The 71877-nt window shown below is 44.3% G+C and overlaps 2 protein-coding genes across 2 annotated transcripts in view; both read left to right on the top strand.

Moving 5' to 3' along the window:
- The first annotated feature begins 13330 nt into the window (after nt 1–13330).
- LOC116816179 (ficolin-2-like) lies at nt 13331–41774 on the top strand. The gene is made up of 10 exons (XM_075060546.1): nt 13331–13412; nt 14671–14784; nt 16384–16437; nt 22873–22908; nt 24221–24256; nt 35932–35967; nt 37451–37578; nt 39071–39200; nt 40373–40507; nt 41524–41774. The coding sequence occupies exons 1-10, from the start codon at nt 13331–13333 to the stop codon at nt 41772–41774; spliced, it is 1002 nt and encodes a 333-aa protein (XP_074916647.1).
- A 21641-nt stretch (nt 41775–63415) lies between these two features.
- Nucleotides 63416–71877, top strand: part of LOC116816177 (ficolin-2-like) — a 24981-nt gene continuing 16519 nt past the window's right edge. Inside the window, exons 1-4 of the mRNA XM_032765213.1 lie at nt 63416–63563; nt 64603–64718; nt 66352–66403; nt 71495–71530. Of these exons, the coding sequence (XP_032621104.1) occupies nt 63416–63563; nt 64603–64718; nt 66352–66403; nt 71495–71530 (352 nt within the window). The remainder of the gene's footprint in view (nt 63564–64602; nt 64719–66351; nt 66404–71494; nt 71531–71877) is intronic.

Genomic DNA, 71877 nt, shown 5'->3' with positions numbered 1-71877 from the left:
TGCCCACCATCATGCCATCCCTTCATTATCACAGACCCATGTGGCCCTAACCCTGTGGAGCTTGTGGAGAGCTGTTTCCACAGATTTCTAAGCGAGAGGGGGAGCATGCCTGATACGTCAGAGAGAGGCTGCATCTAGCACTGAACTGGGAGCAACTGGACATGTTGGGTTCATGCCATAGCTTTCCAATGTCTCTCTGTTACTGCTGGATGCTCTCTGGGCTGAGACAGGCCACGGGGGAGTGGGAGGAAGGAGGCTGTGGAATTCCCAGTTACGAAGGAGGAATCTTGAAAAACTGACCACCTCTAAACAAGACCATTTCCAATATCTTTCCAAGCTGCCTTAGTGCATGATGCAGGTTAGTCGGATTATCTTATTGAAATAGAACACGTACTTACATGCACACCATATGTCGCCAGGGCAAAGCAATGTTGTTTACCCTGGGCCTTGCCCTGGTTAAATATCAAGAGCTTTAGAATTTATGAATTTATGTATGTTTGGTTATTTAAGGGCTCACTAACTCTGTGACCTCAGAGAAATTTAGCTGGGACATTCTGGCTTGTTGTTTGTTTGGACTTTCATTTAGGTTTCCAAGAAATGTGATAATGTATGTACTTTGTGTTAAGGTCAAATACAAACCTGTGAACTATAGGAAATTCAGAAGGACTGTTAATCTTTAGTCCACACTTTTGTTTCTCTGAGTTGTAGCACAGAAAATAGCTATGGTCCTTGAGGGCTGGGGTTGTCTTTAGAAAAAATAGAGCTGTGTAGAAGTAATCAGCCAATGTAATATGCTTTTACTTGTTTAAACCTAATTCTTTTTATTTCATTTTTTAATATTTTAAAAAATGACTGAGAAAGTTACGGTTGGTAAGCTATATATAAGATTACTAACACCAACATCCAGAAACAGGGAACTGAACAGTTGAGACATCAGCAAACAGCCTCCAAGTTAAAATCTCATGTGCCATTCTCGCATTCCTAATGCTATTAGCCAGAACTCTGTAACTGAGCTGCAAACAGAAATTTGAGATTTCTGCTTGGAAGTGTTGGTTGATCTCTTTCAAGTTAAATGTCCCTATTTTGTTTGTTTTATTTCAAATGTTGATATAATAGTCATTAAATACAAGCTAGCAATTTTTATTTTCTCACAATATCTTTAAACAAGAATCATGATGACTTTAACTCTGTCCATGTGGGAATGGAAACATTTTGGAAGTCAAATTTACTGACTTCAATGGAGTTACACCAATTCTTATCACACTACCTTCCAGCAAGATGGCTGACCAGCCCTCCAGTCAGGATCTTCTCCAAAGTTCTTTGTTGGCCTAGGGGAGAGGTGATTTAGGGTTCATTGTCCTCTTCTTTTATAGTCCAGTGAACGTTTGAAATGCATTTTTCTGACGGTTATCCCCCAACGTGAAGTTCATTCAAGCTGTGGTGAGGGAGACGTGGAATCTGCTGGTGAAGGAAATTCCATGCTGGTTTCTTCCCCCATTGGTGTTTGCTAAAATGCAAATGAATTGCCGCTTGACGTGCAATTGCTAACTGACTCTGACAGCTGGCTGCAGGCATCAGCCTGCCCTTTGTCTGGGCGAAACCTGTTTACCCACGTCTCAGATTTGTCTGGTAAACTCATTTTAGTTCCACGTTTCCTTCAGACGTGTGTGGTCCCTTTGGCACTTACCATACAAAAATATTAATGATTAAAGTGTTAATTTACTAATGATGCGCTCCATGACACACATCAGATACAGTTTGACAATGAATTGGGGTACACCAAACTGGTCAGGCCAGTTGAAAATCACTGCCAGATGCCAGTGATCCCCTTGCCCTGGTGCATTGGGGAGCACTTAGGGTCACACTTCCCCCCTTACAATAATGACGGAGGGTTAGCCACTGTCTGACCTGGAAGCAACAGGTCAGAGCCCTCTTTCCTGGACCTGGGTTGTGACACTCTATTTTTTTTCCCATTATATGTACAATCTCCATATCATATTCTTGAAGAGTCCTGCTGCATCATAGCTTTGAATTGGAGCCCTTTGTTTATGTAACCATGCTAATGGAGACTGATCAGTCCAGACCCTGAATTTCTTCTTAAGAGAGAGGGGCTCAACTGTAATTGGCCACATTAGGGCATAGCATTCTGCTTCACCCGAAGAGAGGGGTTGCAGCTGAGAAGGGGGAGGGCACCTCCCTTCAACCCTAATTTAGGCAACAGACTCCCCAAGAGCTGTGGGCTTAGGACACAGGCCTCTCCTTAGTATCTGGTATTGTGTAGCTTAGGCAGGTAGCTGCTTAACATGCTGGCTTTTGTGAATCCTATTCTTAGGCACCCTCCATGCATCTTATAGGGAGCCTATGTGCTGAACTCTGGCTCTGTAAATCCCAATGATTTGTTAGAAGTGGTGATGCTCAGTGTTAGGTGACCAGATGTCCCGATTTTATAGGGACGGTCCTGATTTTGGGGTCTTTTTCTTATATAGGCTCCTAGTACCCCTTCCCCATGTCCTGATTTTTCACACTTGCTGTCTGGTCATCCTACTCAGTGAAGTTACACCTACGTTCCTTCATGAATCCGGATCGTAAGTGCATAGATCCATTTTGAAAACGGAACTTGCGCTAAAGTGACTTAGCAGCCTTTTGGATAGAAAACATGGAGTTCCCAGTCTTCCTGCCACTGTGGTCAATGGCCACTGATGAAGCTTGACAGGGCCAAGGTAAGAGAGAATTCCTAAAAAGGAAAAAAATATATTTAAGCAATTATAATACTTACTTTTTATACATAGAAACTGCAATCTGCTTTCTTTCATTGTGCTCACGTTTTGTTATTGTCGGTGTTTGGCTGCGTATCGTTGTAGGGTCACTGATGAATGTTCTGTTCAGTGCACTGCTTCATTTATTGTGGGCATCTTGAATGATAAGCCCACAGATTCATTACTGTAGGGTTTTGCTTCTGTGTAGACAGATCAATTATTATAGAACTGCTCCTGGCGTGGGATGAAGGCGCTTTTTTTTTATAGGTGGGCTGCTCTTAAGAACTGGAGTCTACACACTGATTTGTTGTTGCTTATGAGAGTTGGGCTTCTGACATTGATTTCTGTTTTTATAAAGGAAAAAAGCATTCTTCAGAAATGACACCTGTCACAGGTGGGGCTGCTCTGTGGCACCCCCTGCAGAGCCAAGCCTGCTATTGCAGGTGCTTCCCGCCTTAGTCCACAAGTTGTGGCTGCCTGCTTGGAGCGCAGTGGCCCATTTTGTAACCTATGTGTCAGACTCTGTACAATTAAATAAAAATGAATTCAGAATTTGGCTGTTTGCACCTTTAAATGAACAAACTTCAAAGGCAAGTGCTCAGTGGTTTTCAAACGTTTTGTGTTGGTGACCCCTTTCACACAGGAAGCCTCTGACCATGACCTCCCCCACACCTTATAAATTAATGTAACCCTTCTGCCCATCAGAGATGGCAGCAACAAGGGCCGGGTTCAGTATCCAGGGGTTCCGTTTCAGTAACACAATGCAAAACCGGCTCGAGCCCCCACCCAGTGACCCGGAAAAATTACATACCATCCCCTGGGCGCCTTTAGGAGGCAACACTTCTCCTTTCGCAAGCACAGAGTCTGAGTGTAGCAAAAAAACTTTTAACAAAAGGAGAGAAACAATGTGGCATTATTTTGGGGAAACAGCACGTACAAGGTTCATAAACGTAAATCACGAACAAAGAAAGAAGTCCAGCAACCCAAAAGTCCAATTAACATGCCTGTCCTTTCCCTGCATCTCACTCATGGCTGCTGTCTTTGGATCATGCAGACTCAGAGTTCCGAGGTGCATCAGCAGAGTCCACGTCCCAACCCTGGCAGAAGGGGGGAGGGATAAGGAAATGATCCTATGAGAGTAAACAACCTGCGGCATAGGCTGTGTTGTTTTAATCTATTCCCTGGGGAGGGAAGACAGGGAGAAGAACTAATGTAAAGAAACAAATCTGTAGTGAAAGTGTTTTTTAAATGACCATATGCTGGGTCATCAGTCAAGACTGCTATAACATGAAATATATGTCAGAATGCTGGTAAAACAGAGCAGGAGACATACAATTCTCCCCCAGGGAGTTCAGTCACAAATTTAATTTTTTTTTTTTTTTTTCAAGCATCAGCATGGAAGCATGTCATCTGGAATGGTGGTCAAAGCAAGAAGGGGCATATGAATGTTTAGCATATCTGGCGTGTAAACACCTTGCAATGCTACAAAAGTGCCATGTGAATGCCTCTTCGCACTTTCAGGTGACATTGTAAATAAGAAGCGGGCAGCATTTTCTCCTGTAAATGTAAACAAACTTGTTTGTCTGAGCAGTTGGCTGAACAAGAAGTAGGACTGAATTGCAGGCTCTAAAGTTTTGCTTTGCTTTGTTTTTGAGTGCAGTTATGTAACAAAAAAATCTACATTTGTAATAAAGAGATTGTATGAGGTGAATTAAAAATACTAGTGCAAATATTTGTAATAAAAATAATATAAAGTCAGCACTGTACACTTTGCTTGGTGTTGTAATTTAAATCAGTGTATTTGAAAATGTAGAAACACATGCAAAAATAATTAATACATTTCAATGGGTATTCTGTTTAACAGTGTGATTAAAACTGCAATTAATCACAACTAATTTTTTAATCAGGATAAATTTTTGAGCTAATTGCATTGGTTAACTGCCATTAATCGACAGCCTAAAATATATTCATTGTTTCCTATTCACCCCACCCTGTTTTTTAAATATATAGGACAGAGCTTTTCACTGAGCTCTGTCCAGAGAGATTCCCAGGTCTCTTTGCTTTAAAATGTTTGTTGTTGTTGTTGTTAAACTAGATCCCAGCAGTGAGGATAAGTAGTTCAAATGATTCCTTCCAGTGTTTATTATCGTGCACTTGCCTCCACTTAATTTGATTCACATCACGCTGCCCATTTGTCTGCCTTTCTTAGGTCCTTTTTGAAGTTTCTCAATGTACTGTAGTGCAGACTAAACTAAATAATTATATCTCTGATTTTAGCCCTAGAGAGTTCTCTCCTTCTCTATATCATATGTAATGCTAGAGCTAGTCAAAAATCAGAATTTCCATCCCATAGGAAATTCTGCTCTCAACATTTCTTTTTGTCCCAAATGAAGATCCCATGATCCCCTGGAAAAGTTCAGTTCTGTGGAAAAGGTATTTTCTGTCAAAAAAAGATTGACTGACTGAGAACTCCTTACCAGCCCTAAATGGTGGGACACTGTTAACTTCTCTGCATATTGAAAACTGACCATTTATTCCTACTCTGTTTTCTGTCTCTTAGCCAGTTTCTGGTCAATGTCTGAACTTTACCTCTTATCTTGTGACTACTTTACTTTCTTTATTACTTCTTGTGAAGGTCTTTGTCAAAATGCTTTGCAAGTACAAATTGTCAGTTGCTTTTCATATATCCACTGTTTCGCTGATGCTGTCAAATAGTTATGGGAGTGAAGAGACACGGCTTTCCTTTACAAAAGCTCAGTGGTGCTTTTTCCTCCACATATCATGGTTATTGTGAATTTATAATTCTAGTTTACTAAAAGTCTTGTCTAATCCACCTAATACAAAAGTATGGCTCTTTGGTATGTAATTCCTAGAAGCACTCTGATCATCTTTATTAAAGACAGATACAAAATTTGCTTCCCCTCAGTATAAAAGGTTCTTTTAATGAGATTGTATAACTTTGTTAGCAGCCCAGTCACTCCACTCCACACTTAAGTTCCTTCAGAACTGTTGGATGAAATGCCAGCTGGTCCTTGTATTTCATCTGATTGTTTCAGCACCTCCTCTTCTGCCACCTCAGTGTCTGGTAGGACCTCCTCTTTATTTCTTGAAGAAGAGTAAGTCCAGAGCTGGATCTCCCCAACCTGCTCTGTGGTGCAGAGTGATACTGATGAGCTAAAGCCCAGATCCCCAAAGGTCCTTGGATGCCTAAGTCCTAGACACCCAAATCCCAGTTCTAAGCATTGCTTAGGTGATCCCTGCCTAGAGCATTGGGTTTTGTGGCTCTTTCTTTCCATTCACTGTACAGGGATCCTACGTGCTTAACTCAAGCTTTGTGGATCACCGTGTTGGTCCAGTGATTTTCGTGGTACCTAAAAGTTGGGTATTGCAATGCTGAGCATCATAACGACTAAGTCCCTTTGTGGAGCCAAACCTAAGTGACTATGTTGTAATATCCTTTCTTAACAGCTCCCTTCTTTCCCTGCTAGTTCAGTGCACTCAACAGCTCTTTTTCAGGCTTCCGGCTTCTGTTACAGACTTTTTATTTTTTTTTAAATTATTCCTTTGGTTATTTACTTTTTGCGTTTCCCTGCTAGTTCAGTGCACAAACAGCTCTATTTCCAGCTTCTGGTATTGTTAGACTTTCTTGGTGGTTTTTTTTAAATTTCTTTGGTTATTCACTTTTTGCATTTCCTCCTTAGCCTTCTTAATTTCCATCTTACATTCTACCTGCCAGAGTTTATGCACCTTTTTCAAACTTGCCAAATGGGCTGTATGCACCCTTTTGTTCAGTCAGCCAGGCTGCAGGAACAGAGCAGGTTTTTCATGTAATTTCTCCTCCTGGATATCAGAATAGGGTTTTTTCTTTCTCTTTTCTTGCTGACTTCCATGGTAAAATATCCGTAAGTAGCTTCCATGCTGAGTAAAGATTTTAATTTCTTCATGTTTGACTTTTTTGTGTCCTTTAAAATTAGTTTCCTTCTTTAATTTTTATATCCCACTTTCTAAAGACTAATGCCACACTGCTGGTTTCAGTATGAGCTGTCCCATGAAGACTTTAACCAAATTATACACTGCTGAGTGTTAGTAAAAGGCTAAACAATAGTTACTACTTCAACCAACTCTGGTATATTACTTAAGATGAGAAGCTACTTAACTGTGTTACCTAGAGCTAGATAGTCCAAGAAGTTGCCATATGATCAAGAAATTGCTCTCTTTTTATTATATCGCAGTGTGTCATTTCATCAGTTGATTATATGATTCGGTCAAGTCCCACATTACTGCTGTTTTCCACAATGGATGTTACAGAACCCAGTGTCTTACTAGATTTGGTCATTTTTCTTTTTGATTTCCCTTTAAACTTTGAACTTACTGTACTATCATGATTCTAGTAATAAAACTTTACTAGCATTTTTATTTTTCTGAGTTGGGTTGTATAGACATACAGATTTTACCTTATAGTCCTGCCCACTCAGAAATGCAAACTCACTAAATTCTCTAAATTCTGTAGAATACTTTAAGGTTCAGTTCTACTCCCCAACCTGTGTGACCTAATCTGTCTGTCCAGATATCACAATATCTCACTTTTAAAATATACTATCGTGCTTCAGAAAGGGCTGTTTTTATAGGTTAAGTCATCTTATATAGCTAGGCATTCTAGTTCACCTCTTTTGGAGTTCAGATTTTCAAACAGGAAAAGAAACATTTCATTATATTTATTTACATTAGCACCCAGTGTGCTAAATACTTCACAAATGTAGATCAGAAGAGCTGGGAGACAGCCAGAGAAGCTCTGGTAGCATGGCCTGGGGAGGATGACAGAAGTACTCTTTGGGCAGAGTGCTGTTTGGAAAAAGGCTTGGAATTGTAAACAAGGAAACTGCCTCCTGTTTGTTTCTACTGTATTCAGGGAAACAGGACTTGGTGTATGTTCTTTGTAAATAAACTTGATTACACCAAGAAATACCTATCAACTTTTCCTCCTAACAGAAACAATCCACAAGGCCTGAACACTGGCTAACTCCTTGGGCCAAATGGAGCAACATGCCTTAACCAGGAGACCAAGCTTTCTCTTCCTGAAGTCCCCTGACTAATTCACTACACACCTTCCAACCTGCTCAATCCAGTACCTGAAATAGGTACACATCTTCCGATGTCTGCAACACATTATGCTGGGGTCCTAAAAACAATAGCCGTATTCACTACGCAACCTTGATTTGTAGAACTTGAACCTGGGTCTGCAACATGACATGTGAGTGCTCTAACCACCTGGCTTTTGTCAGTTATAGGCCAAATCTCTCTCTCCCTCCTCCCATTCCTTCCTTCCTTCCTTCCTTCCCACCCTGAAATTCCATCCTGGACCTGAAAAACCTTCTTGAGAACATTTTTGCCACTATGTTTTCACTATGCATTCCAGATATGTTTCCGCTAAGCATATCAGTTTTAACAAAAAGACATTTTTGATGGAAAAATATTTCAAATGATAAATCTAACAACTTCTTTAATTTAGCACTCCGCTGCTTTTTCTGCGTTGTACACTGGTGACCTCAATCTCTTCTTCCTTCTTATAGATAATATATTATAGTTATGGACATTGTGGTATAACTACAGGAAAGAGTTAAAATTGTTCAGGTGCCTTAATGATGCATTTCCATATTTAGCCATGTTTGATTTTCTTTCGAGTGTCACCTTACTTTTGACTTTTCTGGGTTTATAATTATTGTTTTGGGGATATTGCAAAATCCCGCTACTGTTTTTTCTCTTAAGTCACTGATACATACTCTCAACCTTAACTACATGTTAACGCACTTTTCTGTCTGGGAATTTCCTTGTTTTTTTAAAGTTTTGTACATTTCAAGCTCAAATCATTGTTTTAATTTAACCTTTTTAGGGACAGAGTCACTGGTTCTTTAAATCAATGCAAAACTGCTGTAGTGCACCAGCTATTTAAGCTACATTTACTTCTGGTTTGCCAAAGCAGCGCAAAGCAACTGAAGCATGCGGTTGAATGTGCCGCTTAGTTTGCAGTTGACACAGGTTTAGAGAGCTGTGTTAGCAAGGCGAGTGCTATGTGAAAGGGGCTGGGGAAAGTCCAGTCCCTGAGTCCCAGTGTCTGTTCACTTTAAGGGCTCAGCTTACACTTAGTTCCCCTGGCAGTGCTTCCCTGGTGTCAGTGGATCCAAGACAGTAGTGCCATGGGGAGACTTTCCAGCACTGATGCCCAAACTAGCATGTTGCTAATGGACCTGTTAAAGAGCAGTGACAGCTGGACCAAGAAATCTACCATCCTGGCACCCGTGTCTCGTCTCCTTCATATTATGGAGTTATTAAAAGCAATAGATTTGTTGTATGCAAATTAGCTATAGAAACCAGTGGAGGTTGACCGAGTTACTTCTGATGTCACAATGCCCTGTTTAAGAAATACCTAAGCTTGTCTATTGTGCACATCACCTTAACTGATTTGGTCCGTCAGCCCTCACAGAGAGAGTGATGATCACAACACATTGTTTATTCTGTCATAGCCATTCCTTCAGCCACCTGCTGGCCAGACTTGTCAGCGGCATTGGACATTCGATTGGCATAGCACACCACAGCCCAGAACCCCTGAGCTCAAGTGATCTGCCAACCTTAGCTTCCCAAGTAGCTGGGATCAGAGCTGTACACCACGATGCCTGGTTGCCCATATATTTATAGCAATTGTATATAACAATCATTAATAGCTTAACTGCAACCTAATTTCTTGAAAGATAGTCTATGCATAAGATTTTAATTAATTTTAACTACATGGAAAGTTTGAAGAGTCTGTGTTACTCCATTATTAAGATTATTTGAAACAGAGAAAAAACTGAGACAGATGCTACGTTTCATAAAGTAGCAGTTTTAAATTAATTTTAACTCATAAATTAGCAGATTTACTTGTAAATGATCAGAAAATTTATTCTGTGCATAGAATAATTGCTGAATGCTTGCAGGGAATATGCTGTATTTTTTCATGCACGACAAAAAGGTTCTTATTGCAAAAATGGAACTCAACTTTAACTATTATCATGACTGAAGCCTTCCTAATATTTTCAGATTTCACCTATGGTATACATCTTAAACTCTTTTTTATAGGGCCATGCAGGAAAGCTTCATGTTTGTTTGTTTGTTTGTAGGTGTCTTTATTGTGCTACTTGCTGTAATACCTGAACATCTTTTCTTGTCTTCACTTGGACGGCAACAAGCCTTCTATTTTCTCTGCTAAATATGCAAACAATGAATTGTAGAAACATAGGGTTTGAAAGTACCTCAGTCGGTCATCTAATCCATCTCCTTGCACTGAGGCAGGACTAAGTATTATCTAGACCATCCCTGACAGGTGTTTGTCTAACTTGCTCATAAATCTCCAATGACAGAGATTCGACAACCTCTCTAGAATGTTTGTGCTAATTAATCACCCTGACGGTTGGGAATTTTTTCCTAATGTCTAAACTAAATATGCTTTGGTGCAATTCCTTCTTGTCTTGTCCTTATTGGATATGGAGAACAATCTATCACCCTCCTCTTTATAATGACCTTTTACGTACTTAAAGTCTGTTATCATGTCTGTCTTTAGTCTTTCCTTCTCCAGACTGAACAAACCCATTTTTATCAAATCTTCCTCATAGGTCATGTTTTTTAGAACTTTGATCATTTTTTGTTGCTCTTCTCTGGGCTTTTGCCAGTGTTTCCCCTTCTATCCTGAACTGTGGTGCCCAGAATTAGATGCAATACTCCAATAAGTAGAGCCCTGCTAAATTCACGTCCCTGAAAAGAATGTCACAGGCTGTGAAATCTGATCTCCCACTGTGAAATCTGGTTGTTTGTGTGCTTTTACCCTATACTCTACAGATTTCATGGGGGAGACTAGTGTTTCTCAAATTGGGGGTCCTGACCCAAAAGGAAGTTTCGGGTGGGGGTCACAAAATTATTTTGTGGGAGGTTGTCGTGGTATTGCCGTTCTTACTTCTGCACTGCCTTCAGAACTGGGCAGCCAGGACAGTGGCAGCTATTAGCCAGGCGTCCATCTCTGAAGACAGCACTCTGCCAGCAGCAGTGCAGAAGTAAGGGTGGCAATATCATACCATGCTATCCTTACTTCTGCGCTGCTGCTGGCGGCAGTGCTGCCTTCAGAGCTGGGGTTCCAGCCAGCAGCTGCCACTCTCTAGCTGCCCAGCTCTGAAGGCAGCACCATCGCCAATGGCAGTGCAGAAATAAGGGTAGCAGTACCGCAACTCCCCCATAATAACCTTGCCACCCTCCCCCTCCATAAGAGTAGCTATGTGGGTCTTCTCCTCCTCTTCGTGAAGTCAGTGGGACCAGGATTGGACCCGCGTCAGCTGTAACCATAACTTGCTAACAAGATTTTTTCCCATTCCTTCCTTCTGTCTTTATTCAGATCATTTAGTGGGTTAATTTGAGTCAGCAAATTTTCTACAGTCAGAAAAGGACAATAATTTATATTCACATGAAATGATGCTGGTGACCTGCTGCTAGCTCTCTAAATAATGAGTTCCGCTTCTCTCATCTTCCTAGTCATCAGTTCACACTTCCATCCTTACGACATAGGGAACTGCAGGAAATGCAATCTTTGCATTCTGTCACTGGTTAAATATTTGCCCTTGGGCAAGTTGGAGATTTGTTGCTGTGTAAAAATTGGGATGTTTACTTTAGGTTTGAAATGGAAGTTGACTCTGTCATTGACATGTCATTCAATGGAAGGTGAGACTTTTTTTTTTTATGGTTGCACTTTTTCCCAGGATGGACAGAGTTTGTAGAGGGAGGGGTCCTCTCATCTCTACCCAAGTGCAGAACAACTTTAATTATCCCTTTTTTATGAAATTAAAATACTGTCTTGGGCTCTAGCTACATAATTATGATTCAAAGACCCCAAGTCAAGGCCAGAAGGGACCATCAGGGGCGGCTCTAGGCATTTTGCCACCCCAAGCACGGCAGGCAGGCTGCTTTCGGCTTCTTGCCTGCGGAGGGTCCGCTGGTCCCGCGGCTTCGAAGGCAGCCTGCCTGACACCCTTGCGGCGACCAGCAGAGTGCCCCCAGTGGCTTGCCACCCCAAACACACGCTTGCCATGCTGGACCCTGGAGCCGCCGCTGGGGATCATTGTGATTATCTAAACACAGGCCATGATCTGGGTTGCAATTTCCAAAATTTGGGTGGTGTTTAAATCTAGGATTTCAGTTCAGTCCATTATAAAAGGTAGATGCAATTTGCAAAATTCAGAAGGTTAGAATTACTGTTCTTCTAATTTGAATTGACTATCATTCTATTACTGTCAAGTCTCACATCCATGTTGCATTTATTGTGCTCTCAGATGGTCTTGCTGCAATTCTCCTTATTCATAAAATGTCTCCCAAAAGTTTCGCTGAAAAAAATCTTGGCAATTTATGCTTTCATGGCACTTCAAGGGCTACAAGTGATGAATAGACTTTCTGTAACAGCCCATTCCCATCAAGGTCTCTGCTGTCCTCTCTGCATTACGAATGGAAATGTAGGTGATGTGATCTCTGATTCCAGACAACCAATTTTAACCAAAACACCTGTGACTAGATTCATCCCTGCTGTAATTCCGCTGACTTCAACTGGAGATGTTAACTGTGCTCTTATTATTATCCTGTCGGTTGTGTGGACTGAACTGCCATTGAAGTCAGTGGGAATTGCATGCATTCTGATGAAGATTATACAAGTAATTAACTGCAAGTCCTCGGTCTTAGTCACAAGACCAGCCTTCAGTCCTCTCTCTGTGGTACTGTTATGACAGGAATCTTGTTTCAATATTTGTATATATCCATTTGGGGTGCTTCATTTTGTAATGTTAGATCAGAGAACATTAAAAACATAGTTCCCTGTGAAGATCTGGGTTCAGTTTTAAAAGACTTGATAAATAGAAGAGTGTTCAGCTCTGTGGCTGAGTTTTGGGACCCATCTCTGCACTTAGTTAAAACCAAATGCCTTTATATTTTTATTTGGGGTTGGTTGGTTGGTTTGTTTCTAGGTTAGAGTCCTTTGGCTAACAGTGTCTAACGAAAGAGGAGATTGGGTCCAAAAGATTCTATCTGAAGAAACTTCCCTCTCAGCTTTCCTGTCCTGATGGAAGAAGATAATGTACAAGAGTTTAAGAAAAGTTTTATACAAATCTCATGAGGCCAAACATTGATTTGTTGAACTTCTTTGGAGGTTTTTAAACCCTGCTTTTTTGGATATGGGCATATTGTATCACGCTCAGTGATACTGACCACATCAATAATCCCCCACTATGAGAATCTTTGCTTTAAAGAAAAATCATTGAAGCTAGCAGAAGGAAACCCAGGGATACTAAACAAGGGAATTACTGTAAAAATATTCCACCAGGACCTAAAATGAGCTAAAATAGAGAAATTATAGTACAATCTCAGCAGTAAAGTGGAGGATGGGTGGGAGTAGTTGAGAATTTAAGAGGTGGAGTTTATTTTTATTTAGCCTATAAAAGGCACCAACAGATGAGATGCTAATTAGAGAAGAGGCTAAGTGGAGCTTGTTCTTGCAGAGCCCAGCACCAGCCATGGGAAGAGCCACACAGCAAACCCTCACTGCTTTACTCTGCATAGCAGTAGCAGTTTGCACGGGTGAGGACAGCTGTCCAGGTGAGTAGGAAACAAACCCAACAGCCTCTTTTCTTAACAGATTTATTACTAAGCCACACTCTGCAGAAGTAGTGGAACTGTTCAGATTAATCTGTATTGAATTGGTCGGTTCCTTCCTTAAAATAACTTTGTTATTAACAGTGAGTTGTAGACTTATAGCTTCCATTATCTCCTATCTGATGTTGGACTTTTCTGGTACAGATTCATGGATTATGGAACTGCCAGTTACCAAACGACAATCCTGAAACTATAATAGCTTTAAACTGGGACTTCTCTTTTTATTAGAATATTTTTGTCTAATTACTATAATGCCATTAGCATATTGCTGCTCTGTGTATGTTACAAGTGATCCATTCTCTGGGACCGTCACAAAATGACATTCGTTTGATGGCCAGCTGCTCAGTTGTTCAGAGCACTGGAGTGAATGTAGAGTTAAGCATGCTGAGACTATGCAATGTTGATTAAAATTCACACTGACACAAGTACATACTACTATGGTGCTATGTTTAAATTATGTTAAGGTTTATATTTTCCTAATTAGCATGGAAAGAAGCTTTAATATTTGACTTTGACTGATGGTTAGGATGTTGCAGAACCAATGAGGTTTTGGGTCCCTCATGGCTTGCTGTTCATAAACAAGAAAACAAGCATTCATTAACACTTGTTTGTGAGGCATAGGTATCTGCAGGCCTCAATCAGGCTGTCACAGATATAAATAATAGCAAATACTTGCAGAAGGCAATTTAACTACAATATTGTCCTGAAGCATCCAGAACTCTCAAAGCAGCCTCATGATAAATGTGAATCCATAAAGAGAGGTATATATATAGTATTAGAGGGGAGTCGTGTTAGTCTGGATCTGTAAAAGCAGCAAAGAGTCCTGTGTCACCTTATAGACTAACAGATGTATTGGAGCATGAGCTTTTAATGGGTGAATACCCACTTTGTCATGCATCTGACGAAGTGGGTATTCACCCACAAAAGCTCATGCTCCAATACGTCTGTTAGTCTATAAGGTGCCACAGGACTCTTTGCTGCCTTTATATATACAGTGATGAATAACTTTAACAAATGCAGTTTATTCTTAACTAAATGACTTTTCCAAATATTATATAATTGCTAAACTATAGGTTAACTCTACAGATGAGATCTATAGGTTTTATTTTTCTGAGGTTCCCCCCCTGCCTCCGAATCTGCAGAATATTTCGCATCCTGAGACTCTCACAAGTGTCATTTATTGTTTCATTTCTGTCCCCAGAAGTGAGGATAGTAGGTCTCAGTGGTTCTGACAAACTTGCTGTTCTCCAAGGATGCCCTGGGATGGCTGGGGCCTCAGGACCCAAAGGAGAACCTGGATCTGCAGGAATGAAAGGTACGTTCCCAGTTGCTGCATGAGAATCTTGTCTTGCTGGTGATGTCTAAAATATCTGTTATAATGAAGATCTTTTAACCTATGGTGAGGGATTTGAGCTTTATAATGTCTCTGAGCTAATATCCATTTTCCTTTTTTCTATGCTGATACTGAAGATCTGACACTTGGTTGGAGGTATGTAGGGAACCATCAGTTATGTATTCACCAGGTAACAGACGCTAATGTTCTATTTGCTTACAGAGATGATTGAAAATGGAGATTTAGTTGATATCCAAACTGATCCTTAAAATACCAGCCAAAGGGATTTTGACTGATATTTTGTTTGGGATGTTCATAGAGTAGCCCTAAGATTGTTGAAATCTGAAACAGCAGAATTATAAAATAAATTCACTATCAGCTTGTATGTTTGACAATTCTGACTTTTATTTTACTATACTGTAAATAGGCTTGATTTAGGGGATTTATTTGTTCTGTTTGCATTAAACATTTGAGAGAGTTAGGTTAAAAATCTTTACTGTTTTCTAAGCAAATATTTGAGTTTCTTGTGGTGTTATGTACTATACTTTGATTTGTTCAAAGACACATGGGTTTAATGTGTCTGAAGCAGGGCTAGCACAGAGTCAGAGACACCAGAACATGATCTCTGATCTTCAATTGGTGTAGATGGGCATAGAAGGCAATGAAGCTGCATTAGAGCTGGTTGGAAAATGGGCTTTGGTTATGGAAAATTTTGATTATTTTTTTCCCCCAACAAAAAATATTTTGATTTGGAACTACCACTCTGGTGACCTCATGGGAGCTGCAGCTCAGACGCCTCATGTTCACATTCTCCTCTAAAGGCTCAGCTACCTTGTCAAACTACATCTCCCATGATGTGCTGTGGTCTTTCCTCTTGGTAAGATCAGGTGGTGGTGCATCATGGGAGTTCCTGATATTGGTGAACCATTGAAAGGGATGTAGTCTGGCTAGGGAACCCCTACCAACTTCAGTCGTCACCAGGATTTGGACAGACAAAAGAGTGAGAAAAAAATCTGTATTTCATTTGGTTAATATATAGCATCAGCTGTATCTTTGCTGCATTTCTCCTCACGTTCCCTTTATTCAGGGTCTACACTAATTTTTAAATATTTGTGCACAACAAACGTGTGTTTGTGTATGTAAGGTTAAGGTGCATCAGCTCTCTCCTGGTAGAGGATGTCGGCAGTAGATGCTCAGTGACCTGCTGAAGGCAAACCAACAGACAGGCAGGACACAACCTGAGTCAGTGGCCTTCTGGTTGGCCAGTTGTGCTACATCCTCACGAGGCTACTGAGATAATTGGCTTGACCCTGTATTCTTTGCACAGACAAACTGCAGTTGAAGATCAATGAGAATTTTGTCTTAGTAAGGAATACAGGATCTAGCTCAAGATGGTGACCAGCTACATTGGCAGAACTCTTACACCTTATGGGTTTTTTGGTTGATTATGGTATCTGGAGCCCAGGAGGGAAGGCAGGAACTGATTCCACAGGTCCCCTTACTCCCCACTTTACCATTACAGTATATCCCCACTAGCATCTTTAAAATGTTAATTCTAAGTATCGTATTTTGTGTCTGTAGGAGAGAGAGGTGCTGAGGGGTTCCGTGGAAAGGCAGGACCAGCTGGGGAGAAAGGTAAAGGAACGAAGAATAAATAATAACTGTGTCCATTCACTGCATGGCTTAAACCATTTGCATCTTCTCTGCTTGATATATGCCGCCACATCTTCACTGCTATTGTTACACTCACTAGTTACATTAGAGCTATTCCAGGTACTTCTAACAGCACTACAGTCACACCTTCATTTGTAGTGTAGGTGTACCCTCCATTACAAGGATATAACACCTCATTGAAATCAGTAGGGTTAAACTGAAAGAAAGGGAGAAGAAGGAAATGTGGCAAAAAATATCATGTCCAGGGGAGTCATGTTGTCTCCTTCAATTCCATTGCATCCCCCTTGTCTTATTGATTTCAGTGCCTGAGAGTCCAGGAGTTAAGATTTTGCTGTCACATAGTATGTTCCTTCAACCTTTGGCTCAAACACCAGTACACATGTGTAACACTATTTCTAAGCCATCTCAGATCTGAATAGCTTCTTTATCCATTTTCTCTGGCTACCAAATCTTTTACATTTTTATTATCTAATTTTCATGAGTGCACATCAATTTTTTTCAAAGACTTTTTTTGGTCCATTTGAGAAGATGCTCTTGAACTCATCTAAGCCTTTTGATGCAAGGGAAATGCATCCTAATATCAACTAACATAGTGTTAAATTTTTTGCAGTTAATCTGAACAAGGACCATTGTGTTTACACATGTCCAGATACCATGTTTTTAAACATGACTTCCTATCTACACTAGGTGCTAAATCATGTTTAGCATTATGTTAGTGAACACATTCTCTAGCATGATAAATTTTCCTAGCATAGACAAGAAGGAGACTGCTTTGCTTTGGATAGACAAACTTGTTCATCAATCCAGTTAAGTAGTCCAGAAGATTTGCCTATATGCTTTGGAGTATTTTCTGCCCATTTATGTGACTGAGCAAACATCCTGCTTTTCTGTAAGTCCTCACAATATGCTAATGAATATCCTAGTTGATGGTGATGTCTAGCGGTGTGTCTAACGACTACGGGATTATTCTTGATTTACCATACAAACCAGTTGTAAGACAGTATTGTTATAAAGTCGAAGTGCACGCAAGCCAACACTAAGCACATTAATTAGAATGGCATGTCGATGTCCATGATACCGGGCAAGCGATCAGAGTCTTGGAGCAATTCGATGTGAGGTGCCTATCCCGAGCATTCCATAGTTCCTGCTATGGTCTCCGCGCCAGTTTGGAGTTCTGGGTTTGAGATCCCAATGCATCAAAACGCGGTCGCGCGTGTGTCTGGGTACATTGTCTCTCTCTAATCCTTTCTCCCGTGAAGCGACATGCAGAACAATCATTTTGCGCCCCTTTGTTCTCTGGATTTTCGCCCTGGCAGACCCCCATAGCATGCAACCATGTGAGCCCAGTTTTGCCGTTTTGTCACTGTCATCGTTATATGTACCTCGAGAGTAGCTCACTGGACAGACGTCGGTACTGCTAGGTGCTACACCAGCAGCATTTTTTTGCGTATTGGCGAAAGAGAAGTGTCGGGAGATGGGTTGAGCCAAAGTCCCCTATCTGCACCGAGCTTGCCAATGCCATGTTACTAAACTGGAAATGAATTGGATGGTTATCAGCATTCTAGAACTGTCTTGCTGCATACTCATGGTGTGCTCCTGGCTCTGCCTCACTGAGGTCGGCCGGTGGTGCTATGGACAAAAATGGGAATGAAACTCCCGGTCATTCCCTTTCTTTTGTTTTGTTCAAAAATAGACGTTCAGTCCTGCCATAGAATATGGGCAATTGTGTTACTATAGTGAGAACCAGAGAGAAACAGCGCTTCTGTCGTGTCAGGGCAGCCCCGAGATCCCCACAGATATGTGAGCTGCATGCCATTCTTTAGCGCGCTCGCCCCTGCAAACACACCCCACCCATTGCTTCCCTCCTCCGCCTGACCTCCTGGGTACCGTTGTCAGTGTCCCCCCATTTGATGTGTGAAGTAATAGAATTCGCAGGGAAAAGCAACACTGACTTTTAGGTGAGATTCAAATGGAGGAGAGTGAAGCCTCCAGCTGCTATACAAGTCCAGCAGGACGATTAAGTGTGCCGAGGAGAGGAGGCCCAGCATCCTGCTGCTATGATAGTCCAGGCAGTACAGTAATCTTTTTCTTAGATTTGCAAGGTTGCGGTGGGCGATGGAGCTCAGCCCTCCGAGTTGCTATGATGACCCGCGGTTACCAGCCGTTCTGTCCATCTGCCTGGGTATAGACCAGGAGTCTCAATTACATTTTTACCAAGGCGCCGCTGACCTCACGAGAGGGCCAGCCAGGACACTCAACAGGCTGATGATATGAAGATGATAGTGGTCATTTATGTCGTACCATCTGCACCAGGAAGGGGATGCTGGTGTTTCGCGCTGAGCCACCCCACTTACCACGCAGCAGTGCGGAAGTAGACAGGGTGACACTGAAAAAAGATCGAGAAAACTTTTTTTCTCTCCTGTCTTCTTTCCAGGAGGGGGAAAGGGTTGTAAATTGATGACACATACCCTGAAAACACCCGGAACTGTTTTGACCCTTCAGGCATTGGCAGCTCAGCCGAAGAATGCCAATGCTTTTCCAGAGACTGTGGGACTATGGGATCCCGCGGAGTCCTTCCAGATACCTCTCTCTCCCTGCCAAGAGCGTCCATTTTTATTCTTTGAGCTTTCCGTCTTCCGCTTGTCACCCCAGCACTGCTGCTGTGCCTCTGTCTATCATAGCTGGAGATTTTTTAAAATGCTTTGGCATTTCGTCTCCTGTAAACTGAGCTCTCGACTAGAACAGATTTGTCTCCGCTATACAGCATCAGATCCAATATCTCCCGCACGGTCCATGCTGGAGCTCTTTTGGACTTTCGACTCGCATTCGCCAGCCCGTGCTGATTCAGACTCGACGCTAGTGGCATACATGGAAATAAATTCAGAAGTTACCGGGGCTTTCCTTCTACTTGGCCAGTGCACCGAGTCAAGATGTTTCCAGCGCAGTCACACTGTGCACTGTGGAATACCACCCAGAGGCCAATACGTCGATTTGTCCGGCCAACACTAACCCTAATCTAACATGGCAATACGATTTTCAGCGCTACCTCCTCTTGTCGGGTGAGGAGTACAGGAAACTTGGTTTACAGAGCCTTATATTATCGATTAAAGGGCCTTGTTGTGTGGACGGGTGCAGGGTTAAATCAGTTTAACGCTGCTAAATTCAGTTTAAACGCGTAGTGTAGATCAGGCCTCACTTTATTGGTCATTTACAATGTACAGTGCCCAGGGAGGGAGGATAGCTCTATGTACAGGGGGGAGAGATAGCTCAGTGGCTTGAGCATTGGTCTGCTAAATCCAGGGTTGTGAGTTCAATCCTTGAGGGGGCCATTTGGGAATTGGGTCTGCTTTGAGCAGGGTGATGGACTAGATGATCTCCAGAGGTTCCTTCCAACCCTAATAATCTGTGATTCTAATATAGATACTAACATCTATATGACTAATGAGATTCATCTATCACACCAGGCAGCTTCCAGTACAATGTCAACTTGTTTTTTTCATAGAGTGATTCACAGAAGCCTCATTTGTGAACAACCCAAGGGGCTTAATGTTTCTTCACCAAAACTCTCCATGTTCTTACACCAGTGTGACTGACAGCTCTACTCAGGACAAGGTGTGGGCTCCAGATCATATAAGGATTTGATACGTGTTTACACTTTAGGAGAAATTATTGAGATGTTATTGTCATGCCACACTGAAGTGTGGATATGTAACAAGAATAATGTCCAAGGTGCTGATTGTTTTTCTCTCTCTGTCATACTGTAGCTGGTGCATTGGTTTTCTTATGATTCTTCCAATGTTTCCAAAGGACACACTTTTCATTATTTATGATTTTTGAAAATCATTAGTTTTGGTGCCTTTTTAAAATAACAAATCCAGATGGGGCATTGTACTATGTAGGGGATCTTAGCTGCTATTTGAGGTTTTTGCAATAGGCACTGCAGTAAGCTGTTGCAATTTACCGTATGCTGTCTTGTACCACACCATGGACCATATATCCTAAAGGTTCTGGCTTTGCCTTCGCTAACAAAAAGGTGTTTGTCAGGCAGTACCTTTCTTGTTGTAAAACCCTAGTGAAGACAAGGCACTTGTAGTGTTTAAAATGAGGTAGGTGGATGAGATGAGCACTAAATCCTCTCCCCCAAGCCATGGTTCACCTTTCCTATCACATGGTAAAACTATGTAGCCTTGTCCCCCCCGCCCCTTTTTTTTTTTTAATTTTTTATTTTTTTTTTACAGTGGTTGAGCTCATGTGTTTTTTACCAGGGGTTAACTAATATGCTGTTCTTGTCAGTGACAACATAGCAGCCTTTATTTTACCTCTGGGCAAATAACACATGAGTTATCCAGAGGTAAAAACACAGTGAAGAAAAGGCATCACAAGGTAAATTCACCAAAGTGCTAAGTGCCTCTGGTAAGATGCTGAGCTCATTCCCGATTCTCCTGAAGTCCTGACTTGAAGTTGGGACCTAGGAGTTGTTGCTCTGACATCCAATTCCAGCCACAGGAACAATTTTCTGGCTGTAAGTTATTATCTTTGGAGATAGAAGATCAGAAACAGCAGAATGATAAAAGAATTTCACTGTCATTTTATGTGTTATAATGTTTACAGTACTTGACTTGGAAACAGGACATTAAAAATTTGTGAGTTTTATTTTGTTCAATGTTGGTGAAAATTCATATGGAAATAAATAGCAATCACATCATTCAACATCTACCTGAAATACTGTGATCAGTGCCAGTCATCCTTAGGCTATATCCCCTCATTTCTTTCCCACTGAGGATTGAACACACTGCAGAATTTTTTTTTTTGATTAGTCAGAAGCCAGGAAAATAAATTCTTAATCAAACTAGGTGATAAGGCAGCATCACCTACATCTTTGCTGCATTTTTCTTTACTTGTTTTGTTCAGGATCTGTAATGATTTAAAATAATATTTGCATAAAACAGAACATTGGATAGTGAAGAGGTGAAAGGAGATGGTGAAGAGGAGAGGAGGTAGTGAGTCGGGGAACAGGTTTCAAGACCTCAAATGACATGACTTCTCTGTGGTGAAGATGGTGGCCATGGGTCTTTAGTGGCCAGGTGAAGACCTATTTGCAAGCACTGAAAACATGACTCACTGGCATTCTGGTTGGCGAGTCATGCAACATCTTCAACAAGCTGCTAGGATAAAGGTGTGTGAACATATGTTTCCAGTTTAAGCAAAACTTCCAGTGTTAAGGAATGCAGAATTAGACCCAAGATAATGTCCAGTCAGATATGGAAATTCTAAACTGTGTCCCTGGTTGAAACTTACTTTTGAAATTTTGGATTTGGGCTGCTGATAGAAATTGTCTTCCCATGCCACTGGCTAACCCTAGAAATACATTCCCTGTGTGCAGCTGTGAAGTATCCATTGTGAGTTTTCTGTGTTCGTAGGAGAAAAGGGAGCTCCAGGGATCCGTGGGGAGGTGGGACAAGCTGGGCCACCAGGCAAAGGTAAGATATTTTAAACACTTCCATCTTCCCATCTTGGCATATGTGCCAAACGTTCATTCACAACAGCTCAGATTCTCCTTTCAAGTGATACCAGGGTAGCCCCACAGAAGTCAATAGAACTGAACTTATGTATCTGAGAGGAAAATTAGCCTAGAAGGAGTATGACCAGAGAACCTAGTTCTGAGCAACTCTCCCCTCCCACCTCCCTTGATGATATGGGGTAAATCCACAAGTGAGACCAAGTGAATCTAAGGGCCTGTGACTAACCTGAGGTAGCCTCCTTCCGCTCGTAGCTTACAGTAGGTAATTATTCACTTACCTTCCTGAGGATGTACCTATGCTGAGAAAACTTAGGCATGTAATTTTCCTCTGGGGGAGGTGCTCTAGTTCCAGAGAAGGGGTAAGCTCTCATGTAGACAGGGCAAGGTGATTTTATTGCTATGTCATGAAAACTTGACCAGCTTCTGATGAGATGGTGCTAAAACATCTAGGGGCAGATCCTCACCTGGGGCAAATTGCTTACCTCCACTGGAATCAATGCAGCTGTGACAATTTACACTAGCCGAGTATCTGTCCCCGAGTTCTGTCTAGTCTAGCACCTATGCCAGTGTTAGCAGCAGCGCACCTGAGTCCCTGCTAGAAAACAGGAACAAAACTCTGTTGTGCAGACAAGGCCAGAGTCAGTAAAACTTCTTTATAGCTGCATATTTCTCTCTATGCCATTTTATACTTGCCCTCTGAAATTGGCCCTCATGGGCCTATCATCATAGAGCCAGATTGCTCCCAGTTCTATACAGAGGAGCAGTACAAGAAGGGACAGAGCCCCCCGTGGTTGTAATCTCTGCAAAGGGGCATGGTTTCATCTCCTATCCACACTGGACAAGGGGAGCTGGGTTCCTTTTCTTTTTTTAATAAGGAGAGAGAGGTGATGCCTGCCCCGCTGGACCAAAAGGTGAAAGACCTTGGATAGTCCTCCTCTCCTGCTTTGGGATTTGGTTCTGACAGTGGCTCAGTCCCAGTCAGGATCAGGAGACCGATCTTGCAGCTGTCACAGCAGCAAGCCCTCTGGTGTCCCTGTGACTGTCCATGAATAAAGGCTGCAGGATCAGGGCCAGGTCCTTCCTGCTGCTCTTCAGGGGGACAGACTGAGGGTGCAAGAGGTAACGTTGATACTGGGGGCCAGATTGTGGCTCTTCATTCCCTGCTTACTCTGGCCACCAGGAGATAGAGCCAATGCCTTTGCAAGCACTAGGGGAATGCAGGCCCGAGCAGTCTTTGCTGGTTCCACTGACAAGGCTGCAGCATGCACTGCCCTGTGCTGGCTGAGCTGTGCTGGCAGCCTGGAGGGAAAGTGGGCTGCTTTCTGTTTGTAGCCTATAGAAGAAACTAAAAGATAACTAAACCTGGCCTCACCTTAGACTGGTGTCTAGCAACATGGCTGAGTGGGCAATGAGATTAAATCACCAGGGAATACAGCCTCCACCAGGCACAAAACAACCTGGCCCAGATTGTCAAACTTCAAACTAATTCCAGATTCAAGCAACTTTTATTTAGTTCCCTAAATGGAGCTTCTGGTCACTAACCTCAGGTGCCTCTGTTTGGAAATGTAAGCCCTCATCCTAGCCTCAAGCTGGTCAGACCAACTGAAAGCCCAGCATGGGACTGGAACCCCTGCTAGCTCCAGTGAGCTACACCAACCCACTACTGTACTGAATCCTTTATGTTGGACTTACAAACAATGAAATAGTATCAAAGCAATTAAGTAGCTCCAAATACTTTCAATGCCTTAGATTTTTTTCATGGGGTCTGCACTTCTCCTGTTTTGGATGTGAGCAAACATGCTCCTTTGGAAAAGGTCTTTTCAGTATGTTGACTATCCTTGTGATTCTCTTTGTCAGCAGAATATAACTTAGAATGCAGTATTAAACAAATATTGGATAGGCAGGGCTTCATCCCAGCACAACTGTTAAAATGTTTATGCATAGAATGTGCAGTGCAGAAAAACCTGAGCTGAAAATGACCCAATGAAATTAAATATATCTGTTTTTCTGGTAAGACAGGAATAGCAGAACTATATTCCCCCCTATATTTGTGATTTTGTACTTCGTTAACCCCTTCATCCCCTCTGTTCTCCCCTTCCTTGTTGGAAAATGTTTTCTCCCTTAAAATGGAAATAAATAAATAAGACATGAGTAGCAGCACCACTCAGGTCAGGATGTGACCTTTAAGTAGTACAATTATTTAAGTCTGTTTTCTTTCTTTAGGAGAAAAAGGAATCCCTGGGACACCAGCAACTATTGGTGAGAATCATTTAAGTTTATTGATTAAATTGCTAGCAGCAGGATGATACTGGAAACTTTCTGACTAATTTCTTTGCGTGCAATATTGAGCTCCACCCACTAATCTTCCCCTGCATGATGTGATGTAAGAAAAGTGTAACAATCATGGTATACAGTAGTTTTTGCCCATCCAAGTGTTGAATCATTTTCAATAATTGCTCAAAACCTAAGGATAAACTTTCAAAGTGCCTAAGTTAGTTAAGTACCCAAGTCCCACTGAAATCAATGGGAGTTTAGGTGTCTAATGGGTAGTTTTGAAAATTCCAGTGTGGGATTCCTCCTGAAGTGCCCAAATACCTTTGAAAATCTGACTATAAATTGCTCAGGAGCCCAAGGGCTTGTCTATACTTTACACTGGTGTGCACCTACTGGTGTGTAAATTCTCGTGTGCACCAGCTGGGGTTTCCAGGTGTCTGGTTTTCAACCTGAACACACAATTGAAAAGGGACCCTGGCGGCTCTGGTTGGCAGTGCCAACTGGGCCATTAAAAGTGTGGTTGGCAGTGCTCCAAGGGCCCATGGCTAAGGTAGGCTCCCTACCTACCATGGCTCTGCAAGACTTCTGGAAGTGGCCACCTGGTCCCTGCAGTCCCTAGGTGCAGGGAGGCTCCGTCCACACGCTGCCTTTTTGTCCTTAGGGGCTGACCCCCACAGCTCCTATTGGTCACTGTTCCTAGCCAATGGGAGCTGTGGAGCCATCACTTGGGAACAGGGGCAGCACAGGGAGTGCTGGCTCCGCAGCTCTCGTTGGCTGGGAACTGCGACCAATGGGAGCTGGGGGGGCAGTGCCTTGCAGGTGCAAGGGCAGAGAAGCATGCGGACAGAGCCTCCCTGCACCTAGGGTCCCCAGGGACCTGGCAGCCACTTCCTGGGAGCCATCGTAAGTGCTGCCGGGACCCAGCACCCCCCACCTGCCTCCTGCATCCCAATCCTCTGCACCAGCCCAGAGACCCTTCCTGCACTCAGACTCCCTCATGGAGCCTGCACCTCCACATCCCAACTCTCTCCCCTAACCCTGAGCCCCCTCTGCACCCCAAACCACTCATCCCTGGCCACACCCCAGAGCTCATCCCCTCCATCTGGAGCCCACCCCTACCCCCCTCTATCCCAGCCCTGAGCCACTTCCTACACTCCAAACCCCTCATCCCTGGCCCCACCTCAGAGCCCACACCCCAGCTGGAGCCCTCACCCTCCTCCCGCACCTCAATCCCCTGCCCCAGCCCAGTGAAAGTGAGTGAGGGTGGTGGAGAGTGGGCGATGGAGGAGGGGGGAAGGAGCAAGCAGGGGGCTGGGCCTCGGAGAAGGGGAGGAGCAGAGGACAGGGCAGGACTGTTCAGTTTTGTGCAATTAGATAGTTGGCAACCCTACCGCTAATGTGTCTTGCACTGATTGGGCTGTATGGATTCTGCTGGCATGCCTTAAAAGTGCCTCAGTGCACATTAATGTAGTCCTATGATGTGCAGTACTATGGCAGTGCGCACTAGAAAACTTTTAGTGCACTCAGGCAGGGTTCACGCAGGCCAGTTAGTACATGACATGCTAATGCACGAGCTGCTGGTGCACACTAGAATGTACACCCCTGCTGGTGTGCACTAATGCAGCATATAGTATATGCCTAAATCCCATTGAAAATGTGACTTTTGCAACTTTTTGTGAGGCATCTTTTAAGTTAGCAAATCCATGTCGGGGACCATGCTGCATAGGAGACATTGGCTGCTACTTCAGTTTTTGAGACAAATTTTGTAGTAACTTACTACCATTTCTTGTACGCTGCCTGATGGAGTGTACAAACCCTACACTGGGCAACAAGGGGTTAAGGGATTGTTTAGGGCTCAGCCAGCCCTGCCCTGCCAGACCTGCAGCAAACGCTCCATCGGCTGGAGCAATTAAGACTGGAAATAGCTCAGTAGGGTGGCAGAGCTGGAGGTGAGTAGACCTGCAGCCCACAGTGCCAGCAGAGCAGAGGGAAGCCTGAAGGCTCTGATACAATTGCTCAAAGGGGCCCTCCCTGAAAGAAGGGAGGACCCACCCCAGAGACAACCAGAGAGGGAAGTATCCTGTGGGCATCCTCTTCCTTATTGTGGTTTGGGTTGCCTCACCAGGGGAAAGCCTTGGACTAAACTGACCTGGGAGGTGAGGGGACGAGAGGAAGAGGCCCAGGGAAGACAGGCTTAAGCAGCCTTGGTTGCCACACTATTGGTAACTGGGTCAGAGCCTGGTGGAGTGGGAGGGTCCAGGCTGTCCTCCCCACAACCCACTTGGCAGTCAAAGGGTGCAGCCATGGCCACTAGGCCACTCCCACCAGTCAGACTCCTATGAGTGCCATTGCTAATTGGTGGGGAGTGTGGGGAGTGCCCCACCCCTGAGAGAAAGGACTGACTGACTTAAGTGGCCAAAGAGCTGGATTTAAACAACTTGGGCCAGTAGGCCAGTGGTGATAGAGTTAGAACAGTTGCTGAAGTGGATGATGGAGAACCAGCAGCAGCTCCTGCAGCAAATGGCCATCCAGCAGCAGCAATTGGTTTGGGATTTAGGGGCCCAGCAACAGATGGCAGCAAAGGTTGGTTCAACAAATTGTGGCATTGATGCAGCCTCAGTGGTCCCTCAGACCTTCTCCATCAGGGAGTCTGAGATGAAGTTCAGGAGCTCCTGCTGTACCCATGATGCTCACAAAGATGGGCCCTGAGAATGACTCAGAGACTTTTCTGACAACATTTGAGTGGGTAGCAACAGCTACCCGATGACCCCCTGACCAGTGGCCATCCTGCTGGCACCCTACCTGACGGGGCCGGCATAGGCCGCATACCAAGGACTGGATGCAAAGACTGTCCAAGACTACCCCAGGTCAGATCGGACATGTTGGACTACCCTGACATCACTGAGGAGACCTTCAGCCAGAGATTCTGAGGGAGAGGTACCTTCCAGGGCCCCAACACTGGATTGTTGCCTAGAAACTACAAGACCTATGTTGGAGGTGGCTAAGGCTAGAAGGACAGACCAGAGTAGAGGTGGCCAAACTCATTCTGGTGGAGCAGTTTGCCCAAATCTTCCCGAAAGGGGGTAGGGACTGGGTACTCAGACATCGGCCAAAGTCATTTACCGATGCTGTGCGATTGATAAATTATCAGGCAGCTGAGATAGCTCTAACTCCCACATCTGAGCCATTGCTTGTCTCTGAAGAGACCCCTCAACAGAAAGGGGAAGCCCGGCAGAGGAGTCAGAAACTAGACAGGGTTCTCCCCAAGACCTCAGCCTATCAGGGCCCAGCCATCCCTCAAGCCTGGGGCTGGGAGCTCAGGAGAAGCCCCAGGCCCTCTAGCCCTCGGCCTGAACATAAAGCCTGGGGACCCCAAGGAACTTCCCTGCCAAAGTGCGGCAGGGCTAAGCACCTGGGGGAAAACATTCCCAGAAGCCTGGCTCCCAACCAGCAGTCCTGGAGCTAATCATTGGGGCCTATTTCTCATGTGGACATCAGGGCCACCATTGTCAGGAATGCCACTATATGGATTGCAGCTATGGGCAAGTATGGATGGCAGAGAGGGGTGCTCGGAAGCGCACCCCAGCGAAAGTAATAGTTCCTGTACAAGTAAATGAGACCAAGGCAATAGGTTTAGTAGGCTCTGAGTGTGGGCAAACCCTAATCTGGGACAACTTGATCCCCAACCCTGAAGCCGCTGGGGAGACTATCTTCCTGCAGTGAATTCTTGGGGACCCTATCCCTGTGCCCAGGTAGACGTCACAATAGAGAAGAACATGAAGCCCCTCATAGTAGGGTTAGACCCACACCCAGCCTACCCCATTATTTTAGGTCAGGATTGGTAGACCTTCTCCGACATATTGAGGGGATATAGACCTGCTCTTGGGAACCTGGAGGACATGCCCAAGGGAACTGGGTTAGGCCAGGAACTCTGGCTGTGACACTGACTGGAGTAGGTGAGGTGTGGGACTCCGGGGAGGGGGTTCCAGCCAAGAGGAAGTGCTGCCAGAAGATCGTCCAGATGAGGAGATTTAACAAACCCCACTCCGGGAAGGGGACTTACTGACTCGAGTGGTGAATTTCGTTAAAGACCTGAGGGAGCATGAGACCATATGAAAAACTCCTTATGCATATGAACAACTCCCAGTGGTTAACAATGAAGTTGTAGATCCCCACTGGGATGCACAGTATCCCCACTTTGAGATCCAGGAGGAACAATATATCGGCTGGAAAAAGGCCATCAGATGCAGGAAATTTGGCCACAACTCCTTGTATCTTGGCTGTATTGATGAGAAGTCATGGGAGTGGCCCACACCATCCCCTCTGCAGACCACCCTGGACAGGAGAAAACTCTGGCCTGGATCTTATACCATTTCTTCTGGCCTGGTATACATCAAGAAGTTAAGAACTTCTGCAACTCCTGATCTGAATGCCATCTATTCAGGCCAAAAGGTGGGACGAAAGTCCTCCTTATCCCTCTCTTGGTTGTTGATGTCCCCTTCAAATGAATTGGTACAGAGCTTAGTCCTCTGGAAAAAAAATGCCACTAGATACAAATACCTGTTGGTGATAGTTGATTATGCTACTCGCTATCATCAGGCAATCCCATTACACAACAACTGTGCAGAGACTATTGAAAGTCTTTGCTTGAGTAGGAGTTCCCAAGGAGATTCTCACTGGCCAAGGCACGAACTTCACAGATCTGGTCATAAACAGCCCCAAGAAAGTGCACTGGTCGGAGACCTATGAAAAGGCTTTTCAAGAATTGAAAGGACGCCTCTGTACAGAACTGGTCCTAATAGTCTAGACTTCTCCAAATAATTCATTTTGCAGGAAGATGCTTCTGATGTGGGACTGTGCACTATTTTATCTTGGGAAATAGAGCACAGGGTGTTCCTCCCTCTTTATTTGAGCTGCAAACTGTTCCCACTTGAACAGGCCTACTCTGTCATAGAGAAGGAGGGCCTGGTGGTAAAACGGGCCAAAGATTAGCTCTGATACTATCTCCTGGGAAACCTGTTCAATTTTGTCACAGACCGTGCTCCGTTAAGATGGCTAAACACTATGAAGGACACAAACCCCTGCCTGTTGCGCTGGTACCTCCCTCTCCAGCCCAATGTGTTCCAAATTCAGCACTGAGCCAGGAAAGCCCATCAGAATGCTGAATTCTTTTTCAGGGAAGAGGCGTAGCAATCAGATGGCTCCAGCTCCCATGGCTCTATCTTGATGGAGAAGGGGTGTGGTTGGGTGTACAAACCCCACACTGGGCAACAAGGGGTTAAGGGATTATTTTGGGCTCAGTCAGGCCCATCCTGCCACACCTGCAGCAAATGCTCCATCTGTTGAAGGAATTAAAAGACAGGGAATTAGTATATTTGTGTGGCAGAGCTGGAGGTTAGTAGACTGGCAACCCACAGCTCCAGCAGCACAGAGCAGAGGGAAATCTAAAGGCTCTGACACAGCTACCCAAAGGGGCCCTCCCTGAGGGAAGGGAAGATCCACGCCACAAACAACCAGAGAGGGAAGTATCCTGTGGACATTGGTGACCCCTCTTACTTATTATGGTTTGGGTTTCTCCACCATGGGAAAGCCTTGGACTAAATTGACTCTGGGGGTGGAGGGATGAGAGGAAGAGGCCCAGGGAGGATAGGCTTAAGCAACCTTGGTTGCCAGACTACTGGTAACCCAAAGTGCTCTGGTTCAGAGCCTGGTGGAGTGGGAGGGTCCAGGCTCCCCTCCCCACAACCCCCTTGGCAGCCAGGGCTGCAGCCATGGCCCCTAGGCCACACATCCCCAACCAGACCTCGAATGAGGACCATTACACTGCAACATCCACTCCTTGGGACCATCTATTCCTAAATCAGTAACTTCTTCTTAAACAGCCAACCCTGTAGATCTCTCCTGGTGGAGGAAAAATAAGTTTCTGATCTCAAATAACCACAGACAGTGGTGCTCAGATACTCTCTCTCTTTTTTTTTTTGAAGAAACCAGATCTTGGTTCTTGTTGAGTAGTGTAGAGTTGGTGAGAGAGCTCCTTCCCCTTTCTCCCATTTCTCTGCATTAAGGTTGTCAATTCTCCCAGACCGGATGGGCCAGAACCCATTTTGCAGTGATGGCATCCAGTCCAGGAGAGTTGGCAACCTTACTCTGCACAAATCTGATTGGCTAAGGGGAAGTGGCAATCAAACATGCAGAATTAACTCAGACTCTTGGGTGGGTTTGAGTGAACGAGCAGATGGGGGTGGGATGAGAGAGAAATGTGGGAAATTTGAAAAAGTGAACAAAGAAGAGGCAAGAGCCCTGGGCTGGAGAGAGAGGCAGCTGCTTGGAGGACAACTGGCTGCTGGCAAAAGGAGATTCTTATAAATACCCAGCCTGGAGTTGAGACCAGCAGCCAATCCATGATGCTGAGCTTACATCATGTGCCAGCACCAGCCCAAAACTGCATGGACAGGTTGGACTGATCCACAGGAGGGAGGGGATTGCCTTGAACCAAGGTAGAGAGACTGTGTGTGTCTACCCAGGAATGGGGAAGAGGTGTTTTGCTATATTCTGTGCCTGGGGAGAGGGAGTTTGTGTAACCCCTGCTGGGAATCCAGAGCTGGGTCTGCACCTGGCTTTGCCTGGGTCAGATAAAAGTGTCGTGCTATTGCGAAGTGTGGTGCTTGTTCCAGGGGTTAAATCTGACCCCGCCTAGGAGGGAGGGTTGGTGTTTGTGCAGAAGTGTGAGGATTGCACCTGGGACCTTGGCCCCAGTCCTGGGAACCTCCATCTACAGTATCCATTGCATAGTACAGTGTGGGGAGCAGAGACTAACAGCCTTTGGATACCTGGTTGCATAGTCAACAATCACTAGTATGAACTGATGCCATGCTGTGTTTTTTTCTAGGGGTCTGACTATGTCCACTTGAACCTTTCAAAGGGGGTCTTAGTCAAGGGCAGAGGGACCAAGGCTGCCTTGGGGATCCCTCTGCCCCTGGCTAGTTGACACTCTGGGCAGGAAGAAGAGTATTTTGTCACTTCATGATGTATGCTGTGGCCAATAGACTCTAGCTAATATCCAGGTGTCATAAACAGATGAAGTGGGTATTCACCCATAAAAGCTCATGCTCCAAAATGTCTGTTAGTCTGTCAGGTGCCACAGGACCCTTTGCTGCTTTTACAGATCCAGACTAACACGGCGACCCCTCTGATAATAAACAGATAGTTAAGGGTTAATGTCAAAACACAGAGGATGTTCCCTTGGGCAAAAACTTAGTACACAAAAGAATCCCCAATTTGATTATTCCTCTAACTGCACAAAGACAAAGTCACAAAAGAAAATAAACATAAACCTATTTATTCTTTTCTAAAACTTACTACTCTGATAAGAGGCTGGTTCCTTGATCTTTTCAACTCTGGCCAAAACTGAAACTGACCAAGACAAAGGGAACTTTCCTCCTTCCTTTTGAAACATTCTGTCCCCCCATTGGTTCCTCTGGTCAGGTGTCAGCTAGACTAGGTGAACTTCTTAACCCTTTACAGGTAAAAGAAGCATTAACCCTTAACTATCTGTTTATGACACCAGGCCAGTGTCTTCTGTCTCCCATATCATGCACCAGCTGCAAGACAGACTAGTGGTACCTGCATGGTATAAGCAGCTGGTCCCTCACTGCCCAGTTTGCTGATTCTTCTCAATTTTGTACATGTGCTCCTTCCTGAGTGCAACCCGCAGGTATTGTTCACCTCCATGAGACTGTTACTTCCCCGTTTATGGGGACCAGTTACTCATATACACGGTTTAACATAGGGTCGTTCCTCTGTTCTTGCACAAATTTCCCATCTGAGAGCCCCCAGGTCCTAATGGCCTGCTTTTTTCTCCTCTGTGGGGGTCTGCAGCTGTGTTGCTTGGGACATCCCTTCCCTATGGTCATTTGTCTCCCCAAGGCTTACCAAGCTCTGGAGAGCTGATGTTAATACCTGGCCCCTGTTCTCACTTGTGGCCCAGGCCTAGGTATTAAATACTTGCCTCCCCACCCCCCTCTCCACAAAAGCCAAACCTAGCCTGTAAGCACAAGGTAGGCCAACTTTTCTGCTAAGGCTGCAGTTATCCCTACAAGTTATTACTGCAGTATGGGCTTCCACTTCCAGCTGTAGTTGCTGACTGGGGTAGGTCTTGACATTGCCATGGATACATTGAAGATGGATTGTTATCTTGGGAGTGGTGTCACTTCCCACCATGGAGGTTAGGACCACTCTCTGGCTGCAGCCAGAGTTCAAGAGTCCTTGGACCATCATCGGGACCACCAACTTAGGGGGAGTTTTCTTCTGTGCCTGGATTTCTGCCATCCACTTAGGCGTACTCTTACTCCATCAGTGGGCATGCCATCGTTATGTGCCCTGCCAGCCCACAGGAATAGCCTATTAATGGGCTGGGGTTGCTAGCCTCTTTCCTAGGTTGAGGGAAACTTGCCTGCGGGGTGCTGGTTGGCCCTTCATCTATGAGCTTCAGTTGTCTGGGGTGCCTGACAGTCCCACTGTCTGCATTGTACTCACCCTGTAAGCCTGCTCTGTGTCAAAGTGGCCATCTGGAGAGACCCCTTTGGGATTCACCTCCTTGTGGACTCTGGCTCACCTCGCCCAGGACCCTTGTCCTGCTGATGCCTGAGGTAATTCTGCCTTTAGAGACCCTTTGGCTGTTACAAATTTCTCCATTAACCTGACTGCTTCTGATAGTTTCCCTTGGAGATGCCATTGTCTCCCCTCCCTGCCTTCCATAGGCAATCTTTATAAATTGCTGTAACACAAAGGCCTCAGCCATTTGGGTCCCTGAGCATTCCTCTGGATGGAAACACTTCCAGAAGTGTTCTCTCAGTCATTGTGTTAACATTCAGGGTCATGTCCCCTTGGGGTAGCTCCTGGCTCTACACTGTTGGTAGTAGGTTTCTTCTGAAATATCCAAATAGTCCACAATGGTGGACTTCACTTGCTTGAAATCCTTCGCCTGCTCAGAGTCCAGATTACGGTAGGTGGCCTGTGCCAGACTCATCAAGTACAGGCCAGGATTAAAGCCCATTTTTCTGCAGCCACTGGCCTGCCAGTGTCACCCTATCAAATGTGGCTAAAAAGGCTACTGGGCTATTCTCTGGCCCCATCTTGGTGAAATTCCCTGGTACAGGTGGAGGGCCCCTTCAACTGAAGTGTGAATCCCTGGACTCGCATGTGTGTGTAGTGCTGATATTATCTGTGGTAACATTTCCTTTCAGAACTCTTGCTGCTGGGTCATCAGTTCCTTCAGCAGCTGTTGTTGGGTGGCCTGAACCTGTGGCTGGGCAATCCACTGCTGCAGCAGCTGCTATTGGAGCTGCTGCTGTTTTGAGTAGCTTGCTGCTGTTGAGTAGCTTGCTGCTATTGAGTAGCTTGCTGCTGCATCTCTGCTGCCCACTTAGAGCACTGCAGTAGTTCCACCATTCTATGGAACAGCTGAACTCTATCATCTCTAAGGCTTCTTTGTTTGTTTGTTTGGTTTTTTTTGTATCCGGTATAGTTTGCCCACATTCTTAACCATTTGTGGGGGAGGGTTCCCTGGATGCCCCCAGGTCTCACTGTCCATTGTTTACCCTTTCCTCTCCCTCAGTTCGCAGCACATCGGGAAGCTCTCTGAGGCAGCTGTACACCGGCAAAGGGTCAGCTCCTCCTCTTCCCTTCCCCTCATGGACAGTAGGCATCATAGGCCAGGGGAGACTCTGCCTCCTCAAATGGCCTGTTGTAGCCTGCCCACACTCTGCCCCCAATCCCTCTCCTGCCTACTTCCAGTTCCCTTCCTGGTGGGCAGGCAGGTTGGGGCTGGTGCTTGCAAGGCCCAGGGCTGGGGCCATGTCGCACAACCCACCAGGGCTGGGAGTGTGCAGGGGGTGTAGGGTATAGGGTGGTGTTCTGGGCTCTGGCAGTGGGGGCAGAAGAGGAGGGGGAAGGGTGGGGCCTAGGGGGGGCTAGCCTCTCCCAAAAGCTTGTTCACTCACTGTCCATGCTTCAGCTTGTAAGAGATGTGGATCCATCTGGAAAAAGGTCCAGTCTCTCTGACAGCCCCAGGATATTCAGTTCTAAGGGCATAGTCTTTCAGAGTCTATTGCCCCTTCGCATGGTTTACCTTCTACCCCTCTTCCTGGGGTATAATGCTTTGCTGTCAATCAGGGCAGCTTTGGGAGTGGCAGTCTCTTCCTCAGCTGGACTACTTCTATTACCAGCAGCCTTCTTCCTGTTCACCACCCCTTCCTTTGAGAAGTTCCCCCTTTTAAGCGCCTCTTCTTCTGGGCATGGACTAGGTCCAGAAGAGCTGTTAGTCTCCTTCATACCAGTGTGAGGGTGTGTCCCTTCACAGCATGTTAAGCAAAGTAAGCAGTCATGGAGTAGGAGAAGTCTCATGGATCAGTAACTGGTTAAAAGATAGGAAACAAAGGTTAGGAATAAATTGTCAGTTTTCAAATAGAAAGAGGTAAATGGTGGGGTCCCCAAGGATCTGGACAGAGACTTGAGCTGTTCAACAAATTCATAAATTATCTGGGAAAGGGGGTGAACAGTGAGGTGGCAAAGATTGCAGATCGTACAAAATTACTCCAGATAGTAAGGCCACAGATGACAACGAAGAGTTACAAAGAGATCTCACTAAATGGAGTGACTGGGCAACAAAACGGCAGATGAAATTCAGTGTTGATGAGAGCAAAGTAATGCACATTGGAAAACATAATCCCAACTATATATATGCCAACCAAATAATGGGCTGTAAATGAGCTGCTACTCAAGAAAGAGGTATCAGAATCATTGTGGATAGTTCTCTGAAAACTTCTGCTCAATGTGCGGCAGCAGTGAAAAAAGTTAATATTAGGAACCATTTGGAAAAGAATAAATAATGAGATAGAAAAATATCATAAGGCATATGTAAATCCACAGCACACCTACACCTTGAATAGCAATTTTGGTTACCCCATCTCAAAAAAGATTCAGTAGAACTGGAAAAGATAAAGGGAAGGGCAACAAAGACAATTAGGACTATGGAACAGAGAATAAAAAAACTAGGACAGTTCATCTTAGAAAAGAGATGACTAAGGGGCGATATGATAGAGCTATAAAATCATGAATTATGTGGAGAAGGTCAATAAGGAAGTGTTATTTACCCCTTCATGTAACACAAGAACTACAAGTCTCTGAATGATATTAATTGGCACCAAGCTTAAAACAAAAGGAAGTACTTTCTTCACATAATGCACAGTCAACCCATATTGTCAGGTCATGGTGTGAAGGCCAAAAGTATAACTGGGTTCAAAAAAGAATGAGAAGTTCATGGAAGATAGGTCTCCATCAATGGCTATTAGCCAAGATAGTCAGGGATGCAACCCCATGCTCTGGATCTCCCTAAACCTCCGACTGTCAGATCCTGGTACTGGATGACAGAGGATGGACCACTTAACAATCGCCCTGTTCTGTTCATTCCCTCTGAAATATCTGGCACTGGCCACTTTCGGAAGACAGGATATTGGGTTATATGGGCCATTTTTGTGTTCTTATAAGTGTTTTGACTTAGAAAAATAGACACAACTATTAGAACTGAATAAGAGTTAAGAAAAAACATGCTCTTTTCTCTGGTTTTAAACCACTTCCACTCGGTTTCTTTCTCTGCACAGATGTGAGGCAACTGGATGATGTCCAATGTAAGAGAGGTGAGGTTTGCGATAATAATTGTCCGGTTATCCCATTCAGGTAACAAAGTCCAGTGCATCTCTGTTCCATGAAGAGAGGAATGTGTAAATTTCACTTTTTGAGAAACAGAGTTCATATAACTGATGCGGCGTCAGCAGCAACAGATTTAATGGAATTCCATTCCATATAAATTCTGCTAACGACAGAGGGCCAAATCCTGCTTTCCTTACTCACAGAAATAGTACCACTAAAGTCCCGCAAGAGAAAAAGGCCATCATCTAGCGCCAATAACAGCTGAGGTGATCTCTGCCATAGCAGTTAATTACTAGAAGGGAGTCCATTTTATAAACTTCATATACATATTTTCAGTGTGATGCTGAGGAATTCATTTTCATGAAGATTGTGATATTTTAATTCTTTTGAAATGGAAGTCCTGATGAAAATGCTGTGGGGAAAATCTATTTGTGTTCAATCATCAGATTGATAGACTTTAAGTCCAGAAGGGACCATCAAGATTTTATCTGATTTTTGTTCTGATCCCTCAGGAACTTCACTAGTAGTCTCCTTCCAGCCTAACAGTTCACCTTTCAGTATGACTCATTGTAGTCACCCCTTCAACCAGTTCCTTATCCACCTTTCAATTCTCTTATTAATCCCCATGTTCTCCTATTTAACTAATTTCCCATTTGGAACTGTATCACGTGCCTTACTTGAAATTCAGGTAAATCAGAGCTACTTCATTTCCTTTGTTAAATATCAGTTATCTTCTCAAGGAAAGTGTGCCAGACCAACCCGATCTATCCATCTATGGTAAAATGATGTATTTTATTCCAGATATTATTTACCTTGATGTTCTTAACTATTGTCTCATTCAAAATTTGTTCCAAGGCCTTGCATACAACTGAGGTCAAACTAACAGGCCTGAAGTTTACCAGACCACATTTTCCCCCATTTCTTAAAAATAGTTATTCTATTAGCAATGCACCAGTCATGCGGTATGATGGCTGAGTTTATGGATTCTTTAAAAATTCTTGCCATTGGACTTGCAATTTCATGTTCCAGTTTCTTTAATATTCTCGATGGAGATGATCAGGGCGCCCCAATTTAGTCCCATTAAACTGCTTGAGTTTGACTTCCACCTCAGAAGTGGTAATTTTGACTTCCATATTCTCATTTCCATTAACCACCCTGCCAAACCCTAAGCTTCTCATTACCTTTATTAAAAACTGAGGCACGGTATTTGTGTAGGTGTTGGGTCATGTCTAGATTATCTTTAATCTCCATCCCATCCTCAGTGCTTAACAGTCCCACTTCTGCCCTTGTTTCCTTTTTATTTATATGGCTATAGAACCTTTTACTCAAACTATTCTTGCCTTTTGTAGATAAGTAACCATGTATTTTCAATTAAGTTTACATTGCAAAACAGTAAATCATTAGAATAAGATAATTTTGAATCTTTCCCATTTAGTGCAAACTAAAATTTTAAATTCCTGTTCTCTGCAGGTGCCAAGAACTGCAAGGAGCTGTTAGCCAGAGGGCACGTTATGAGCGGCTGGTACACCATCTACCCCAGAGGCTGCGCTGCCATGACTGTGCTGTGTGACATGGACACAGATGGTGGGGGATGGATTGTGAGTAAGAACTGAGTGTAATAAAGTTCACTGGACACTTGAGCAACTGAGTGCCTGTCTCAGAAAGAGTTCTCTTAGACAGAGTCTTCAATATACACAAGTTAAAATATACAGCCACAGCATGAATATTAAATACAAAGCAAATTCCTATTTCACAGCTTTTTCTTAAATGAATCTAACAGAGAGTTCCCTGTTAAAACATTAGTTCTGTGTGTAAATGGGGCCTGAATGAGCTTTCCTCTGACATCTAGTGACTTGGGGAAAAGACTTTAGGTGCAGACTGTATTTGTATGGACACACCCACTTTGTCTAGGTTTTCAGCAGACAGACTGGCTTTGCAAAGGTGATCAATTTTGGCTGGTTTTGGGTTACAATCAGGGGTGAGCTGGAGCTGGTTCACACTGGTTCGCATGAACCGGTTGTTAAATTTGGAAGTGATTTTAGAACTGCTTGTTAACTGGCTTCCCTGCGAGGGAAGCTTTGATAGGCTCTGGCCGGGAAGGTGTAATTCCTCCTCCCGGCCGCCAGGGGGTGCTATGCTGCGGGATCCATGTGGGCTGCCTCCTGGCCTTGTTGCTGCTGCTTGGACCTCTGGCCGTGGGACTCCTGCTGCTGCCTAGGTGGTCCCCGGCTGCATCCTGCTGCATCAAACTTGCTTTGATCTGCCAGAGTGCGCAGCCCCCTCCCACCCCCGCACTGCTTTACCGCCTTATATCTGAATTCGTTTTGTATCAGGTCCCGTTATATCGGGTGAGGGGTGTACCGGTTTTCCCTACGAGATCTGTGCCTCACTCAGTGCCCAAACTGGGCTCTCAAGAGCTGAATTAAGGTTACATGCGCAAACTTAAATTTGACATTTCCTAATTCTGGGTGCTTGACTTTGCAACCTTCCAACAAATCTGTTTCTCCTCCTCCTCATCAGTCTTCCCTTACTATGGAATTAAAATAAAATAAAATGCGGTGGTGTAAGAGCATGGGGGTTACACAAGCAACTCAGGATTGAACAGAATAGAATTTCTGTAATTGTGGGCGGATTTGGCTTTTTGTCAGCTTTAATTTACACTGGCCCAAATCTGAGATTCTTATTCAAATTTTACTCAGCCAAATACCAATTCTGTACAAGGGAAGTCTGTCTGTCTGTCTGTCTGTCTGTCTATCTATCTATCTATCTATCTATCTATCTATCTATCTATCTAATATTTTACTTGGGAACTCCTAAGGCAAACCCCTGTTGAAAAGAACTAGAATATGCCCAAGGAAGGACTGAGTAAAAAATGAATCGGGATCTCAAGATGAGGCCCATTGAAAGGATTCTAAATTTAATTCTTTCCTATCTAGAAGAGCTCATGACAAGGAAGTTAAAACGATGGGCTGGGTAATTCTGATTAACCGTAATATACACAATATGAGCAACTTACCCTGAAGGGACCTGAGCTGGTAGTCACACAAAACTGAAATGAATGTGACCAACCTCCCACCTTTTTCCCTGCAGGTTTTCCAGAGACGGGTGGATGGGTCGGTGGATTTTCACCGTAACTGGGATTTGTACAAGAGAGGTTTTGGCAACCAGCTGACAGAATTTTGGTTGGGAAATGACAATATTCACCTGCTGACATCACTTGGTAAAGACATCATCGATACATTTTTTCTTAAAATCTCTTCTGCCCACCCCTCCAATCCCCTTCTTTGCAACATGGCTTATAGTGATCACAACACTTACAGTAGCTCTTACATAGTGACTTTCATCTGTGGATCTCTCAAGGCTTTTTCAAGGAGGGTCTGTTTATATAAACCAAGGTGCACGGAGGCGAAGTAATTTGCCCAAGAACACGCAGCAAGTTAGTGGCAGAGCTGGTAATAGAGCCCAGACCTGACTCCCTGTTCAGTGCCTTCCACACTGGGCCAATAGTGCTAAAACTGCTGCCAGAATCACCATTGCCTATGCCTTAGCACTTAGATCTTCCAGGAAAAGCAAGTGAAATAGATAGCAATCTAGTGCTGTTGGCTCCAGTCAAGGTTGCTTCAACCTGAAGGTTGATAAGATGCCTGAATAGCAAATATTCAATACCTGAGTTTCCTCCAAACTGTCCCTTTCCTATCAGTGGCTAACCTTGAGCATTCATAGATATTTCTTCTCTAGAAGATGAGACGTCACAGTGCCAGCCAGTCAGTCACAGCCTCAGGGAGTGATGCTACAATATGGCAATCATTGCTTTCCATGAACTCTAGTAGAGAGAATGGTGGAAACACTTGTCAGATCCTTGCTGGGCAGAAGAGGGTCAACAGGTAGCAAAATATCCAGCTACACTATGGGATTCCAAATACATCAAGGCACCCAGCCCTTGCTACTCTGCTCAGCTCTGTCTCTGGTTCTGTTCCCCCTCCCTGCCCTTGCCGTTGTTCCTGCTGGTTCCCTCCAGCTATCATTTCACCCTGAGATCCAAAATCCTGTTCTAATCACTGTGACGGGGAGTCCCATTGGAACCAATGGAGCCAGGACAGAAATACCTGTGTGTTTTGCTGGCTTGTCATTGGATCGGTGCTGATGGAGGCAGTAGAGGGATGGATGCTATAGATTCTGATCTTCTGCCTGGGAGAAGGGCATTAGATGTGGGTTCTATTTGCCAGTGGAAAGATGAGTGAGGGATGGAAATTGGGTTAGCTAAGGCAGTCCCAGAGTCAGCACAGGCTGGTGAATCAAGCCGAGGTGGATGAGGGTCACCACAAAGAAACCCAGCATTGTGCAAAGTGATAGAATGTAGTGAATATTTCACTTTGCTCCTGTGCTCACCAGGAAATAATGAGCTGCGCATCGACCTCGGAGACTTCGAAAACAAGAAATATTTTGCCGAGTACAAGTCCTTCAACATTTTGGGGGAATCTGAGAAATACAAACTGATTCTAGGGGATAGGGTGGCAGGTGATGCAGGTAGGTGCTGTACTTGCTCATAGCAGGGGAAAAACATGCCCATCCAACAGAGATGCAGGACATCCTGCAGCAGAAACAAACCAAATCCCACCCTTTTTAAGACTGGCCCAGGGCTGCAGCATCAAGCTCATAAAATAAAGGAAAAAAACACACCCTAAGTTTTAATTTTAACATAACCTCTGTAAAGCTCTGGCTTCAATTGTCCCTTTAGAGCTCAACTTCTCATCATGGAACTGGGAGGAGGGGGGAAAAAGTGCTTCCACCTGTCATCTGAGATCTTCCAGACCACTTCTTGTTCCTTTTTAAATACCTGCCCTGTGTGACCAAGTGGCAAAAACCTCATTCCAGTCAGCAGGTGCAGGTCCTGAGGGGCAGGACAGGCTCTTGGCCTGATCCAAAAGAAGTAATGAGGGTCCTTGACCCTGTCTCTTCCCTCCCCAAGGTGAGGAGGTGCTGATAAGGCCAGGGAACCAGAAGGTGCTCATGTATTCTCTGATCTGTCTGTCCTGTTTCTCTCAGTGCAGAGGGTCACCCTTTGGGTCAGAGCAGATGCACTGACTTGCTCCTTGGCTGGTGCAATTCCATGATCAGTGACAATGGTGGAGAGTTGTTTTCCCTCCACTGTCCTACCCTGAAGCTGAAGAGCTTGGTGCATGTCTCTGGCTCCACTTCCTCAGGCTGGGTTGTGGAGAAACCCAGTAGATCTGGGTCACTCATCCTCACTTCACTTTCCTCCAACCAGGCAAAGAGGAGCTGGTTGCCTCATCTCACACCCCTCCTTTACTTTCTTTCCAGTCTTTCCCTCCTAGTCTTCCCACCCCTAACTTGGGAACTGCTATTAAACACAGTTGCACCCACCCCTCCCTCAAGTAAGCCCAGAGCATAATGACAGCCTCTCTCCTGCACCACTAAGGTGCAACATCGGAGGTGATTAATTCCTCAGAATTAACTGGCCCAGCATTAAAGGGAAGGAAATGACACGCTCAAGTTTAAACTTTGTCTGTGTGTTATTACAGGAGATTCATTAACTTACCAGAAGAACAGAAAGTTTTCAACCCCAGAGCACGACAACGATCTGGATCCTGGTAACTGTGCAAAAACCTTCGAAGGAGGCTGGTGGTTCAATAGCTGCCATCACTCCCACCTGAATGGGGTGTATTTACGAGGAGCCCATAAGCGCCCTGGTCATGGTGTGCTCTGGAACAAGGGTATTGGAAACGAATATTCCTACAAGTTCTCTGAAATGAAATTCAGGCCTCTTTCGTAGTGTGAGGTAGTGGCTGTGCACCCTCCCCACCCAGGTGCATTTTGCGGTGAGCACCAGCTTCTTATGGCGGCTTCTCCTGAAATAAACCTGTTTTCTGCTTGGAGAATCTTGTTGAAGTGGGATTTCTTATTTGTTGTTGAAGAAGGAAAGCTGAGGGTGACACTTGAATTCTGTGTCTCCTCACTGTAATACACTGAGTCGCACCTGCCCATTAACAAAGCACTTTCTCTCTAGTTAAGGAGAGAGAAGCTTTATCCATCTTTTCCCTCTCATTATACATTGAGCAGAAGGTGACAAAGAGTCCTATGGCACGTTATAGACTAACAGACATATTGGAGCATAAGCTTTTGTGGATGAATACCCACTTCATCAGACGCATGGGAGCAGAAGGTGACGCTAGCTCCTCTCCTGGCTGGCTCCATTGATTTAGCAGAGGATCATTATTGGCTACTGCCATCAATGCACATGACACTTTACAATACAGATCCCAATGGATGCCCTGCCCTGAACAGCTTATAATCTAAAGGCAAGATTGTGCCTGTTCTTTGTGCAGATGCTTGGTGGGGACATACAAAGGCCTGTCACCAGCACAGCCCCTGTGCTTAGGGACTGTTCACTCTGTGTGCCCTGGGGAAGGCACATTTCTCCAAAGGGACAGGGAAGGTTGGACAGACGCAAGGTCACCGTCCAGCCTCAGCTCTGACCCAGCTGTGCTGAGCAGGGTGCAGCCACTCTGTCTGCTGATGGTCTCAGGCAGAGATTGTGCTCCACCCACGCCCAGGCCATAGCTGGGAGTAAATCATGCAATTGGAGCCTGATTCATCTGTCTGCCAATGCAGAGCCTGGCAGAGGGAAGAGAGGCTGGCTTGTGCTCCCCTCCCCAATCCTGGAACTGCCAGGGGGCAATTCAGTCCCCAACTCTGGTCAGGGATGCCCTGAGGCTTGCCCAGCTTGTAGCTAGCTTCTCAAGACTTTTGAGCTTTTGCAGCAGGATTATCCAAGGAGCAGGACCATACAGGGCCCACACCTTCCCAGCCCCGGAACAGGCCCCACCCAAGCCTAGCATGCCCCATATCATCTCCTGCACCAGGGAATCTTGCAGGGGGCCAAAAGCTGGCCATCTGCTTGGCCTAGAGGATCTCCCCCATTGGGTATCTTCTCCCAGGAGCTATAGGACTGTTCTGCAGTCTCTTTGCCAGGGTAATGCTGGCTGCAGTTTCAGAACCGCCACTGGTCTGTCTCACTCAGTCCATGTGGAGAGCATAAGAAAAAAAATACATCAGTAATTTAGTTACCAAACTATGTTAACAGGTGGATAGAGTCAGCTATAAGGTGGATAGAAAGCTGGCTAGATCGTCAGGCTCAATGAATAGTGATCAACGGCTCCATGTCTAGTTGGCAGCCGGTTTCAAGCAGAGTGCCCCAAGGGTTGGTCCTGGGGCAGGTTTTGTTCAATATCTTCATTAGTGATCTGGAGGACGGCGTGGACTGCACCCTCAGCAAGTTTGCAGATGACACTAAACTGGGAGGAGTGGTAGATATGCTGGAGGCTAGGGATAGGATACAGAGAGACCTAGACAAATTAGAGGACTAGCCTAAAAGAAACCTGATGAGGTTCAATAAGGACAAGTGCAGAGTCCTACACTTAGGATGGAAGAATCCCATTCACTGTTACAGACTAGGGACTGAATGGCTAGGAAGCAGCTCTGCAGAAAAGGACCAGCAAGTTCTGCAGACAAATGGACTACTGGTATTTACAGTGGACAAGAAGCGGATATGACAAAGGGACACTGGTATTTACAGTGAACGAGAAGCGGATATGATATGTCAACGGTTGTGCCCTTGTGCAGGAGGGCTTATGTTTTGGGCTGCATAGTAGAAGTATTGCCAAGCAGATCGGGGATGTGATCTTCCCTCTATTCGAATTTGTTGACGGCCTCATTGGAGTACTTGGTCAGTTTGGGCCCCACATAAAGATATTGGTTGAAATTTGGAGGGCCATTGGGTTTTCATAATAAAACAAAATGATTGGGGCTAGACTGTTTACTAGGAGGTAGAAGTGAGGGATGGGATGTTTGTCTGCAGAGAGAAGAATGAGGGGGGATTTGATAGCTGCTTTCAAACTACCTGAAAGGGGGTTTCCAAGGAGATGGATCTATGGACTGTTTCTCATGGAACCTGAATGACAGAAACAAGGGTAATGGTCTCAAGTTGCAGTTGAGATGGTTTAGGTTGGTTATTAGGAAATAAATTTTCACTAGGAGGGTTATGTGAAGACATGGAATGGTGTTACCTAGGAGGGTGGATGGAATCTCCTTTCTTAGTGGTTTTTAAGGTCGGGCATGGGATGATTTAGTTGGGGATTGGTCCTTGCTCTTGAGCAGGGGTTGGACTAGGTGACGTCCTGATGGTCTTCCAACCCTGATATTCGTATCCCGAGCCAGGCTTCTGTCAATGCTGGTTCCCAAACTCTCTTGATACTAGTTCCAGTCATGGAATAATTCACACTGCCCATCACACAGAAAAACCTGCAGGGAAAAGAGCAGGCTCAAATGGGCAAGAGTAGCACGTTGGTTTTGAATCCTGAACATGGGAATAAGCACATTACATGTTCAAATCATTTGTTCCATGACTGATGCTCAACATCCTCGGGCTAATGGTCAGTGTGGTGTGTGTAGCTAGAGTACCGGACTTGTGGACTTCCTGCTGCACAGTTGATAGAAACTGCCTGATATTGACACCAAATCAGCAATTCAGAGGAGTAATATTAACTAAAAGTCTGCCAAAAGTAGCATTCACTAGTAATTGCGAGGGAAAATATCTTTGCTAACCTTGTGAGCTTATTAAGGGGATCTGGGTGGGGGAATCCCTTAGAGTAGAACAGTGTGGTTTTTCTCAAACCATAATGTTATAAAGTGTATAATGCAAAATTTAACATTAAAAGGGTGCTTGGGGGTTGTTACAGCGGGGCGCATTTGGGGGGTTGTTTCGGGATGCGGGGCGGGCGTTTGGGGATGGGAGATGTTTTTGGCCGAGGGGGTGCCTCGGGGGGTGTTTTGGCTCAGTGGGCAGCGCAGCGCTGTGGGGGTTGTCTGAGCGGGCGCGCAGTTGCTCAGGGGGCGTGTTTTGGTCAGTAGGCAGCATGGCATTCGGAGGGTGTGTTAACAAGTGGGGGCGGGGAGGCGCTTGTGGGGGTTGTTGCGAGCAGTGACTACTCTCTCTCTTGTGGATTTGTGGCCACACTAACCCTAATCCGATATGGTAATACCGATTTCAGTGCTACTCCTCTCGTCGGGGAGGAGTACCGAAACCGGTTTAAAGAGCCCTTTATATCGATATAAAGGGCCTCGTTGTGTGGACGGGTGCAGCGTTAAATCGGTTTAAAGCTGCTAAAATTGGTATAAACGCGTAGTGTAGACCAGGCCTTAGAAAAAGGTTCAGTTATGGCAACCAGGAGTAGACAACAACTCTGTAGCCTGTGCGCTCCAGCGCAACCTGTTGCGCTCCTGCCACGCAGTGTGAATCAGCTCTGGATTACATGGCATTGCCTTAATCGACTCCTCACTGAATTTGGATGGACTAGAAATGCGATGATCAATTTGGGGCTACATTAGTAACCCCAATACTTACGACTGCAGCAGAAAGTCCATGACCAGGCGATCGCATGCACACGGATGTGCAAGGAAGCAGCATGAGGACATGATGGGAAAAATCCCCTTCATACCTAAAAGCAGAAGAGAATGAAATGATCCTGTGAGAGTAAACAGCCTGCGGCATTCTCGGGAGGCTGTGTTGCTTTAATCTAGTCCAAGGGGAGGGAGGACCGGGAGAAGAACTAATGTAAAGAAACATTGCAAATAGCAAGGGATTGTACTGCTGTGGGTAAGGAGACACCAGCTCAAGGCCAGCCTTGGTGTTCCTGCTGGTTGGGCAAATAGACACTGGACAAAGCACAGAAGTGTTGAGTAGGAACTGCCATGCTAGACCAGACCAGTGAGGATGCAGCAGTCAATCTGCTGTAGTGTTCTGTCTCTGGTACTGGCCACTGCCAGATGCTTCAGAGGAAGGTTCAAGAAACTTTTTAGTGGATAATTGTTCAATTTGCCTACAGGGGGAAGTTTGGGAAGAAACCCAGGAGACTTAGTGTGTTTGCCCTGAGCCATGAGGGTTTCTATCCCTTTCATATTTTTATCCTGTCCATGGTAACTTATTCTCCTCATTATCCATGTAAATGTCTAATCTTGATTGAATCCTACTAAATTCTTGTCTTCACTATCTTCTGGCGGTGAGTTTCACAGGTTCATTATGTAGCATATAAAAATGTTGTTCCTTTTTGTTCAGTTTTAAATGTGTTTGCTTTTCAATGTCCCCATTGTTTCATTATGAGAGAGTAAACAGCATCTAATTTACAGTATTTTCTCTGTACCATTTGTTATTTTGTATACTTTGTATGTGTTACCTTTGTTTCTCTTTTCTAAACTAATAACCTCTAATTTTTTAAAAAAATCTCTCTGCAGTGTCTCTAATCAGTGTGGTTGCCCATCTCTGACCCCTACTGTTGTTTTATTAGAGAGAATACCTGGGTTTTTCAAATAAACCTAAGGACATTATGCACCTAACTCCCCCATGACATTAAATCGGAATTAGGTGCCTAACTCCCTTAAGTCCTTTTGAAATTCACATCCAGAGTGACCAAATTAGAATACAGTAACCAGGATGGGGGCAGTGCTTTTTATAATGGCATTAAAATATAGTAATTGTTTTCTAGTCTTTTTCTTTCTTCATGGGACAGAGATTTTTCACTGAGCTTGCCCAGAGTGATCCCAGGTCTCTTTTCTTAGTTTACATTTTTGTTGTTGTTGTTACATTAGTTAAAATTATTCCTTCCAGTGTTCGTTATCCTGCACTTGCCTGTATTGAATCTAACTGGCATTATGCTGCCCATTTGTCTGCCTTTGGTAGGTCCTTTTTGAAGTTCCTCCGCATATTCTTGTCCTGACTAATCTAAATAATTATATCTCAGATTTTTAGCTCTAGATTTGTTCTCTCGTTCTCCATATCATATGTAATGCTAGAGCTGGTCAAAAATCAGAATTTCCATCCCACAGGAAATTCTGATACCTCAAAATTTCTTTTTGTCCCAAATGGAGATCCCATGGAAAATTACAATTTTGTGGAAAAGGTATTTTCTGTCAAAAAAAGATTGACCAGGAACTCCATACCAGCTCTGTTAAATCCATTAAACACGAGTCCTAAATAGTGGGACACTGTTACCTTCTCTGCGTATTGAAAACTGACCATTTATTCCTACTCTGTTTTCTGTCTCTTAGCCAGTTTCTGATCTATGTCTGAACTTTACCTCTTGTCTTGTGACTACTTTACTTTCTTTATTAGCTTCTTGTGAAGGTCTTTGTCAAAACCGCTTTGCAAGTACAAATTGTCAGCTAGTTTTCATTTATCCACTGTTTTGCTGATGCTGTCAAATAGTTCTAAGAGTGAAGAGACACTACTTTCCTTTATGAAAACTCAGTGGGTTTTTTTTTCCTCATCATATCATGATTATTGTGAATTTATAACTGTTTTACTAAATTTACTTTACTGCATTTTGGCTAATTTACCAAGTACAAAAGTATGTCTCTCTAGCATGTAATTCTCAGGAGCACTTCTAGCATCTTTATTAAAAACCAGTGCAAAATTTACTTCCCTCCCAGTATAACAGCTTCTTTTAATGAGATTGCATATCTTTGTTAGCAGCCCAGCCACTCCACACTTAAGTTCCTTCAGAACTGTTGGATGAAGTGCCAGTTGGTTCTGGCTTGTATTTCATCCGATTGTTTCAGCTTGTCCTCTTCTACCACCTCAGTGTCTGGCAGGACCTCCTTTTAATTGCTTGAAAAATAGTAAGTCCAGAGCTGGTATCTCGCCATCCTGCTCTGTGGTGCAGAGTGTTGCTGAGGAGCTAAAGCCCAGATCCACAAATGTCCTTGGGTGCCTAAGACCCAGATGTCTAAATAAAAGGCTAAACAAGAGTTACTACTTCAACCAGCTCCAGTATATTACTAATGACAAGAGGCTACTTAACTGTGTTACCTAGAACTAGATTCTAAGTCATTGTATGATCAAGAAATTGCTCCTTTTTTATTATATCCCAGTGTGACATTTCATCAATTGACTATGTGATTCTGTCAAATCCCACATTACTGCTGTTTTCCCAAATGGGTATTACAGAACCCAGTGTCTTACTAGTTTTGATGATTTGTCTTTTTGATTTCCTCTATATTTTGAACTTACTGTACTATCTTGAATATAGTGGTAAAACTTTACTAGCATTTTTATTTTTCTGAGTTTGGTTGTAAAGACATATAGATTTACCTTATAGTCCTGTCCACTCAGAAATGCTAACTCATTAAATTCTCTAAATTCTGTAGAATACTTTAAGGTATAGTTCTACTCCCCAACCTGTATTCATCCATCCAGATATCACAATATCTCACTTTTTAAATTTCCTATCATGCTTCAGAAATGGCAGTTTTTATAGTTTAAAGTCCTCTTACATAGCTAGGCATTCCAGTTCACCTCTTTAGCCTTTCAGCTTTTCACACTGGGAAAGAAACATTTGATATTATTTATTTACATTAGCATCCAGTGTGCTAAATACTTCACAAATGTAGAACAGAAAAGCTGGGACAAGCTCTGGTAGCATAGCCCTGGGAGGAAGACAGAAGAGCTTTTTGGGCAGCGAGCTGTTTGGAAAAAGGTTTGGAATTGTAAACAAGGAAACTGCCTCTTGTTTGTTTCTCTTGTATTCAGGGAGACAGGATTTAATGTACATTCTTTGTAAATAAACTGGACTGCACCTAAGAAATACCTGTCAACTTTTCCTTCTAACGGAAACAATCCACAAGGCCTGAACATTGGCTATCTCCTTGGGCCAGAAGGAGCAACATGTCTTAACCACAAGACCAAGCTTTCTCTTCCTGCAGTCCTCTAACTAATTCACTACACACCTTCCAATCTGCCAGTACCTGCAATAGGTACACATCTTGTAATTTCTGCAACAAATGAGGCAGGGGTCCTAAAGACAACAGCTGTGTTCACTACACAACCTTAATTTGTAGATCTTGAACCTGGCAAAAATGTGTCCTTTGAAAATCCTGAGAGTTCTGTGCTTCTTGTTCAAAATGATCCCACCACTACCACCAAGTCAAGACTGAATCCCCACTCTGGCATTTCAAGTACAGAAGGTGGGGGGCCACAAGGAGTCTAAAAATGAATACTTACCACTCCAGGCTTGTATTAAACTTCCAAGGTTACAGCTTTTCTCTGACCTTGGCTTGGTAAATGTTGCCACCACCCAAAGGCAAAACCCCCCTTTGGACTCAGGAAGGAGCACTTGGGAATTCCTCCCTGTGGGATACCCTCAAGCCATCTCTTTCTCTCTCTCTCTTGCACACACACACGCACACACACACGCTGAGAAAGAAAACAAAGGAAATTAGCTGTTGCTACCAGCTAATCAAACAACATGCACAAACCTCTTAGGACACCAAAAATCCAATCCTGTTCTTTAAAAAAGTAAATTTTATTAAAAACAAAAAGGAAAAAAATACATCTGGAACTTAGGCTCTTGCTAGCTTTTACAAGAGCAATTACAAAAATTAAGCACCCAAAATAGCTTTCTTGGAGATTCAGCTTAAAAGTTACAAGCAAACAAAAGCACTTGGGGTTAGCACAGAGGAGTCCACAGGCCAAAATAAAGAAATAAACCTGATTGTGTCTAGCTAAACATTCCTAATTTACTTACATATTTGGGGGGTTTCAAAGTAATTCTAGGTATGATCTTGTGATTTTTCATACCTGGCTTGTAGCTTTACCCAGCATTCCTGCTGCCCTCTGTTCCCCTCTTTCCCGGAGAGACACAACAGACACAAAGGGAAAGCTTCTTTCCCAACTTTAAAAAGTTCTAGCCTTCCCATTGGCTCTTTTGCTTAGGTTCCCACTCCTTTTCTTTTACATGTGGGCTTGTTAACCCTTTACAGGTAAAGCAAGCAGAGAACAGAGAGGGAATTTACAGCTGGCTGGCTGGCTGGGTGTCCATAAAAGGGAGCTACCTCCACTTCATTATCACATCTGTCAAAAAAAGATTGACCAAGATCTCCTTACCAGCTCTGTTTGGGTATGTCTTCACTATTTGCCGATCCGGCGGGTAGTGATTGATCTATCGGGGATCAATTTATCGCATCTAGTGCAGATGCGGATAAATCGATCCCCGATCACTCTGGTGTCGACTTCGGAACTCCACCGCGGTGAGAGGCGGAGAAGGAGTTGACGGGGGAGCGGCGGCAGTCGATCCCGCGCCACGAGGATGTGAAGTAAGTCGATCTAAAGTATGTTGACTTCAGCTCCACTGTACTCATAGCTGAAGTTGCGAATCTTAGATCAATCCCCCCACCACCACAGTGTAGACCTAGCCTTGGATGTATTAAACACCAGCCCTAAAGAGTGGGACACTGTTATCTTCTCTGCATATTGAAAACTGACCATTTATTCCTACTCTGTTTTCTATGTCTTAGCCAGTTTCTGATCTATGTCTGAACTTTACCTCTTGTCTTGTGACTACTTTACTTTCTTTATTAGCTTCTTGTGAAGGTCTTTGTCAAAACCGCTTTGCAAGTACAAATTGTCAGCTAGTTTTCATTTATCCACCGTTTTGCTGATGCTGTCAAATAGTTCTAAGAGTGAAGAGACACTACTTTCCTTTATGAAAACTCAGTGGGTTTTTTTTTCCTCATCATATCATGATTATTGTGAATTTATAACTGTTTTACTAAATTTACTTTACTGCATTTTGGCTAATTTACCAAGTACAAAAGTATGTCTCTCTAGCATGTAATTCTCAGGAGCACTTCTAGCATCTTTATTAAAAACCAGTGCAAAATTTACTTCCCTCCCAGTATAACAGCTTCTTTTAATGAGATTGCATATCTTTGTTAGCAGCCCAGCCACTCCACACTTAAGTTCCTTCAGAACTGTTGGATGAAGTGCCAGTTGGTTCTGGCTTGTATTTCATCCGATTGTTTCAGCTTGTCCTCTTCTACCACCTCAGCGTCTGGCAGGACCTCCTTTTAATTGCTTGAAAAATAGTAAGTCCAGAGCTGGTATCTCGCCATCCTGCTCTGTGGTGCAGAGTGTTGCTGAGGAGCTAAAGCCCAGATCCACAAATGTCCTTGGGTGCCTAAGTCCCAGATGCCTAAATCCCAGTTCTAGGCACCACTGCGACCCACTGAGCTATGGGATTTTCTGGTGTCAGGCTCCCTCAGCTCCCCATTGAAGCTGTTCCTCTGTGCATAAATAATTAGTCAGTGGAGCAGGGGGACTTGATCCTGGGTCTCCCACAGGTGTGCCCTAAGCACTGGCCTATGAAATCATTCTCTTTCTCATGTGCTCTCTCCTTCTAGCCCAATGACTAAGTATTTAAACACAGTGGAACAGCTTCACAGGAGAGATGGAGGGAGCCCCCCCATCAGAATGTCCCATTGGTCAGTGTTCAGAGCATTAGGGTGACCAGACAGCAAGTATGAAAAATTGGGACAGAGTGTGGGAGGTAATAGGTGCCCAGATAAGAAAAAGCCCTGAATATCAGGACTGTCCCTATAAGATCAGGTCATTTGGTCACCAAGCAGAGCATTCTCCTGTTCAAAAGCTTTCTCCCCACAAGGTAGGGTGTATATGGAATTGAACCCACGTCTCCCACATCCTGGGTGAGTTCTCTAGCCATCGGGCTAAAAGTGACAAGGGAGCCGCTTAGAACCCCTCTTCCCCCTGTGGTCAGAATCTCCCATTGGCTAGCTCAGACACTTATCCCCGTGAGAGGGGCAGGGCTTGGTACACACTCTTATGGTTGGCATCTTCCATTAGCACACATCTCTCTGGCTGGTATCCCCTACTGGTGAGCTTAGGTGCCTATCTCCCTGAGAGAGGTGGGGCTTATCGCCTCTGGTTGACATGTCTCCTTGGTTCGCTTAGGTGATCCCTGCCTAGAGCGTTGACTTTTGTAGATCACTCTCTCCATTCACTGTATAGGGAGCCTATGTGCTCAATTCAAACTTTGTGGATCACCGTGTTGGTCCAGTGATTTTCTTGGTGCCTAAAAGTTAGGTATTGCAATGCTGAGCATCATAACGTCTAAATCCCTTTGTGGATCCAGCTTAAGTGACTACTCTGTAAATATCCTTTCTTAACAACTCCCTTCTTTCCCTGCTAGTGCAGTGCACCAAACAGCTCTATTTAAGGCTTCAGGCTTCTGATATTGTTACAGACTTTTTTGGTGGTTTTTTTTTATTCCTTTGGTTATTTACTTTTTGCATTTCTCCCTTCTTAATTTCCATCTTACATTTCACTTGCCAGAGTTTATGTACCTTGTTCAAACTTGCCAAACATTACACAAAGTGTGACATACATGCAGGCCCCATGCACCCTTTCATGCAGTCAGCCAGGCTGTAGGAGCAGAGCAGGTTTTTCCTCTAATTTTTTCTCCAGGATATCAGGATTGAGATTTTTCTTTCTTTTTTCTTGCTGACTTCTATGATAAAACATCCTTAAGTAGCCCCTATGTTGAGTAAAGATTTTAGTTTCTTCACATTTGACTTTCATATCCTTTTAAATTAGTTTCCTTCTTTAATTTTTATATCCCACTTTCTAAAGACTAATGCCACATTGCTGGTTTCGGTGTGAGCTGTTCTATGAAGACTTCAACTGGAATTATATTCTGCTGCCTGTTAGTAAAAGACTAAACAATAGTTACTATGTCAACCAACTCTGGTGTATTACTTAAGATGAGAGGCTACTTAAAGGTGTTACCTAAAGCTAGATATTCTAAAGACTCATTATATGGTCATGAAATTGCTCCTTTTTTATTATATTCCAGTGTGACATTTCATCAATTGATTATGTGATTCTGTCAAGTGCCACATTACTGCTGTTTTTCCCCAACGGGTATTACAGAACCCAATGTCTTACTAGATTTGGCGATTTTTCTTTTTGATTTCCCTTTATACTTTGAACTTATTGTACTATCCTGAGTATAGTAGTAAAACTTTACTAGCATTTTTATTTTTTTGAGTTCGGTTGTATAGACATACAGATTCTACTCTCTATTCTTTCCATCCAGAAATCACAATATCTCATTTTTTAAATTTCCTATCATGCTTCAGAAATGGCCACTGTTATAAGGTTAAAGTTCTCTTACATAGCTAGGCATTCTAGTTCACCTCTTTTGCCTTTCAGCTTTTCACGTTGGGAAAGAAACATTTGATGGTATTTATTTACATTAGCACCCGGTGTGCTAAATACTTCTTTAATGTAGAACAGAAAAGCTGAGAGACAGCCAGAGAAGCTCTGTAGCATGGCCCAAGGAGGAAGATGGAAGAGCTTTTTGGGCAGAGTGCTGTTTTGAAAAAGGTTTGGAATTGTAAACAAGGAAACTGCCTCCTGTTTGTTTCTCCTGTATTCAGGGAAACAGGACTTAGTGTACATTCTTTGTAAATAAACTGGACTGCACCTAAGGAATATCTGTCAATTTTTCCTCCTAACAGAAACAATCCACAAGGCCTGAACATTGGCTAGCTCCTTGGGCCAAAAGAAGGAACATGCCTTAACCACAAGACCAAGCTTCCTCTTCCTGCAGTCCTCTGACTAATTCACTGCACACCTTCCAACCTGCCCAGCCAAGTACCTTCCTATTTCTGCAGCAAATGTGCAGTGTCTTAAAGATAACAGCTGTGTTCACTACACAACCTTGATTTGTAGAACTTGAACCTGGATCTGCAACATGACAGGTGAGTGCTCTAATCACCTAGCTTTTGTCTGTTCTGGGGCAAATCATAGAACATCAGGATTGGAAGGGACCTCAGGAGGCCATCTAGTCCAACCCACTGCTGAAAGCAGGACCAATCCCCAACTAAATCATCCCAGCCAGGGGTCTGTCAAGCCTGACCTTAAAAACTTCTAAGGAAGGAGATTCCACCACCTCCCTAGGTAACCTGTTCCAGTGATTCAACACCCTCCCAGTGAAGAAGTTTTTCCTAATATCCAACCTAAACTTCCCCCACTGCAACTTGAGACCATCACTTCGTTTTTCTGTCATCTGCTATCAATGAGAACAGTCTAGATCCATCCTCTTTGGAACCTCCTTTCAGGTAATTGAAAGCAGTGGCAAATCCCCCCTCATTCTTCTCTTCTGCAGACTAAACAATCCCAGTTCCCTCAGCCTCTCCTCATAAGTCATGTGCTCCAGCCCCCTAATCATTTTTGTTGCCCTCCACTGGACTCTTTCCAATTTTTCCACATCATTCTTGTAGTGTGGGGCCCAAAACTGGACATAGTACTCTAGATGAGGCCTCACCAGTGCCGAATAGTGGGGAGTGATCACATTCCTTGATCTGCTGGCAATGTTCCTCCTTCTGCAGCCCAAAATGCCATTAGCCTTCTTGGCAACAAGGGCACACTGTTGACTCATATCCAGCTTCTCGTCCACTGTAACCCCTAGGTCCTTTTCTGCAGAACTGCTGCCTAGCCATTCAGTCCCTAGTCTGTAGCTGTGCATGGGATTCTTCCTTCCTAAGTGCAGGATTCTGCACTTGTCCTTGTTGAACATCTTCAGATTTCATTTGGCCCAATCCTCTAATTTGTCTAGGTCCCTCTGTATCCTATCCCTAGCCTCCAGCATATCTACCACTCCTCCCAGTTTAGTGTCATCTGCAAACTTGCTGAGAGCGCAATCCATGCCATCCCCCAGATCATTAATGAAGATATTGAACAAGACCGGCCCCATAACGAACGCTTGGGGCACTCTGCTTGATATCGGCTGCCAACTAGACATGGAGCCATCTATCACTACCCGTTGAGCCCAACGATCTAGCCAGCATTCTATTCACCTTATAGTCCATTCATCCAGCCCATACTTCTTTAACTTGCTGGCAAGAATACTGTGGGAGACAGTATCAAAAGCTTTGCTAAAGTCAAGGAATAACACGTCCACTGCTTTCCCCTCTTCCATAGAGCCAGTTATTTCACCGTAGAAGGCAATTAGGTTAGTCAGGCATGACTTGCCCTTGGTGAATCCATGCTGACTGTTCCTGATCACTTTTCTCTCCCCGAAGTGCTTCAAAATTGATTCTTTGAGTCAGTCTTCCCAGGGATTGAGGGAAGACTGACTGGCCTGTAGTTCCCCAGATCCTCCTCCTTCCCTTTTTTAAAGGTGGGCAGTACATTAGCCTTTTTTCAGTCATCCCGGCCCTCCCCCGATTGCCATGAGTTTTCAAAGATAATGGCCAGTGGCTCTGCAATCACATCAGCTAACTCCTTTAGCACCCTCCAATGCAGTGTATCCGGCCCCATGGTTTCGTCCAGCTTTTCTAAATAGTCCTGAACTACTTCTTTCTCCACAAAGGGCTGGTCACCTCCTTCCCATGCTGTGCTGCCCAGTGCAGTAGTCTGGGAGCTGACCTTGTTCGTAAAGACAGAGGCCAAAAGAGCATTGAGTACATTAGCTTTTTCCACATCCTCTGTCACTAGGTTGCCTTCCCCATTCTGTAAGGGGCCCACACTTTCCCTGACCACCTTCTGATACTAACATACCTGTAGAAACCCTTTACTCTTAACATCCCTTGATAGCTGCAACTCTAGTTGTGATTTGGCCTTCCTGATTTCACTCCTGCATGCCTGAGCAATATTTTTGTACTCCTCCCTGGTCATTTGTCTAAGCTTCTTGTAAGCTTCTTTTTTTGTTTAAGATCAGCAAGGATTTCACTGTTAAGCCAAGCTGGTCACCTGCCATATTTACTATTCTTTCTACCCATCGGGATGGTTTGTTCCTGCAACCTCAATAGGGATTCTTTAAAATACAGTCAGTTCTCCTGGACTCTTTCCCCTTCATGTTGTTCTCCCAAGGGATCCTGCCCATCAGTTCCCTGAGGGAGTCAGAGTCTGCTTTTCTGAAGTCCAGGGTCTGTATTCTGCTGCTCTCCTTTCTTCCTTGTGTCAGGATCCTGAACTCGACCGTCTCATGGTCACTGCCTCCCAGGTTCCCATCCACTTTTCCTTCCTCTTCTAATTCTTCCTGGTTTGTGAGCAGCAGGTCAAGAAGCGCTCTGCCCCTAGTTGATTCCTCCAGCACTTGGATCAGGAAATTGTCCCCTACACTTTCCAAAAACCTCCTGGATTGTCTGTGCACTGCTGTGTTGCTCACCCAGCAGATATCAGGGTGATTCAAGTCCCCCATAAGAATCAGGGCCTGTGATCTAGTAACTTCTGTTAGTTGCTGGAAGAAAGCCTCGTCCAACTCATCCCCCTGGTCTGTGGTCTGTAGCAGACTCCCACCACGATATCACCCGTGTTGCTCACACTTCTAAACTTAATCCAGAGACTGTCAGGTTTTTTTGCAGTTTCATACCGGAGCTCTGAGCAGTCATACTGCTGTCTTACATACAATGCAACTCCCCAACCTTTTCTGCCCTGCCTGTCCTATCCATCCATGACAGTGCTCCAGTCATGTGAGTTATCCCATCAAGTCTCTGTTATTCCAATCACATCATAGTTCTTTGACTGTGCCAGGACTTCCACTTCTCCCTGCTTGTTTCCCAGGCTTCTTGCATTTGTGTATAGGCACTTAAGATAACTCGCTGTTGTCCTGCTTTCTCTGTCTGAGACAGGAGTCCTCCCCTCTTGCACTCTCTTGCTCATGCTTCCTCCCAGCACCCCACTTCCCCACTTATCACAGGGCTTTGGTCTCCTTCCCCCGGTGAACCTAGTTTAAAGCCCTCCTCACTAGGTTAGCCAGCCTGCATGCAGAGATGCTCATCTCTGCTCGTCTCTGCCTAGCAACAGGGCCGTACTTACCGATAAGCAAATTTCCTGCTGCCCTTCACAGCCGCATTCTACTCCAGCCCCTGCTCTGCCTCTTCCCCAGGCCCCCTGCCCCCACTCTGCCTCTTCCCATCCCTGCTCTGCCCCAGCCCCACCTCTTCCTGCCTCTGCTCTGCCCCAGCCCTGCCCCCACTCCCCTGAGCTCTGCAGCGTGGCCAGGCCTGCACTCGAAGTTCTCCCCGCCCCTCAAGCCAGCCCCAACCCCACAGACACCTGGGGCCCCACACCCCACCTCTACGGGAGGGCTGCAAAGGGCACCAGAATAGCTAGGGACGGCCCTGCCTAGGAAGTCTTCTTGGAACACCATCCCATGGTTAAAGAAATGAAAGCCGTGTGTGTCTTTCTCCACCCCCAACCCCCCTTCCCACCTTGAAAATCCATCCTAGACTTGAGAAAAATTTTGCCATAACTAATATGTTTCCACTACACATTTCAGTTTTGACAAAATGGCATTTTTGATGGAAAAATGTTTCTAATGATAAATCTAATAACTTATTTAATTTAGCACCTTGTTGCTTTTCTGGATCATACATTGGTGACCTCATTCTCTTCTTCTTTCTGATAGTTATACAGTATAGTTATAGACATTGTGGTATAACTACAGGGCAGAGTTCAGATTCTTTGGGTGCCTTAATGATGCATTTCCATATTTAAACATGCTTGATTTTATTTTGGGTGTCACCTTACTTCTGAATTTTCTGGGTTTATAATAATTGTTTTGGGGATATTGCAACAGCCCACTAATGTTTTTCCCTTAAGTCACTTGTACATATTCTCATCCTTTACTCCATCTTAAGGTACTTTTCTGTCTAAGAATTTCCTTGGTTTTTAAAAGTTTTGTTCATCTCAACCTTAAACCATTTTTAATTGAACATTTTTAGGGACAGATTCACTGGTTCTTTAAATCAATGCAAAACTCCTGTAGCGCACCAGTTATTTAAGCTACGTTTACTTCTGGTTTGCCAAAGCAGTGCAAAGCAACTGAAGCATATGGTGAGTCTGCCTCTTAGTTTGCAATTGAGGGTATGTCTACACTACGGGATTATTCCAATTTTACATAAACCGGTTTTGCAAAACAGATTGTATAAAATGGAGTGCACACGGCCACACTAAGCACATTAATTCGGCAGTGTGCATCCATGTACCGAGGCTAGCGTTGATTTCTGGAGCGTTGCACTGTGGGTAGCTATCCCGTAGCTATCCCATAGTTCCCGCAGTTTCCCCCGCCCATTGGAATTCTGGGTTGAGATCGCAGTGCATGATGGTGCAAAAACAGTGTCGCGGGTGATTCTTTGTAAATGCCGTCACTCATTCCTTCCTCCATGAAAGCAACGGCAGACAATCATTTTGCGCCCTTTTTCCCTGGATTGCCTTGGCAGACGCCATAGCACGGCAACCATGGAGCCTGTTCAGCTCTTTTTTACTGTCACCATATGTGTACTGGATGCTGCTGACAGAGGCGGTACTGCAGCGCTGCACAGCAGCATTCATTTGCCTTTGTAAGATAGCAGAGATGGTTACCAGTTGTTCTGTATTGTCTGCCATGCCATTGTAAATTGGCGAGAATGATGCTTATCAGTCATTCTGTACGTCTGCTGCTGTACATGGGTGCTCGCCTGGCTGAACCTTAGCTGAGGTCAAGCCAGCGGGCAACAAAGCCAAAAATGGGAACGACTCCCGGTCCTTCCATCCTTAATGTTGTATCTAAAAATAGAGTCAGTCCTGCTAGAATATGGCCAAGTGTGCAGAGAACCAAAAGAGACACAGTCGCTCCGTGTCAGATCCCACAGAAATGATGAGCTCATCCATTCTAGAGGGTGCCCTGCAACAACCCCACTGTTGCTGTTCCTCCTCCCTAACCTCCTGGCTACCAACTGCCAGTCTCCCCCACATTGTGTGATGAATTGTAATAAAGAATGCAGCAATAAGAAAACACTGACTTTTTAAATGAGATAAATGAGGGGGAGGAAGGCCTCCAGCTGCTATAATAGTCCAGGCCAGGACATTCAAGTGGTGGCAGGGGAGAGGAGCCACAGCACCCCGCTGCTATGATAGTCCAGGCAGTTACAAATTTTCTTTACAAATGAAGGGGGGAGGCTGATGGAGCTCAGCCTCAGTTTGCTAGAATGAAGAGAGTTACAGCCGTTCTGTACAGCATCTGCTGGGGATGAAAAAGGAGTCATTCCCATTTTTAACGCCAGGAGCCCCTGGCGATCTCACTTGAGGCAGCCAGGAGCACCAGGGATGATGATGATGAGGACAGGCTAGTCAGTCCTTCTGCACTGTACCGTCTGCACTGGGGAGGGGAGGGGAAGGATGCGCTTGTTCAGTGCTGCAGCACCCAGCGTCTACCAGCAGCCATGCAGTAGACATAGCGGTGACATTGAAAAAAGTCAAGCAAATCGATTTTTTTCCCATTTCTTTCACTGGGGGGAGAAGGGGGGTAAATGACGAGATATACCCTGATCACTTGGACTGTGTTTGACAACTACAAGCATTGGGAGTCAGCCAAGAATGCAAATGCTTTTCAGAGACTGTGGGATGTGGGATAGCTGGAGTCCTCGTACCTGCTCCTCCTCCCATGACGCGTTCATTGGATTTTGGCTTCCGTTACGCTTGTCATAGCAGCACGTCTGTGGACTAAAGGATCATAGCTGGAGATTTTTCAAATGCTTTGGCATTTTCGTCTTCTGTAACGGAGCTCTGATAGAAAAGATTTGTCTCCCCATACAGCGATTCAGATCCAGTATCTCCGCACGGTCCCATGCTTGAGCTCTTTTTGGATTTGGGACTGCATCGCCACTCGGTGCTGATAGAGCTCCATGCTGGCAAACAGGAATGAAATTCAAAAGTTTGCGGGGCTTTTCCTGTCATACCTGGCCAGTGCATCCAAGTTCAGATTGCTTTTCCAAGCGTCCAGTGGGGCTCTGTGGGATAAACCTGCCGGAGGCCAATACTGTGTTGCGGCCACACTAATCCACTCCGAACATGCAATACCGATTTCAGCGCTACTCCTCTCGTCGGGGAGGAGTACAGAAACCAGTTTAAAGAGCCCTTTATATCGATATAAAGGGCCTCGTTGTGTGGACGGGTGCAGGGTTAAATCGGTTTAACGCTTCTAAATTCGGTTTAAACGCGTAGTGTAGACCAGGCCTGACACAGGTTTGGAGAGCTGCGTTAGCAAGGCCAGTGCTATGTGAAAGGGGCCTGTGAAAGTCCAGTCCCTGAGTCCCAAGTGTCTGTGCACTTTAAGGGTTCAACTTATACTCCTGCCTCAGTTTCTCTGGCAGTGCTGCCTTGGTATGAATGGATCCAAGACAGTAGTGCCATGGGGAGACTTTCCAGCACTGATGCTAGCATGTTGCTAATGGACCCGTTAAAGAGCAGTGACAGCTAGACCAAGTAATTACCATCCTGGCACATGTGTCTCATCTCCTTCATATTACAGAGTCATTACAAGCAATAGAATTGTTGCATGCAAATTAGCTATAGAGACTGAGAGGAGGTTGGCTGAATTACTTCTGATATCACAATGCTCTGTTTAAGAAATACCTGAGCAACTGACCCGAGCCTATCTGATGCCCACATATTTATAGCAATTATATACAACAATCATTAATAGCTTAATAGCAACCTAATTTCTTCAAAGCTAGCCTATGTGCAAAATTGTAATTAATTTTAACTACACGGAAAGTTTGAAGAGTCTGTGTTACTCCATTATTAAAATTATTTGAAACAAAGAAAAAACTGAGAAAGATGCTGAATTTCTTAAAGGAGCAGGTTTTAATGAATTTTGACTTCTAAATTAGCAGATTTTACTTGTAAATGCTCAGAAAATTCATTCTGCACTTAGAAGAATTGCTGAATGTTTGCAGAGGATATGCTGTATTTTTCATACATGACAAAAAGGTTGATTCCCTTCTCCAAGGGCAAAATGGAACTTAACTTTAACTATTGTCATGACTGATGCCTTCCTGATATTTTCAGATTTCACCTATGCTAAACATCACAAACTCTATTTTATAGGGCCACGACGAAAAGCTTCATTTTTGTTTGTTTATAGTGCCTTTATGGCACTACTGGCTGTAATACCCGAATGTCTTTTCTTGCACTCTGGCTTCACTTGTAAATTGCTGGAAGGTGACAAGCCTTCTACTTGCTCTGATAAATAAGAAAACAATGAACTGTAGAAACATACGATTAGAAAGGACCTTGGTAGGTCATCTAGTCCAACCCCTTGCATTGAGGCAGGACTAAGTATTACCTAGATCATATTGGAGAGGTTGTCTAACTCACTCTTAAAAATCCCCAGTGATGGGGATTTCACAACCTCCCTAGAACATTTGTGCGAATACTTAATTACCCTTATAGTTAGGAAGTTTTTCTCAATGTCTAAACTAAATATCCCTTGGAGCAACTTAAGACCATTCCTTCTTATCGTGTCCTCACTGGATAAAGAGAATAATTTACCACCCTCCTCTTTATAACAACCTGTTAGGTACTTCAAGTCTGTTATCATGTCGCTGCTCTGTCTTCTCTTCTCCAAACCAAACAAACCCATTTTTTTCAATCTTTCCTTATAAGCCAAGTTTTCTACACCTTTAATAATTTTTGTTGCTTTTCTCTGGGCTTTCTCCAGTGTGTTCCCATCTATCCTGAACTCTGGTGCCCAGAGCTGGACACAATACTCCAATAAGAGTAGTTATGTGGACCTGCGCCTCCTTTTCGTGAAGTCAATGGGAGCAGGACTGGAAACACTTCAGCTGTGACCATAAATTGCTAATGAGATTTTTTTTCCCCCCATACCTTCTTTCTGTCTTTATTCAGATCATTTAGCTGGTTAATTTGGGTCAGCACATCTTCTACAGTCAGAAAAAGACAATAACTTATGTTGACATGAAACTATGTTAGTGACCAGCTGCTAGTTCTCTAAATAAGCAGTGCCACTTCTCTCTTTTTCCTTGTCTTCAATTCACACTTCCATCCTTGCTGCAGAGGGAACTGCAGGAAATGCAACCTTCACATTCTGTCACAGGTTAAATTTTTACCCTTGGACAAGCTGGAGATCTGTTGCCGTGAGAAAATTAGGCAGTTTACTTCAGGTTTTAAATGGAAATTGGAGCTGTCATTGACATATCATTCAATGGGAGGTGAGAATTTTTTTTAATGGTTGCACTTCTTCCCAGGATGGACAGAGTCTGTAGTGGGAGGGGTTCTCTCATCTCTACCCAAGTGAAGAACAACTTTAATTATCCCTTTTTCATGAAATTAAAATACACTTTGGGCTCTAGCTACATAATTTATGATTCAAAGATCCCAAGGCCAGAAGGGACCATTATGGTTATCTAATCTGACCTCTTGTACAACACAGGCCATGATCTGGATTTCAACTTCCAAACTTTAGGTGGTGTTTAAATCTAGGGTTTCGGTTCAGTCCAGTTATAAAAGTAGGCACAATTTGCAAAATCAGAAGGTTAGAATTAGTATTCTTCTAATTTGAATTGACTGTCATTCTATTACTGTCAAGCCTCACATCCACGTTGCATTTATTGTGCTCTCAGGTGGTCCTGCTGCAATTCTCCTTATTCAAAAAATGTCTCCCAAAAGTTTTGCTGGACACATACTTGGCAATTTATGGTTCCATGGCACCTCAAGGGCTGCAAATGATGAATAGACTTTCTGTAACAGCCCATTCCCATCAAGTTCTCCACTGTCCTCTGCATTACAAATGGACATGTAGCTGAGGTGGTATCTGATTCCAGAGAACCAATTTTAACCAAAACTCCTATGACTAGATTCACCCCTACTGTAATTCTGCTGACTTCCACGGGAGATGATTATCCTGTCAGTTGTGTGGACTGAACTATCATTGAAGTCAGTGGGAATTGCATGCATTCACGTGATGAGGGCTCTGATTATATCATTAATAGTCAATTCTTTACCTTAGCCACAAAACCACCTTTCAGCCCTCTCTCTGTGATACTGTTATACTGACAAATCTTGTTTCAAAATTTATATATTAATAGGTGTATTTAATTATCTAACATCAGATTAGAGAACATTAAAAATATAGTTTCCTGTGAAGATCTGGCATCTGTTTTTAAAGACTTGCTAAATACCAGGGCAATCAGGTCTGTGGCTGAACTTTGGAACCCATCTCTATACCTAATTAAAATCAAATCACTTTATATTTTCATTTGAGGTTTGTTTGCTTTGTGTTTCTAGTTTAATGTCATCTGGCTAACAGTGTCTAATGAAAGAGGAAGTGTGGTCCAAAAGGTTCTATCAGCAACTTCCCTCTGAACTCTGATGCCCTGATGTAACGTGATAATGTATCAAGAGTTTCAGAATAGTTCTACCTTCATGAGATTTGTATAAAATTTTGATTTCTTGAGCTTCCTGGGAGGTTTTTAAATCTCACTTTTTCAGATCTGGGCATTTTGCATCATTCTCAGTGATACTGACCCCACCAATACTCCTCCACCATGAAAATCTCTGCTTTAAAGAAAAATCATTGAAACAAGCTACAGAAGGAAACCCAAGGCTAATAAACAAGGGATTGACTGTAAAAATATTACACTAGGCCCTGAGATGAGCTAAAGTAGAGAAACCATAGAACAATCTCAGCAGAAACAGCTGTAAAGTGGAGGATGGGTGGGAGTAGTTGAGAATTTAAGAGGTGGAGTTTGTTTTTATTTATCCTATAAAAGACACCAATGGATGAGATGCTAATTAGGGAAGAGGCTAAGTGGAGCTTGCTGTTGCAGAGCCCAGCACCAGCCATGGGAAGAGCCACACAGCAAACCCTCACTGCTTTACTCTGCATAGCAGCAGCAGTTTGCATGGATGAGGACAGCTGTCCAGGTGAGTAGGAAACAAACCCAGTAACAGCTTTTCTTAATAGACACATTACCAAGCCATACTCTGCAGAACTAGTGGGACTGATCAGATTGACCTGAGGTGAATTGGTCTCTGCCTTCCTTAAAATTATCTTGTTATTACTAACAGTGAGTTGTAGACTTATAGCTTCCAGCGTCTCCTACCTGATGTTGAACTCTTTTCTGGTACAAAGCCATGGACTACGGGACTGCCAGTTACCAAATGACAATCCTGACACTATAATATTTTAGAACTGGGACTTCTCTTTTTTTACAAGAATTTTTTGTCTAATTAGTACTATAATACATTGAGCATATTGCTGCTGTGTGTGTATTACCAGATATCCATTCTCTGGGACCATCACCAAATGGCATTCAGTCGGTGCCTAAATGCTGTGCTGCGGTTCAGAGCACTGGCATGAATGTAGAGTCGAGAGCGTGAGACTCTGCAATGTTAATTAAAATTCACACTGAGACTTTTACATCTACATTTCTAAAATGTAGTTAAAGGTTTATATTTTCCTAATTAGTATGGAAAGAAACTTCATCTTTGACTTACTGGATGGTACCCTGGGCTTTGGAGAACCAATGAGATTTTGGATCTCTCATGGCTTCCTATTCAAAAACAAGAAACCAGCATTAATGAATGCTTGTTTATAAGGCACAGGTATGTGCAGGCCTCTAATTGGACATCACTAATATAAATAATATCAAATATTTGCAGAAAGCAACATAACTACAATATTGTCCTAAAACATCCAGCAGCTTCATAGCAGCCTCATGTCAAACCTAAAACCAAAAAGTGTAACTTTAAAAAATGCAGGTTCTTTTATTCTCAACTAAATGACAACTTCCAATTTTATTTGCTTAAGCTATTGGTTAACTGTCCTTGTACTCCCAACCAACAAATGAGATCTGTAGGTTCCCATTTGCTGAAGCTTTTTCCCCCCGCACTGGAATCTGCAGAATATTCCACATCCTGAGACTTTCTCACGTGTTATTTATTGTTTCATCTCTTTCCTCAGAGGTTAAGATTGTGGGTCTCAGTGGTTCTGACAAACTCGCTGTTCTCCAAGGATGTCCTGGGATGGTTGGAGCTGCAGGTGCCAAAGGAGAACCTGGAACTGCAGGAATGAAAGGTGTGTTCCCAGGGGCTAAGTGAGAATCTGATATGGCTGGTGATGTCTAAAACATCTCTGTCCCAGTGCAGATCTTTTAGCCTGTGGTGAGGGATTTGAACTTCATTATGTCCCTGCTCTTAATGAAATAATGCCCTTTTCCTTTTCTCTGTGCTGATAGAACATCAGACACTTGCATGGAGGTGTGCAGGGAAACATCAGTCATATATTTACCAGGTTACAGATACTAATATACTATTTGATTATATACAGAGATGATTTAAAATGGAAATGTAGCTGATTATTCAAACGAATCCTTCAATATCAATGGCTGATGTATTGTTTGGGATGTTCAAAGGGCTGCCAATTTTCATTGGACATATTCCTGGACATTTCATGACATGACATGATTTTTAATTTCTGGAAATTCCAGGACGTTTCTGTTGCACTGGCAACCCTAGATATCATGTTCATAGAATTTATCCACAGCTTCACTGAGATGAGAAACAGCAGAGTTATAATATGAATGCATTAACAGCTGGTATGATTGACAGTTTACATTATTTCCATTGTATACTAAATGGGCCATATGATTTATGGGATTTATTTGTTCAGTTTGCATAAAACAATAGGGAGAGTCGGGATAAAGATCGTATTGTTTTCTAAGCACACACCAATGTTTGGGTTTCTTGTGGTGTTCTGTAAAATAAGTTGAGTTGCCCAAAGACACAAGAGTTTAGTGTGTTTGCAGCAGGGCTAACACAGAATCAGACATCAGAACATGGGCTCTGATCCTTAGCTGGTGTAAATGGGCATTGAAGTAAATGGAGCCGCACGAGAGCTGGTCAGAAAATACGCTTTTGTCATGGACAGTTTTGAGTTGCAAAAAATTAAAACCCAAAATATTTTCATCTGAAAGTGCCACCATGTTGCCTTGTGTGAGTTGCAGTACAGTTGCCTCATCCTCCCGTTCTCTGACGGCTAGACTCCCTTTTCAGACTATGTCTCCCATGATGCACCGTGGTCTCTCCTTGGTGCACTAAGGGAGTTCATCTATGGTGCACCATGGCAAGGTAGTCTGGCTAGGGAGCCCCTCGCTGCTCCAGTCGTCACCAGGGTTTGGACTGACAAAACTTCCCAGCTTGATTGGGGTAATACATAGCATCAGCTGCATCTTCTCTGTATTTCCCCTCATGTTTGATTGTTCAGGATCTGCACTACTTTCACTTACGCATATGCATGCGTGCACACACACTTTTGGACCTGCTGAAGGCCATTGATTTGCAAGCCAGCTGACAGCTAGGACAAAACCTTAGCCGGCGGCCTTTTGGTTGGCTGGTTGCACGACATCCTCACCAAACCACCGAGAGAACTGGCTTGATCCTTTATGTCTTGTGCAGACAAACAGCAGTTGAAGTTCAATGAGAATTTTGCCTTAATAAGGAATCCAGGATCTGTCTGAAGATAGTGATCAGCCATATCGGCTCAACCCTTCAAACTTGTGTTTTCTGCTTTAACCCTCATTTTACTGTTTGACTTGTAGGGGGAGAGTAAGAACTGACTTTCCAGCCCACTTCACTCCTAAGTGTACCCTTAAAATACATCCCCACTAGCATCTCTAAAATGTTAATTCAGAGCCTTTCATGTTTTGTACAGGACAGAGGTGCTGAGGGGATCCGTGGAAAGACAGGACCAGTTGGGAAGAAAGGTAACAGAATGAACAGAGTCTTTATTTATGTCCATTCACTGCATGATTTAAATCACAAAGAAAGACCTTTAAATGATTTGCATCTCCTCTGCCTGGTATATGTGCCAGAATGGGTTTTGACCAAGGAGAAAATCCTCCTCTCAGGTAGGTCTAAACTGCAGATGAAGGTGGAAATGCAGCATGGGTGGTCATACCCACACCAGATTTAATCTAGCGAGTGGTTGTAACAGTGTTGGTGAGGACATGGCACTGTGGGTTTTAGCACAGGCTACTGCATAGGCGCCAACTTCCCCTCTAGCCGGGGGGTTCTCAACCCCCGCACCCTGAGGTCTCACCTTCACCCAAGGCTCCGCCTCGCCCTGCCTCTTTCCCATCCCTGCATCTCCCTCTCCCGGAGCGTCCTACACACCGGGAGGCGTTGGGAAAGGGAGAGGAGTTGGTCAGTGGTGCTGCTGGCAGGTGAGAGGCACTGGGATCAGAGCCATCCCTTGGGTAGGGTGAATCAGAGTGACCGCTCTGGGCCCCATGCCTCGGGGGCCCTGCGCTTTGACATCACGGTGTCAGATGGGGTGAGGACAGCAGCTGTCTGCAGTGAACAGAGCAGGAGGCAGCATGGTGTGTCTGGCCCTGCCTTCCCCCAGCGGCTCACACCATTTGGCATAGCTGGGGAGGGGGCTCGGTAGGCTTGGGTCAGGGGTTTCTCACTGCTGCCCAGACAGCTGGGCTCCCCCATGCTACCTGCGCATAGAGCTGGGCTCCCCCATGGCACCTGTACATAGATCACATGACCCCTGCCTCCAGCCTGGGCTCTTGGGTGCGGAGGCTGGGGAGTGTGGGGGTCCCAGCCCAGGCTGTGCAGGAGGCAGCACCAGCACCCACCAGACAGGCACCCCTGACCACCAGTGGGTGGGCCTTACTCCAGGTAATTTTCCTTGACCCATGCCTCATAGAGCAGCTGGATCCCCATCACCACAACCAGCACCCCGCTTCTCCCTCCAACCAGCACCCCTTGGGGAGACCCAGCATGCCCCTTGCCTCATGGGAGGTGATTTGTCCCGGGCACCCACCCCAGAGGGATGGCCCTGGCTGGGGAATGGGGGGAGTTTGGCTGCCGGTGGGTGCTGCTGTGCAGCACCTGCTAATTTTTCTCTGTGGGTGCTCCAGGGCTGGAACATCCATGGAGTCAGCGCTTATGGACTAGTGGCCCCACTACAAACCCACTGGGAGCTCTGGGTACATACTTGGGTTACTGGCTGTGCCAGGGTCCATGCTGCCATGTCTTCACTGCTGTTATTATCTCTACTAGCTAGATTAAAGCTAATCCAGGTCCACCTACCTGTGCTACAATCACACCTTCATTTGTAATGTGGATGTACCCGCTGCTACACGGGTTTAAAACTTCACTAAGCTCAGTAGGGTTAAACTGCAGAAAGGGGGAAGAAGAATATGTGGCCAAAAATATTGGTCACTAGGGAACCTCAGTTCCATGCATCCACCACCACTGCAAAGAGTATGGGCCTGATTCAGAGGTGAGTCTAAATGCATCTCAGGTAGTCTGTCTTTATCTTATCATTCTAATGTACACCTTCTTCCAGCTTCCTTGGCCTGTCTGTCTCACTATATTACTCTCATTCACACACTCTGCTTGAAGGTGCACTTACTACTCCTGTGGGAATTCTGCAACAAAAATTAAAAATTCTGTGCACAATATTTTAAAATTCTGCATATTTATATGTCAAAATAACACAATATAGTCCCACCAGTTTCAATGATTTTTGGTTATTTATTTCAAAATACCTGTCAGCATGTACGTCTGTAACAATACAGATAACAAAAAAGATTCAGGAAACGTTTTTTGATAAATAGATTCCTTATTAGGCATATTAATACAGAACTCTGAGTAATAATTATTCATTTAAGCTACAATACAGATCCATATTTCCTGCACCCCTCAAAAGCTTGGGGGAGTGAGGAGTAATGGGGGAGTCAAGGGTAATGGAGAAGCTGAGGGATAGGGAAGTAAATTGCTGGAAAGGAGCCTGGGTGTGAATTTGAAGGGTTTTGGGGTGTGGGTGGGAAAAGTAAGGAACAGGTTTTTGGGGGGGCAGTTATGGTTTGTTAGTGAGCTTCCCCCATGCAGACCCTGGCTGACCCCTAGCCTCCTTGTGGGGGAGGGATAGCTCAGTGGTTTGAGCATTGGCCTGCTAAACCCAGCAGTGTGAGCTCAGTCCTTGAGGGGGCCATTTAGGGAACTGGGGTAAAAATCTGTCTGGGGATTAGCCTCACTTTAAGCAGGGAGTTGGACAAGACAATCTCCTGAGGTCCCTTTCAACCCTGATATTCTATGATTCTCTCCCATTCAGTCAGGCACATCTGGCCCCATCCCCATTTGTTCCTGCACCCCCATGTGTCCTTTCACCCCTGTCCACATGTTCCTCTGTAGCCTGATTTGGGGTGTGCTAATAATGTTGATTTAATTTATCAACTTAATTTAATTTTATTTAATTAAGTTTAATTAATTAATGTTATGGATAATATTAATAATACTTAATATGGGTTTGTGGCTCCCCAATCTGTTTGATCAGAAGATAAAGTTCTTGTCCCAAATCGGGCTTCACAGAGTTTATAAAGGGACCCTCGGGGGTATGACAGGAAGCTCACACTGAGACAGATATAGTCATAGACTTTTTATTAAAATCAATGAAATACTAAGCAAATGGTAAAATAGAGTTACAAAATTATAGTTGTATCACAGTTATACAAGAGATACATAGGGTAATACAATATTATGTGCTGTCAAACTTTAGTTAATACTTACACCCTGTTTTGATAACCTGGTGTTGAAAGATAGAGGACCTCGCCTCTGGTGGTTCCAATTTCACACCTCTTGCAGAGGAAACTCATGCGAAGAGCTATTAAAGTTGTTTACTCTCTAACTTAAATAATTAAACTAAACTGAAAAATAAAGCTTTAGGGAAACCAAACTTAGCCTAGTCCACTTAAAACTTAAAGTTTGAAAAGAAACAAAGTACAGCCTATTAATAGTTAATAGCCGTCGTAGATGGGTAGCATTGAGGCATAATTGAAGATGGAGACAATGAAGAGTAGATAGATAGATCAATCGACCCCCAGTAGTGAAGTGGATCACCTTTTTATAGGCATAAATGCTGGAAATCCTTCCTCTTATGCCCAAATTTCATTCTTCCCCCACAGAAATGTTAGGATACACTTACCCTATATGCTAGTTTGTATTTGCGTATGGATGACAAGTATCTGCGCACTTGTGGTGTACTTGTTAAGTCTGTGGGTACAACTTTGAAAAATCCCCTCTGCCATCCTTCATTGTCTATTGGTCAAGGTAAAGGTCTTAGACATATGCATGGGTGTTTTATCGATTTGGGTAACAAATATAGGTCAACTTCAGTTTTCTTGGTAAAAAGGTCCCAATATAGATATGATAACTTTGCCTTAGTTTAACATACACATTTTTGGCCTGTAGGTCTCTTGCATTACAGCCAAACTTATTTTTAATATAAATCTATAAACCTATTACAATACATCAAATACTTAAACATATAAGAAAAGATATCCATGCAAGCAAGCAGATTAATCCTTACGGCTAAACCTCCATCCCCACTAACACACCCATTCCCCCCATCCCCTATGTGGCTCTGTGCCCCCACCCACCCACGTCTCTGTCCCAATGTGTCCTTGTACCCTGTCTCCCTGTCCCCTATGTGTCAGTATCCCCACTCAGCCACTCTGTGTCTCTGTACCCCCACTCAGCCAACCCTTGCCCCATGTGTCTCTGTACCCCCACCATCTGTCCCCAGATGTCTCTGTGCCTCACCCAGGCACTCCCCTGTCCCGATGTAGCTCTGCAACCCCTTCCCCATCACCATGTGGCCCTGCACCTCCTTCCCCCAGTGGCCCTGTACCTCCACTCCCATTCAGTCCCTGCCCCAGTCTGTCCTCCTCCACTAGCCCTTATGAGCCCCTGTCTGACCCCCCAGCACTCCACTCTGTCTGTCTCTCCATAACCCCTTTCTCCTGTCCTGGCCTGACAGGTACTGTGAAGAAGGCAGGCTTTTTCTCTTCCTTAGCAGGCTGGGAGCTGCTGCTGTGTTCTATTGCCACATTGCCCTCTGGTGGGGAAAAAGGCAGAAATGCAGATATTATTTTCTGCTGGGAGCTGATGCCTTTCTTTTGCCACAGCGCCCTCTGGTGGAAAAAAGGTGGAACTGCAATAACATTGCAGGAGAAGCTTTTTTCTGTGCAAAAATTAAAAATATGCATGGCTCATTAATTATGAATACATGCAGTAGTGCAGAATTTCCACCAAAGTAACTTTCTCTTAGAAAATGTTGACCTTTAAAGCTCCACTAGAGCAGCACCAGTGGTATTAACAATGGTGTCAGTTCCAGTGTAAACAAGGCTCAGGTGTTTTTAATGAAAAGTTGTTCATGTGGGCATGCAATAGTGCTAGAAACCAGAAAAAAAAAAACCCTGTGTGGTGTGGATGTGGCCAGAGTTTGTTTCCCTTAGACCTACTTATACTTCTGACTCAGGGTAGTTTACACCACTTCATGTATCACCTCTCAAATTATCTTATCTTTTACCTCTAACGTCACTATCACCATAGGGCATGACTGTGCTCAGTCCCTAGGCAGATGGGCAACAGAGCTGGAAGGCATAAATAATCTCTCTACCCTGGCACCCTCTTGCAGGAACTGCAAGGAATCTGCCAGGCTAGTACCGTTATGGGTGCTAACTTCTGACAAGCTTGTGGGGCAAGGCACTCACCTGTCTTCTTACCCACAACAACCAGCAGAATTGAGCAGCCACTGATGGGAGCATTTCTGCATCTTCTTCAAGGGTGGCACAGCATCAGCTCTCTCCAGGGTCTCTGGGTGATGATGTGCCCCCTGAGGTGCTATGCATCCGGGAATTCCCACTGGGCACTGCAACTCTGTAGTTCCCCCGGTGCAGGGCAAGGCCTGCAAGGGACAGCTTAACTCATAGTATCTAAGCAGTAAATACTGTGTCTCTGCTAAATCTTTCAAACATTGCTTTCTTTTTTTCTTCCCCCAGGAGAGAAAGGTGATGTCGGCCTCCCTGGATCACAAGGTGAGAGATCTCTGATGGTTCTCGCTGGAGGGCAATACACATGCTTTAGGGTCTGACACTAATAGGTGCTCAGCATCACTCAGGGGCCAGATCCTCCCTTGAAAGCAACTGCCCATGATTTACGGCTGCATGGTCAGGCCCAGGTTCTCTGTTTCAGAGAGATTGTGTCAGTAACTCAGAATCACGGGTGATTTCATGAGAAGCAGCTCCTGGGGAGAATCCTGGAATGATGGGACCAAGGGACATAAAGTTGCAAATGAAGAGTTGTTAGTTTTGATCACTTAAATAATATACAGCAAGAGGAGGCTGTAAGCCAATCACGGCTGAAATTCTAAATATATGAAGGG

This window comes from Chelonoidis abingdonii, chromosome 24 (assembly GCF_003597395.2).
Source record: "Chelonoidis abingdonii isolate Lonesome George chromosome 24, CheloAbing_2.0, whole genome shotgun sequence".
Taxonomy (NCBI): domain Eukaryota; kingdom Metazoa; phylum Chordata; order Testudines; family Testudinidae; genus Chelonoidis; species Chelonoidis abingdonii.
Note: the sequence above shows the minus strand (reverse complement) of the source record. Positions and strands in the feature narration are given on the sequence as shown.

What these genes read in the sequence shown, in the direction of transcription:
- LOC116816179 (XM_075060546.1), top strand. Translation starts at nt 13,331, where the DNA reads ATGGGAAGAGCCACACAGCAAACCCTCACTGCTTTACTCTGCATAGCA. An exon ending in TGGGACACCAGCAACTATTG is followed by an intron (nt 24,257 to 35,931) that starts GTGAGAATCATT and finishes TTCTCTGCACAG; the next exon opens with ATGTGAGGCAACTGGATGAT. An exon ending in TGATGTCCAATGTAAGAGAG is followed by an intron (nt 35,968 to 37,450) that starts GTGAGGTTTGCG and finishes TGTTCTCTGCAG; the next exon opens with GTGCCAAGAACTGCAAGGAG.